Below are 70,440 nucleotides of genomic sequence, written 5' to 3' on the forward strand. Positions count from 1 at the left end.
AGTGCAAGGGTCAAGAAGCTATTTTCCTGATCCTTTCAAAGCTGTGTAAAAATGTATCTCCTCTGAGCTCTAGCTGGCTACAAGAAAAGACAGTCACAGCTTGAGCAAGTGTGGGTCACGGGCCTCCCTGACCCATGCTGATGCAAGAGTGCTTGGGGAACTGACCTCACACTAGCCTGATGGAACTTTTCTTTTTTTCAAAGCAACTGCTTTGAAAAAGCAGTGGAACTGTATCTACTTCTAAGAGGTATGAAAGTGCTAAAGTCCTTTTCCTCCAGGGCTCAGTGACAAATACTGTTTTCAGCAGACAGATAATCTCCTTTGCCCCATCCAGCTGTCAGCAGGAAGAGGATATTGCAGTGTCAAGTCCAAAGGCAACTGCAGTTCGAGGTTTGAAGGACACTGCCTAAAGTATGTTTCTCAGCACTGTACATTTCCCTCCAGCCCATCCATGGTTTTACTAAATCACAACCCTGGACTGGAAATTCACAAACATTGGAAGAGGAGAGCACTGGAGAAGACTCTGAGTCAAACATCTCTCAAACCCAGAATAATATCCAACCCCCATCCTGCCCCAAACTTTGTAGACTTAGGTCCCACTTGCCTCTGTCGTCAGCATCAGCCCACAGCGGTGTCCTTCCAGGTACCAGCTTCATTTCCCAGCGGGAATTTCCAGTAAGTGCCTCTTATCACTGCTGCTGCCCTCCTGGCCCTGTGCATCTCTTCCCCCTCCCTGGTTCTCCCCCTTAGCACTCCCAGTCTCCCAACAGGTGGGTGACAGCCCCGCATGCCTGGCCAGCCGAGGAGCAGATGCCCATTACCTGGTTCCCAAAGACCGCGATGGAGCACGCGGTGGAGACTTCGTGGGAGCCAAACCAGACAGAGGCGATGCGCGAGGGCATGCCCAGGATGAAGACCTGGGCCAGGGCACAGATGACCTGTCCCAGGACGGTGACGGGGAAGAGATGCGGCTTCATGCTGCCCAGCTTCACCCAGGCGCCCACAGCATTCAGGGCCGAGCCAGCCAGGGCGACGAGGCGCAGCCCCCTCTTGTCCAGCAGCCAAGCGACAGGGAAGAGCAGGGGGATGTAGACGAGCATGTAGCTCATGGAGAGCCAGTCGATGGCGAAGGCGCTCACGTCGTAGAAGCGCACGAAGACGTTGTTGATGCTGCCGTACTGGATCCACTGGAAGGCGTTGCACAGGGAGTAGCTGCTGAAGAGCAGCAGCACGGCCCAGCGACGCCGGGACAGCTGCACCTCGGCGGGGGCAGCAGCAGCAGCCCCTCCCCCCGCAGCCGACTGACTCCGTGCCCCGGCGGGCTCCTGCAGCACCATGCCGGCACTGCAGGCCGCCCTCGGCTCGGCTCGGCTCGGCTCAGGTCCCCGCCGGTACCACCTGACCCGGCCGCCCCCGCCGGGCTCACTGGCTGCCGCCGCACTGGGAGGCGCCGGCGCCCCCGCCCAGCCCGGCCCGGCCCGGCCCTCCCCGCCCACCGCCCCGCCCTGCCGCGGGGACGGGAAGGGCCCGGGCCGCCCGGGAGGGCACGGACAGAGCGCCCGTCACTGCCCAGCCCCGCCGAGCGGCCGCCCCGGCGTTCCAAGGACCCGGGGCACGAGAGGCTGCAGCCGGCAGTGATGAACGGGCTGACCAGAACTGTGTCCTGGGGGAGGCTGTGAGTGGGCTGTGCCCGACCCTGCCAGAGATGCCAGGGTGGAGTCCTGGAGGAGGAACCGGTTTGGGTTTCGTTTGGGTTGGCCTCTGGTTGTTTTTTTCGTGACATGGCACACTAGAGAGTGAAAACATCCAGTGAAGTGAAAATTAAAACATCCCAACCCAACTGAAGCAAAAGAGCCAAAAGTGATGTTTGTTTCCATCCTCACAGGGAACTCGCAGTTAATGAGTCAGCCCTTGTTTTCCCATTACTTTAGCAACACGCCACTGGCAGATGCCTGCCTGGAGATCATTTATGATCTACAGTTCATTTAATTAACATCATGTTACCTGAATTGCACAAACATTCCTCAGTGCAAGGACACAAGATTACTAGTGTTGTTCAGCTCTCTTACAGCATTTAACACAGAGATCAAAACTAATTTGGAAAAATGGCAGCAGTGTCTTTAGAGTGTTGTATTCCTGAAAGAAAGACTTGGGTCAGAGAATGAAAAAGTGAAGTTTCTCTGGCTTGTATTTACTTGGTAGCTACATTATAATGTCGTCCTTTTACATACTTGGTGGAACTTGTGGGATGCTTTTCACAATGGTACAACATAGTCATAATGTAGCCCTTTTACTTAATAAATAAGAAAGACACATTCAGAAGCCAAAGTCAGAAAAGAGGGTTTCAGTCCAATTTATTAAGTTAGGCAACCAAAGTTACTCTAAGCTCTCCACAGAGACAACAGAAAGAACAGAGTAATTTGTTCTAATAAATTTGTAATTTTATGTTATCAGGAATGCAATGAGTGATAGTGGTGCAGAGAGGGCAGAAGTGAAAAAAGAGCTGGAAAAAGACTATCATAGTCCAACAGCTGCTTAGTCTGAGAACTGTGAGGTTATAACAGTAAAACAATACATAAAATAAACTTTTAGGTTCATCAGAAATTTTCAAAAATATTATACAGAAATCGAAGAGATAATCACTATCATTGATTAAAGAGCAGTTGAAAAGCAGAGATAAGAAAAGAAATACATAGGCAATTTTTAGGATGGCAAACTGGGTTTGCTCAGAGGACTATCATTTATTAATAATTCCTTAAGCAGAGCAAAGAACAAAATTTGCTGATTTTGCAGACATTATTGAATTACTAAAGCCTAACTTAAATATGTCCCCTACATGTTGCATTTAGTTCTGTAGCTGTAGTTATCTGTAGCTGGAAGTGTTATCACAGTCCATGGCATCTTTAATTTGTAAACTCCGATAAACACAGGATAATGGAGTTAGGTACTGTATGGCATCTGCTCTAGTCAAAGGTCTCTGGGCAGCAAAGAGTCTGCAGTTTTCAGACTTAAGTCACAGAAAAAAGAACAAGCAGAAAGAGTATAAAGAAAAAATATTAGGAGTTGAGAAGACACTGACACACATTAGGAAAACACTGACAACAGTTAAATTTCTTTACACGTGACTAAAGAAACAACACACACATAGACAAATCTTTAGCTATATGGGAGACAATTAAGAAACACAAGTTTGATCCTTTGCCTCCCACCAGCCCTACTCCAGACTGGGGTCAGAAACAGTCTATCATCTTGTGTTTTGTTTTAGCCCCACCTTGAGCTCCTAAATTTCTTTCAAAAATCCTTTTATTCATTACCAACATAGTCTGTAGCAAGTCAGAGCCTGCCAAGTAAGGAGTCATTTGCTCCAATGTCTTAATCCTATCAGAAAAGTAAAATGGTAAATCAAGAATGACTAAAACACAGACCCTGCTGAAAATAACACCTGAAAACAGATGCATGAAAGTGCCTAGCCTGTCAATTGATTTTGAGCCAGACAGGGAAGCAACCCTGGCTCCCCAAAGCCTATTCAGACAAGTATTTTTCATACCTATAGGCCTACACTTCCCAGAACTCCTGTCCTCTGATTTCAAGGCTGATTTGTTTTGTTTCTGGTTCTGTGAACTGTTCAATCACGCCTTTACACAATTTGCCAATTTCTGGACTAAAACAAAATCCCTGTGCTTTGCATTTCTTCCTCTCCCCATTGCCACATCTGTTTCTACTCACATGAGCCTCTTTTCCTTCTTGAAGCAGCAGAGCAGCTGCTTTTGGATTTCCCTCATCAGAGCATCTTTATATAAAAATTTCTTAGCCATGAAAAATTATTTTTATTTCAGGACAACCCCTTGAAGTGGATTTTAAAGCTAGAGAGAAATCTCCTTTACATGGAGATAAACATAAGTGCTAAAAAGCTTATAGAATCCTGTAGCCAAAAGTATCTGTGAAGGTTGGAAGGCATTAAACCAGAGGCAGAAGAAAGACCCACATTAAATGTAATGGTACAGGCCATCAGACAGAGCCTAACCTCTCTGTAATCTTCCCTACTGATGTCAAGAAATCCAACATCTGACTCTCTTGCAATATATGCTGCCTTTATGACCAATGAGTACATGAAATTCCTTTACATTCTGTAAGGACTGAAGAACTTGCCTTCCAACAAGCTCGTTATTCTCAAAGCCCACCCAATAAGTATAAATGCTGGGGATAATGGTGGCAATGATAATCCAGCTTCCTGATTTCTGCATGGCAACAGGGCTCAATGACAAGCAAGACAATATAAATGGGTGGTGGAAATTGGCTTGGAAGTTGTGCAGAAAGCACCGTAGAAAATTATTGTGAAAAGAATAATTCCTTGATGTCTTTTCTACCCCATACTGGATCAGAGGTCCAAGGAGTAGGTGTCAAAAAATGAATGTTGCTAGGGAAAAGCAGGTATTTGAGGATCTACTGAATCTTCCACTTATGCAGTTCTTTAGGCTCCATTTAAATGCGAAGTATCTAAGCTCAAAGGATCACAGGATGTCCCTTGCTTTCAAACTTGCAGCCTTGTGATTTCTGTCTCTAAATTTCATCATTGCACTTACAAAGCCTAACTAGTGCAGCTCTTGGGCAGCTCTATTGCATTTTGATTGATAGCGTTTAGGTCTAGAGGAGCTGTCAGCAGATATCCCATACAACCTTTCACAACAGACATCACAGGGTTAGTGGAGGGAGAAGGTTTCATATTGGGTTCAACACCCAAACTGCTTTAGTGGAATTCTTCAGAGGTCAGGTAGTTGTATCATAAGACCAAATGGCAAGACCCGAATAGCTGGCAGAGCTACTTACTTCTGGGTCACACTTGGATGCAGTCCTCAGCTGGAGACACACGCTGCAGTCCGTGGCAGGGCTGCGGCGCTGGACAAAGCCAGCAGTGTTCCCCTACAGAGCAGGGAAGGCTGCGAGCCCTCTGCTGGCACCTATAGCTTTCTGCATCCCAAGTGCCACCAGAAAGCAGGACCCAGTATACAGCTTATAAATGCCGTGGATTAGTTTATTACTGTAGATTAGATACACCCTAAACCCTTAAGAATCTTTCCTGTTACATTTCTAGTGTAAAGATCTGGGTACATAGACAGTGATTAACAACTCTACTCATTACAATGCAGTATGCAACCTCTTCAGCACTCAAAATTTTGCAAAAATTACCTTCCTCTACACAAAACACAATGGCTTGGTTGCACACTCTAAAATCTCTTCTAGAGAAGACTGTGGACCTCAGAACCACCAAAGTTGTGCAGGGGCTAACTCTGAGCACCAAACCTATCCTGTTCAAAGTTTAAGGCCTTTCAAAAGTATAACTCAAGGAAGGGAAATAATGTTTTGCTCCCCTTCAGCATATTTCCTGTGCAGCTCATGGCGCTTCACTGGGGATGCATCACCTATGTCCATTTTACAGGGGCACAAGGAGTTACGGTAATTTGCCTGGGTGATTTGCCTGTGGTCCTGCCAGAGGCGTGACTGTTTTTCCAGTCTGATACCTTCCAGCCTGGGCTGCAAGGGCTTTCCCAACAGCAGCCTGAAATACCACCTCTTTGCAAATCCAATCTCCCTGTTCAAAACCTGGCTTTAACACAGCAATGGCCTTAATTTAACTCTGTCTAGTTCAGGTGTGATGTTTGTGTGGATAAATCATACAGGTCTGAACTGCAAAGAGTACATGGGAAGGCATGACTGAAGTGCCAATTCACTGCTGCCTTTTTGCAGCAAGAAAAAGGTGTAAAAAGGGGTGTGCAGCATGGAAGAGCACTTGCATGCATGGTACCTCTGAAGTGCCAGTTTTTGGTTAGTGCACACCTCTCCAGACTCAGGGCAGTTACGCCACCTCTACATGGCTTTCTGCAAACAGATATCAACTTGCTCTGCCCCATCTCTGATCTGGCCGGATGAGAACCGGCTCTAATCCAAAAACTGTGTTAACTGTGGTTAGTCTACTGTGCTTCTTGAGCATCTCAGCCCAGCTCTCAACTCTTGCTTTTGAAAAGTTGTGGAGATATAGACAGCTGTGTGGAAAGCTGTGCATAAGCTCTGTCGTTTGAGCAAACCCACCTCACTCCTCTGCTGTGTACCAGGCACACACATGAGACATGAAAATCAAAATAAAAGAAGTGAAAAAGATCTAGTTAGACTTAAAACTCAGCCACAGTCTAGATTTTCCAGCCCAGTCCAGATCAGGGTCGCAGATTAACCCCAAATACCAAAGCTCTAAGTTTATAAGCCCTTCTTACTCAGCATTCTCCAGCCTCCATTTCAGTGAGTCATATTAGTTCATGACAATGACATAAAAAAAGGTTTTCATCTTCTATTTCTTGCAGTTGACATCAATTGATAATAAAAGTGTGCTGGAAATATGCATGGTCTCACTGCTGAACTCAGACATGTGCCTCTTTTTTCTCCCACTCACACTGCAGCAAAAGAGACAAACTTGGGAAAAGTCCTGAGGATCCTGACACCAAACCATCGCTGTTGTAAGGGCAGAAAAGTTGATTGCATCTTAGGAAAAGTGCACAGAGCTGGTTGGTGCAGAAGTTGGGAGGAATGTGTGCTCTCTCTGCATGGATGTCTCTGAAGCAGTAGGACTTTCAGGAGCTGCTGTCTGCAACCTCAGCTGCAAGAAAAATTACAGTCTTATGTAATTTTGTAGCTCTGCCCTGGCAAGCAATGAATATACATTCCCTACCATTTAGTTGGGTAGATTTTTTGATTAACCTAAAAAAACTTTATGTATACCCATGTTGCTCAAATCCCCTCCGGATTGCTAATCAATAAGGTGCCAAAACCACGGCAGAACCCAGACAAAGCGAGCACAATGATGTTTGCTAGGAAAAGTCTCACCATTTCATGCCATGCTTTGCTTTTTCTCGACAGCTTGTGATTTATAAAAATGCTTTGTTTCTTAGCAGTGATTCCTGATCTTCTTTGATCTGTGTGTGCTGAAATATTAGCATCCAGGCAGCAATTCTTGTATGACAAGTACTGCTTTGGACACTATGATCATTGTAAGAAGCAGAGAGAGGGTCTCTTTTGTGCCACTTTGGTCCAGTATGCAGCAGATTATCCTCTTGCTGATGCAGGCTGGCAGCTCTAACAGAAGTGAATTCTGAGATGGGATTTGTAAAACGAGTGCATAAATACTTTGGAGCCACAGCAAAATGGGCAACAGAGCTGCTTATTCTGTCCTTTGCCAAATGGAAGATGTGCCTCTACTTTTCTTCTGACTCCATGCAAACTGTGCTTGGGTATTACCCTTTTTGTACCCCTCAAGAAGAAAAATTCACATGTGAATCAGTTTAGAGAAAGGGCATCACAGTGACGACAGCTGAGTTCATAACAGCCTCATAAAGTGGAATGAATGCACCTTCCCCTGGACTGGCTAGCTCTGTGTCTCCCCACCTTGGCACCTGCCACACGGAGAGCCTGCAGCTGAGCTGAGGAGTATGAAGCAGAAAGGGAATACGAGGCATAAAAGATTGCCCTGGGCTTTGCATCGGGAGAGATACGTTAAGATTATGTCAGCACTGAATGTCCTGTCTTTATTTATCTTACCATAAAAGCATGCCTGAAATGCTGATATGGATGGCTTGTAAAGTGCTGAGCTTGTGATTTTAGGGAGACAGAAAGAGAGAAAGTTACAACACCCCCTGTGCTTTGTGACTTGCTATCCTTCTGCACAGTTGCCAGGATGCCTCGATCCATGGGAGGTATTGGAATTCGGTAAAGGCCATAAAGGAAAATGTAACTCTCTTGTTCCCCAGTTGCCTTCTCCATCCTCTGCTTGTATCAACAGATGTTTGCCACACATCTCTGTTTTCTCTGCAAAGAAGACACCAGTCAGCAAGTGAATGTGGAGGCAATGGTCACTAAGGCTGGAAAAGCACCCTCGGCAGCTGCCTCACAGTGCCACATTACACCTGCTCTCGGTTCCGGCTGGCTTTGCCCAGTATGCAGCAGAGCCCCAGGGACATGGCTGCTGAGCACAAATACAGCCCAAGTGCTTCTACAAAAGCCTTTCTGGATATCAAAACACTGAAATCTACCATTCTTATCTCAGGTCTTGGTGAAGGTGATTATAGTTACTCAGGGCTGCAGTCAGATCTGTTTATTTTAGCAAGTAGCTCCCTCCACCTGTGATGCTTTTCAGGCTCAGCCCCCACATCCAGCCCAGCGATGCCTGCAAACACCTCTGCAAGCCCCTCGGGAGCTGAAGAAGGTGGGGAACACCAAGCCAAGCTCCCCATACCCTCATGCAACAATGGAAACTTGCTGGGACCACAAAGCAGAACAGGTCCCTGGGCCAAGAACAAGATCCTTGGCTAAGGGAGACCATAGACTCTCTCTTCCACTTGGACATGGACATCTCCTTCAGGCAGCTTTACCCAACACTTGCCTTGAGCCACTCAGTCCTCCCTCTAGTCTGGCAATAGCCAGGCTAACAAACAACCTTCAAACCGGCTCTGCCAAGAAGAGTGCAGGTGCAGGCTGGGAGTGCTCAGCTTTCGCCCAGCAGAGGCCAGCACGCAAGCAGTGTTTCGGCAGGCTGTGCTCACAGAAGAGCTGTCTCCCTTCCTGACTGGCCTTCCCCGGCTGGGAAAGAGTCTCTCAGCCTCCTGTGACCCCTCATCTATGTACTGCTTGGAGAGAGGTTTTCAGTGAGGGACGGGTAGCGCAGTAGACAGGTGCTGACATCCTGCTGGGTTGGGACAGGCTGCCACAGGACCAGCCATCACCCAGTTTATCCAGTTGTGTTCCCAGAAGTATCCCCTTCCCTTGGAATAGCCAGCACGACAGTGGTCCTGGAAGCTGGGCATGGCCAGATAACACAGCACTTGAGAAATGCCAGACGCCGTGGAAATGAATGTCGAAAGAAATTGCAATGCTGGTAGGAGCAGACAATTGAAAGCAATGGGGGATAATTTCCCTGGCCACCTCCCTGCCCTTTGCTCCTCTTTTAGGCTCATTTACAGTTCATTTGAGGGCAGCGAGGGCCACACCGAAGAACTTGGCTACTTCGAAATCTAAAAGAAGTTGCTTGAAGAGTGGAGAGTAGAGGCCCGGAGTCCAGGAAAAAGGAGCAAGAGACAGCGTCGGTACAGAATTGAAAGAATCTCCTCACACAGCCTAAATAAGCAGCTTGTGCAGCTCTGCAAGCAGCCTCAGGAAAAGATCTTTTCTCAGCCACTGGTTGAAAGGGCTAATGGCTCTGAAAGGACATGTTGTCCCATGCTGCTTGGGTGATAAGGACATTCCCCCACGAGAATCATTCTTCATAACAAAGAGAGACTGCCTCCGACACCTCACAATCACTATAAGCAAACAGAAGTCAAAACAGGCTTGAACCGTGCAGATCATCTTCTGTGATCAGGTTTTTGAGGGCAAGCCTGGGGCAAAGACAAGTCAGATTGGAAGATATGTCTCCTAGCACCAGCGGAACACCCAGTGTTTGGCCAAAACGGCTGAGCATAGTGCTGCTGCTAGGAGGCCTTCCAGCTCACAGCCAGCCATGCAGAGGAGAGACAGCTTAACTGATGATGCCAAGAACATTGTTTAAGTTTTGGAGAGGATGTTGTTGCAAACCTGTCTTCCAGTCTCACCACTTACCGCTTATTTTCGTTCTGAGTCGCAGTAATAAGTCTGAGACGTTACCAGTGAGTAGTCTAGCAATTCTGTGGGCATTATGTGAGCCCCACCCAGTATGAAGGATCTCAGACCTCGACAGCTCTGCAGCAAAAATATTGGCTTCATGTCTGCGTGGGAATAGTTGACATATACATCAGTGTAGGACCTTCTCCACCTGCAGTTAAAACCAAGCTTAGCATTTTATAGGCATGAGAAAACACAAAGGGCACAGCAAGGATGGAGATCTCTTGTTCTAGGTGACACTGTGTTGTCAGTGCAAGCTGTGCTAGGGCTCTGTTGCATCCTTCAGTGAGGACCGTGGGCCTGCAGTTCCCTGCACAGCAAACCCCAAGCAAGTTAGCCAAAGCTTTTTTCTGTGACTGTAACCCAGAAAATATGGAACCATCAGAGCCCTGAGGAACACCAAGTGAAGAATCCAAGAGAAAATCTACCAGAAGCTGAAGGAGCAGAAGCAGAGCCTGTAAAGACAAAGTCCTCTAGAGCTGGAGGACAGTTGTCTCTCTCAGGCTTGAAAGGACAAATCCCAGAGAAAAGCACTTTGGGAAGGGCCTGTGTAGCCTGGGTGACTCAAAGCATGGCCTGTGCAAGGATCGGCAGCTCTTTTTGTTGAATCAGTGGATGGAATGAAGCCTATTGGTGTGAGATCTAGCACAGAGGGCTGGTGTAAGACACAATGAAATTGTTCTTGTAGATGTATTCTGCATGTCCTGTACACAGAAACCCAGCTGCCTGCCTGGAATAACCACCATCCTTCCCTGTGTGTGCACATCCGCCTTGGGGCAAGGGGCAGACCTGCACAGACAGGGAGGGCCAGTGCAATTGCCCATTGCCTCAGCACTGCTTTTGTAGGGTGGTGATGCCCACGCCCATGCCCACATGCTGACACTAAGTGTCTCTGACTACAGTGCTTCCCATGTTGGCCCAGAAACTGGAGGCAGAAGCACCTGAATAGATCATGGAATGAGAAATCACAGCGCTACCTGTGCGTCTCCTGAGGGCAGCTTGCTGAGGCATGGCAGTATTTGGTTATCCTCCTGCTAGTGCAGACCAGAGAGAAAATGTGTGCAGCACAGCACATTACAGACTTATCCAACTTCTTTTGTGGGCTACGATGATGAGCCAAACCCCATGAAATATGCTGCTTCCCTGTGCCTGAAAGAAGGATATCTATGAATTGAATCTATTTCTCTCATTTAAAAGCCTGTGTCAACAGCACTGCTTGTGCTGAAAAAATTGCAGCTGATGTTCCTTTAACATGGCAGCAGTCCTGAGCCACCATTAGCAACAGGACCTGCACCGGCAGGTGGGCTTCAGCTTTGTGTATAGAGTGGGGGTGGTAGGTGACTGCTGGCTGGTGGGGTATAAGGTGTAGAGACCATCTGTATGGACCAGTTTGTGTTTCCAGTAGAACACACCCAGCAGTACCAACCTAATCTTCTCTGACCTTTCAGGTTTCATCTGTTTCAATGCATGAGGTAGTACAGTAGTCTTTTGTAGAGCTGTGACTGGTGGGCAAGGGGAAACAGCATAGGCTACAGCTACATACCTTAGCAGGGTGCCTTGAAGCAAGAGTCCTGCTAGGTCCTCCTTCTCCTGGGCACTCCAGCACAGCATCACCACTTCCCTCCATGCCTGAAGGCTCCACCAGCCCACCAAGAGCTGCATGTGAGCTACCATGATATGGCAGCGCACCTCCACACATGCAAGGGCAACATGTGGAGGTATAGCCATCAGTAGCAGGGAGCCAAGAGGGTCAGCCAAGAAGAGATCTGTGATGTTATATGGCACATCAGATTCATTAGCCAAGTCCAGCCCTGCAGCAAGGAGGGACCCATCCTCCCCAGGGACCCTATCACTTCACAAACCATTGCTCCTCAGCCTGCCTAGCCTATGCACATGGGCCCCCATTATAAATGTGAGGCTGCAGTTGCTGGCCCTGGATTAGACCTCTGCATATGCAGGGCTGTTTCTTGGACTCTTAGCTCTCCCTGTCCTGTCACCTGTGTCTTCACTGTATCATGCCAGGATTCACTCAGACCTTATTTTGGAAACAAAGAGTTAAGAATTTTCAATCTTTATTTTACAAAAATAAACCAGTTTTTCCCTGATACTCTGTGGCCCCCAACCTCCTCCACCCCTGCTCCCATTCCTCTTCCTGTAGCTCCGGCTGTTGCATGTCACATCCAGCCACTCTTATGGAGGCTGTCGGTGCTGCACGCTCTTGTGAGTGTGCCCAAACAAGCACCACAGAAGGGGGTTGGTGCCCTTTTGTGACTGCCTCCTCTTCTCAGGATCCAAGCTGGAAACTGTCCCAAGATGCTTTGTGGTGGCTCTGCCATTTCTGCACAGGAAGTAAGTCTTAGGCAAGTCACTCAGAGTACACACTTTAAGAAGGAATGTCCACTTGTCCAATTCCTTCCCTTGGATGGAAAAACGAGCCCCATGAAGTTACTTCTTGCCATCAGTGGAGCTGGCAGGCTGTCATCCTACTTCCAGCTCAGTGCTGGAAGCGTGGGGAGCTAATGTGGGGCTGGTGAAAGGAGTGTGTGGCGTAAAGCACTTCTGGAGGCGGTGGAGGGGATGTCAGGATGGAGCAGAGTGGTTCATGGGAGCTCAGCATCGAGGTGAAGTGTTTCATCTCCTCTGTCAGCTGCTTGATCTCCCGCCGCAGGGCAGCGTTCTGCCTCTCCAAGTCTTCGCTCTCCTGAGGACACAAAACCACAGGGGCTTCCTCAGTGTGGGAGCCGATGAGCTAGGGACAGGGGGGTTGTGGTCCTGCGCCTCTCTGCCCCACAGAATTTCCAGAATGACATATTTCTGGTAAATTCGTCACAGAGCCCTGACTGGGCAAACCCTCCTCCCCCAGCTGGCCAGGCCGGGTGCGAGTGCGATGCTGGCGGCCCCAGACACGCTCCCCAGTGCCGACTTACGAGAAGTGACTGTGGCTTGCTCCCGCCCAGGCTTTCTCGCTCCCTCTCATGCACACGCACATCTCCGGGTGCTTCCCGGGCAGCCCAGCCCCCGGGGGAGAGCGAGCTGAATAACCGCCGTCTTTAACCAGAAAACCACCTGTCACAGGAAACCTGTCATTGCCCTGGAAAGAAGAGACTCACTGCTTCCTGCTAGCAGCCGGGGAAAGCAGTGGCACGGTGGGGAGGAGGGGAAGACACTTGAGTCAGAAGAAAAGAGAAACTGAGGCCTCAGAAGAACTGAATCAATACTGTTATTAATGAGAATAACAACAAAGGGGTTAATAAAGATGCAAACCCTCGTCTCAACGATACTGAGAGCATCGAAGCCTTTGCTACCTCACCTTGTGAAGTTCAGCCAGCTCCAGGTTGGAGCATCGCAGGCACCAACTGACCACGGAGCCAGCAGCCTGGGCAGGACCAGAGGAGGGAGGGAGGATGCAGCAGCAGGCTTTGCAATCTCAGCCAAGACAGCTAAAGCAGGACTCAGCACTTTGAGGCCCTGGAGAGCTGCACCACCACCTTGGCAAAGTGAACATGTCATCCCTCTGCTCACCCCTCTGCTGCCATGCTGACTTCTGATGGCACCTGCTCTCTGAGCACAGGTGAAACACACCTACCAGTTACAGCTGCTGTCACTGCAGGAGTCACACAGCATCTCAAGGACATGACCAAATGCTTTGGAAATCATGACTGCTGTGGAACTCAGGAACTGATGGGAATCACCCAGAAGCTGGGAGCTCCAGCCTCCCCATGACTCATTCCTCTCAAAACACAAACTACAAAACCCTGGGGCAGATGGAGCTGCTGGCTCCTTTCATACCACCATGGCTTAAGCTGAGCCATGCTCTTCTGGGCAGAACCACTTCAAGGAACCAAAGTCCCTGATTCAGAATCGACCAAAGGCAAAGAGCACTCAGGGAATAAACCCAGGAGCAGCAGGCATTCACTATCCACCAGGAAATGGAAAAAAAACTAGCAGAAATTCACCATCCATCCTCTTCTTGCTTCTCTGCATTTTTATATCTGTCTGTCAGGATCCAGGACTTAGCTCTGCTGCTCCCATCCCCATGGGAAGGCAAGGACTGTGTGCTATCAATGCCAGCTAAGCAGTAGTAATCTCATATGATTTGCTATCTGCTCTAAGAAAAGGAGTCCAATTCTCGGTGCACAGCTAGGTGGGATTTTCCTGGGGAAGGAACAGAGCCCATATCTACCTCTAGGATTACCTTGGAGAGAGCACTGACCCCAAGGAAAGGGTATTTCTTTACCCCTCTCAGGCACAGTCACCCAGAGCCACTGCTGCTGGCAGATGTAATGCAACCAGCCTAGAGCCATGTCAGCTCTAGAACAATCATCACTTACTGAGAAAAGAGTGAAATCTCTGCCTTAAACCCAACTCCAGCCATGTGATGAGGCCACTATGTCAGGAGGAAGGTTCAGGACTGAATTCTCAAGAATTATTCCCAAAAATTGGGATATGAGGGAACATGAAGATCGCTAAGTCAAAGGATGGTTTTTTGAACATGAGCTCAACTACCACTTTTCAAATGACAGCCAAGCCAGTGCAGGGATAAAGATGGTCTCTGTCCACTGCAGATTGTGTGTTCTTCATCCTGCCTGCCAGTAGCCCAAAACATATGGGACTGCACTTATCACCGTGCAAAATTCAAAGGATCTCAGCCCCTGTGCTCTGACACTGACCATATACTCCTGCCCAAACACACACAGCCAGAAGTGGCCATCCCTTCTGAAAAGCAGACATCTAATTCTTCACACCAAGAAGAGCTGCAAGGGTGCCCACAGTGCCACAGAAAAGCATCCTTGTATGCTGTTACATCTCTGCATAAATGATGGCATGAATCACAAACCCAGGGAAATTCAGCCCGGGTGCGACTGTGCTTTCAAAGAGCTTCTGAGTGACTCAGTCAGAAGAGACTGGAAAAGGAAATCAGTAATGAAAGACTGAGAGATAAAGATGGATTCAAAACTAGGTGCAAAACTAAATGCTTCAGTGGCAGTCGTCCTGGGCTGTGTGCTCTTGCTGTGAATGCTAACTCCTACATCCTGCCCTGGCCTCAGTTCTCCTGTCCTGCTTACACTGAACATCTCCACACCAAGTCCCAGGGGAAAAGCACATTGTGTCCTATGTGAGCCCTCAGTACTCAGGACAAAGAAGAGTGGGAGTGCTCACCAAGTGCAGTGTGTCTGCTTTCTGAGTCTGCCTCAGGCGGCTCTTCTGGGCAGCGATACGATTCTTCTCCCTCCTTTGGACTTTTCTCATGTCATCAGAAGAGTCCTAGGAAAACAAGCCATAGAAATAACTGGGACATTCCCTCCCTCGCCCTTCTCCTGCAGGGCAGTAAGTGGGAAGGGGACACAGCAGATAACATGATTGAAGCACAGGACATGGGATACACACCCTCCATACCAGGATAAAGCCATAGCCCAGGGACGTGACGGTTTTGGCACCCTCGTTGTCCAGGAGGGGCACATCTGATACCCTTAGGCATCCCAGTACTGCTGGGAAATGACTACTCTCCCTTCACCAACACCCAGGCCTGGGATATGGATTGATGGACCAGAGTAAGGACCTCCTTCTGGAAGAGAGACAATTTGAATTCTCGTACAGAAAACCTTTCCCTTCCCTGTCTCTCTGCAGGGTAATGGCAATGTGGACATTTCAGATCCTCGGATAAACCATTTTTTCCAAAGATACAGTCTGTGTTTTCCTCCTTTCACCCCTGTAGGTCCCTCGTCTCTCCATCACCCTTCTCCCTCAGGCTTTATTTCTTGTGGACCCTCCCAATGCAATGTGGCCCTTGCTTTGTTTGACTAGACAGACTCAGAGCTTTTGTTTTTAACTCAGATCTCATTTGCTTCAGCTCTCTGATCTCTGTGCTTGCTCTTTCCTGGATTCCCTTGGTAGCAATGCCTGCAATGCTGACTGCAACACTTCCTTTGGAAGAGGAGAACAGGTCTCCAGGCTCCAGGTCATGAGCTTCACAGACCAGCCATTCTCTGCTGAGATCTGGTTCTTCTGCTGCCTTCTGACAGTTGAAACTGTCAAACAGTCTCTTTCATCTTCTATTTTCATATTGCACTGCCCCTTTTGTGGACTCTTTAACATTCACACCACCACTTCTCCACAAGACTACAAAAGTCAGCCACAAAAGTTATCTTCCCAGCCCATCAATCTGTCCACATCCTCTCCCCCCTCCCCCCACCCAAGATTTTTTTCTTTGAACCTAACCGTTTTGTCCTTGCTTTCAAGACCCTGAAAATGTCTCAGATACAGCATCTTGCAGGTTCTTCATGAAGTCCAGTCCCTATCCTTTGGCAAACTCTGTGCTTTATCCCTTTCTCTACAAGGATGCCTCCTCATCCTTGGTTGCAAACCAAAAATCATCTGCCCTGATCATCTCCAAGATTTCTGAGCAAAGTCTCAGGTACTTGCCATTGTTGCCAGCCTTAGAGAAATGGCAAATGACAGATATAATAAAGCTTAGCCGGAAAAGGCAGTGGGAACATCCTGGATTTGTGTCAGTATCTGCCAGCAAAAGACACCATGTACAAAGTACACCATGCAACAAACCAAAATCCCTCTGTCAAGCATTACTGAGATGAAAAATCTCTGAGGCTGAACAGAAGAGAAAGCAGATCCAAAGTGTCAGGGCCCTGAGCTGCCCCAGTTCATGGACAGGAGGTGCCTGCACAGGCTCCTTGCCAGAGCACCAACTCTCATGATGAAGCTTCCTGCCTGCCTGGCATGTGTTGCAGGATCCACCATGCCTGGGGGCCTGGCCCCCCAGTTTCCCCAGCACAGCCACAGGTAACCAGGTCTTCTCTCTCCTCCTTTACCCACCTCAGTGGCTAGGGCTCCTGCCAGGGCCCTCAGCTGAGCCCTGGATCCCTCTCCCCACAGCCGTTCTTAGAAAGCTCTGCCATATTGTGCTGTGAAAACAGCAACGGTGGGTGCCACCCTACCTCCCATCCATCCATGGCCCACCCCAAAGGACTCTTCATCTGGGGAGACCTGGGGAAGGTCCCTGCTTTACCTGCTTGCTGGGAGGGGGAGACTGGCTGAAGCTGCTGGAATCACTGCTGTCGGAGCTGTGGGGCATGGCTCCTGGCTCTGGCTCCCAGGGTCTCTTCAGCTTCCTTTGTCCTCTTGGTGTGCCTGCCTTCTGTCTTGCTTCTCTGCCTCTCCCCACCCTCCTCTGTCACCCCTGAGATAGCCCTTGGCTTCCCTGCTCTCACCCGTCCCAGAAGCACACTGTCCTCCTGCCCAACACTCCAACACTTTCGCTGCCTCTCCTCTCGGAGGCTCTGCACCTTCCCTTTAGGTCTCAGCCTCCTGTGGTTTCTCAGAACCTCGGGGATGTAAGCTGAAAGTCACGTGGCCGGAAACTTTAAGGCAAAGAAGAAAAGTTACAGAAGAAAAAAAAATTAATAAAAAAGAAGAAGAAAAAAAAGCACATCTGGGAAAAATGAGCTTCAAAATAGCCTGAAAAACCCCCGAAAAACACCTTCAGGCAGTTGAAAAACAACAAGATGGGTTTTCTCTGAGACAAACAGCAGAGATGGAAAGGAAGAAAAGCCCCAGCTCTGGCTGTGAAACTTGGACCCTCAAAGGAGGGCAGTGCGGAGGAGGTGCTGCTGGGAGCCCCAGAAATTCCAGAGGCACTGCGTGCCATGACAGCCCCATGCAGGCAGGGGGTCAGTCCAGGCCCAGGCAGCCTCGGTCACCCCAAGCCAGCTGGGGAAATTCCCAGGCAGCCACACATCTCCCCACAACCCACCGCCTCCTGCCATCCCCGACACCATTGACGGGTGGAGGAGGGGACGGGTACCCTCAGCAGGTGCCACGTAAATGCTGTTTGTGCAGATGGCTCGATGAAGCACCAGTCCTATCTAAGAAGGCAGCTCAGGATCATAGAATATTTGGACTGGATTTGGTAGGACTAGTATTTTCTATAAAGCAAAGCTATTTAGCACTTTAGAACATTCATCAGAATGTCACCACTGGCCCATAAGGGGAATATTAACCCCGGCAGACAAATTAAAGTGCCGTAAATGTAAGGATCTATGGATCAGCCCATGCAGACAGCAGCAAGGAGAAGTTGCTTTGCATCCCCTTGTTTGTCCCCTGGGCTGTGCTCTGTGGGACTACTTCCATCCTTAGCATGAACCTCGGAAGACTGAAGACATGCAAGCAGCCCTTGAGACAGCAGTGCTTCAGTGCTAGTGGCTCTGGAGGTGACAATGCAGGAGAAGGGAGTGCCAAAGCAGGGACCATTTATTTTCTCATCTGCTCATGTTATCAGATCCAGGAGGATGAACCAGGACCACACACCAACACAGGCTCTTTACTCTCAGACAGGAGCACATATCTTTGGAGTGACTATGTTCTCGCATGCGCTGTAAGGAGCAGATATAGAAACAGGCATGAACCCATCCACAGTAACCCTCTCCTGTGGAAAGCAGCAATTCACAGTTCCTCCTTACTGGTTTTTGTTGCATATTGGTATTCTGTTTGAGTTTCTCCTGCCTAAAGAAGGAGCAGCTAGCAAGTCTCAGCAGCAGGGCATCAGCAAGGGCACTTGAGATGCAGTGGTCACTACAGCAAGAGTATTGGCAGCTTTGGGTTTGCAGCCATATTGCAGCACAGAAAGTGCACATGCTTGGAACGCAGTGCGGACTTGCATGGGCATTGCTGGCATTTCTTCCCATCCTTGCCACTACTCATAGAGCCAACACATGGGCGAATGTGGGGCTCAAAAAGGACCACGTGGGGCTGGCTGCAGGCTGAGTGGCTTGGTGAAATTGTCTGGCTTAGCTCCAGTAGCAGAACTGCTCCATTTTGACCCATTTCGACCCATTTCCCTCTTTAGAAACATCCTGTGGCACTGGTGCCCTACCCTTGGCTCTACTATCTGAACATTTCACAGCCTTGGGTGTATTTTTTCTCCTGGTGTGCTAGGAAAAATGTTAGGATCCACCACACTTTCTAACATGGCTGCAAGGGTTTGCTTGCTTGGCATGAACCACCCTGAGGGACCTGATCTCCTGGCAGTACAGCCCCCCTGTAGCAGGCAGGGCTCCTCTGGTGTGGCTGGCTCCAGGCATGGAGTAGCTAAAGGCATTGGTGAGATGAGGGGCATTAAGTTCAAGTTTCCCAAGGCACCAGATAGCAGCACAACTGTTGAAGGATCCATTCACTTGCTGCATTGGTACACTTCATCTGAACTCTGCAACCTGAGTGGCACTTCCTTTCCAGGAAGCACAGTGCTGGATTCCCACTCTCCTGAGGAAACCACACTCCTGTGCTGGTGAGTGGGTCTCAGAGACTGCCTGGTCCATCCTGCTCTGCATGCTGCTGTTACTCAGGGCAGGATGGAGGGAGCTTCTTCCTCAGAGAAAAATATCCTTGTTCCATTATTAGGCAAATAAACTGAATTCCTTCCTTTTGTATCTTGCAAGGCCAGTATCTGAAGGGAGGCAATCAGGAAGGTGGCAGGTGTGTTGGCAGGAGGTGGTGCAGGGAAGCTGGGTGTCCTGGCAGGAGCTGGACAGTCTGTGCAAAAGTGTCCAGAATGTGTCTATGGCAAAGGCTATTCTTTGATCCACAGGAGGAAAGTTTTGAGCTGCCCAGAGCTGGGCTTTTATTAACAACTGATGGAGACACCTCAGGAGAGAGCGACAGCAGGAGAGAGGGCTTGGACACTTGGTCTTGCTGAGTGGGACTAAGAGAACATCCCGTTTTCTGCCTTGCCCTCAAGCTGGCTACACTCCTTGCCCTCAAGCTGGCTACAGTGCTAATGAATTCCTGTCACTTATGAGTGAATAAGTGTGCTGTGAGACAGTATCTCCTGGTGGGAAGATGGCAGAGCCTTCACAATGCTCCTCTGGGCTGGGCAGGACCCATGTTGTCTCCCCACAGGCAGTGCCCCGTGCCATTCCTCTGGTCAGAGACGCAATCCCCCAACCCAGAGCAGCAGAAACGACTAGTATGGCTCCACCAGCACCTGCTCACAGCTCTGTGGGAGCTGCCCTGGGCACCTGCTGCAGGCTGGGGAGCTGGTTTCCTGCTGCCCCTCCCCAGGCTCTCCCCTGCTATGAGGGGGAGCCTCAGGAGGCACTCTCCTAATCTTGGTGCTTGACATAGGTGACTAAATTTACAGTGACTAACATCCCCTGAGTTTCTCTCTGGGATCATTTAGGTTTCTTGATCTTGATCACAGTAGCAGTGAAATCACTGTCAGTGGCACTGGATGAGCTTGCAAGTGTTAGGTTACTGCTGGACCAGCAGCTTGATGGAGAAGGGCTAGTTCCAGAGAGTTTTAAGGAAGTATGGGGCCATCCAGTCCTGCATTTATCCCTTCTGAATAACAGCACGCTTAAGGGAGTCCTGTTCTTCCGGGACAGAGTGGCTGCAGGGACTTTGGAGGTTGGGCTTAATGTGATCTCAACTGCTGAAGAAATGCTTTGAAAGCAGCAAGATGCAGTTCAGCAAGAACAAATGCAAATATAAAGCAAAGCAAGATGTAGATAGAAGATCTGGGGAATAACCAACCAGGGCAGCAGAATAGCAGGGAAAAATCCAGGGGCTGCAGAGCATTGAAAGCCAAAGCTTTGCCAGCAGCACAGAGGTGTCGCAAAGGAGCTGGGTACAGGTCTAGGGTGCTGGGACAAGGCAGAGGAGATCACTGTTCTGTACTGCCTGTGCAGGGCCAGTGCCCATTAAGAGTCCCAAGTCCAGAAGTGGAATAGTCCAGAAGAGAACAATACAAAGGATAAATACACAGAAAGATTGCGCTAAGAGAAAGGAGTGAAGAAGTTGGGTCCATTTAGCCTAGAAAAGAGAAGTCTTGGGGGTGGGAAGTGGGTGGGGAGGAAGGAGCAGTCTTTCATATGTTGTAATGGAAAGGGTGGTCAATTGGTTTCTGTGCAGCCAGAGCAGAGTAAGAAGCAACAGGCTCCAACTGCAGCAGGAAAGGTGCAGATCTGAGGTTCAAAGCAAGATGAGCATAGGAAGACCTTGGGATGGGCAGTTCAGGAAAGTTATTCAAGCCTTCCATATGAAGTGGCTGGGAAAAAACCTCTATTGGAAAGGGTAGAGGTTGAATCCTGCCTCTGTAGGATGTTATGTTTCCAGGGTTTAAATAAGGAAAAAAATGAAATTAAAAAAAAAAAAAATGGGCTCCTCAGAGCCCAGAGAGCACATGGGCCATTTCTCAGCCTTAGCTGCAGCCAGCACCTTTCCCTCCAAAGTCCATGTCCCCCTGTGTAACTAGCTTCCTCAGCACGGGTGGGTGCAGGAGTTTCCTTTCAAGCCCTCTCACTTGCTACAGGCTTATGACAGTAACATTCAAAACTGCATCTCACCCCATCCATCTCACTCATATTGTTTGCACAATCATTCAGTGCATAGTGCTATTTAAAAATCAAGGCTAGAGCAGCTACCAACTTCAGCCTCCTGTAAACCACTGAGGTTGTTTCTGCTTCGCATGTAGCATTTTATGCAAATAATTTCTTACAATATTTGGACAATTGCAGCAATTTCCTTATCATTCCCCACATGAGTTTGAAGACCTTTGTGTAGAAATCAGTGCTGATAAGAGATGTCAAGCGAATGTCTCTGTTGAACAAAGTCCCTGCTCTCTACCAGATACTTCTGCCATGTCCTGCTCTGTCAGCATGTATTGGTCCTGTCTGTGATGTGGGCAGCTTCCCCAGTCTCAGTCACCAGAGCTATTTCATCCTGGCTGAGTTGAATGAGTGTGAGAGGGAGGTCGTGTCAGGAGAGCTCAAGCATAGTCCCAGCAAATTCATCCCACCCAACAGAGAGCAAACACCCATCACACCAACACTTTTAGTCCTTACTGGATGCAACCTGCCAATGTACAGGAAACAGGCACTTTACAATCTGAATGTCTGATAAATTACAAGTACTGTAAATTAAGCACTCAAAAGTATGGAAATCCCAGAATTAACTCCCTTAAACACACTGTAATTACACCCTCCTGCCAAGCAACATGCTGTGCTCTGTAACTTCATGACCCAATAAGGTTTCTTCCCTGGGAAGACTGTGTTACCTTCATTGCTGTCCTGCAGTCAGAGACTGCTCCAACATCCTGCTTTTCCATTTCTTCATGAATTCTTTCTAGTGCTCATTGCTTCAGTGCTGAGTGAGTTCTTCAGGGTTATTAATTAATCTATCTTCTCAGCCACCTTTTCAGGTTCAGGGTTGGGGGTGGAGTTATCCCTATTTAACAGGTGCAAAAGAAGAGACAAAGAGAGATTCAGGTTGTAAGTACTTCTTCATTTTGTTTTGAACATGTTTTGAACCAACCAGGATCTAAATTTTTCAGTGGTTTTGGCCCTATATAACACTTAATTTAATGAAACCCCAGATCCTCATGTCTGTGACTGCAGCTGCAAACTTTTAGCACTTCTGTAAAGCAGCTCTGGCAAATGAGGAAGACGCGGCTGCTCCTGTGAAAGCTCTTGCTTATGTGGCTTACCGACTCACAGAGTAACTTCGAGGCAGGGGTAGACACAGACCCAGCTCTCCAGGGAGGCATCAACTGTCTACCAGTAGACCCTCCTTTCTTTCTGCAATCCCTTGCTTCACCAATTGCATAGGAGTTTCCCAGACCTGCTAAGAAAGGATGCAGCCTAGCTGACCAGCTCTTCACTCCCTCCAGCCAAGGTCCAGTCCGGGTGCTGAAGAGGTGGCAATCCAGGGCAAAATGCAGGAAGTAATCATATACACAAGACAGCTGAAGTTAGGTTGCCCAGGCAAACCCATTTCTGGCAATTTCTAGCTCTTTGGTACTTGGCTTTGCCAGTTTTAAGGGGGGGGCGGGGGGAGGTTCAATGTCATTAGTAATGCTTTCTTTCATTCATACTTTAAAAGAAGAAAGCTATAGAAAGGAAATGCCAAATATGTTAGCTTTCCAGATATGGACAACAAGCTCCAGGTAGCTGGGGTACATCTGACCTCACTGGAGGGGGAAAGCAAGCCTGGCTAGAGCTCTCAGTTGAAGGATCGGCAAGAGGTTGTCGGGGTCAGACTTCCAGCATGTACTGGAGTTTCTATGTCAAGACAGACTTACTGGAGTTTACCCCAGGCTATTTTGAAGAGGTGAACCACATTCTCCTGTCCTATACAAATAAACTGGTTGGGTAATTAGTTGAGCAACCTCTAATTTTCTCCTGGCAAGGACTTTGCAGCTCATGAGCAAGTACTCAGATGTGCATTTACAGGAGTCTCCAGGTTAGCAGATCCCAAACCCTGGTAGAGTACATCTATTTAAGGCAAAACTTTCTCTCACTGCTGCCTCCACAGGCCCTGTCTAGCTTCTGGGATCTTGTCAGAAATGGACCAGATCACCCAGCCACACTTGGGACACCGAAAAGGCTCAGCTGCCAGACGCCCCCCAGTCAACCAGGGTTCCTCTGCTTCCGCTGCCTGGGCTGAGCCCACCAGTTGAACTATCCAAGCGCATGGACAGGGTGTGCGGAGGGTGCAGATGTTGTCTGACAGTTTGACTCATCTCGGTGGCAGTCTCGTTCGGTGATGACGGGGAAGGCCCAAAGAGGAAGGGCAGTGACCCATTTAACCAGAAGTGCTGATCCACCCAGGGTAGACTTACTGGTGTTGGTAAGTGGCTATAGCCCCAGCTTCCTTCATGCTGTCCAGCATGTGCATTTCCAGGCTACCACAAGAGCAGGAGAGGCACATGTGGCTGTCCAGCTCTGCCACAGTGGCAGCAGGACCCAACCCTGGGCCCCTGCTAGTGCTGCAGTGAATCCAACTGAAGCAACCAAGCAGCAAAAATTGAGCTCCCAGGGGATGACTACAGCCTGATGGAGGATTTGATGTTTACTGGGTATTGGTTGCACCCATGATGCATGGCATGGGGGTGGACGGTGAATGTGTTACTTGTCTCTTAAATTAATACATGATTCTTGAGCATATTACGTCGCTGCTCCATGATGCTATTCAGAGGAAAATGTTCTTCAACACCACCCATCACCATAAAACATGTTCAAGACTCCCAAGGATTGAGTACAGCTTATTTAGGACATGTTCTTACAGCTAGACTCCAAGACACCCACCTCAGCAGAAGATGGCTGTGAACAACACTCATACCAATACTGTGTTCCCACCCCAATGGGATCTGCTTCAATTTTGGATTACATGAATGTATACACTAGTTCTCCCTTCTGCCCACCCCATTTGGTGGGAACGAGCTTCCGAAATACTTCAGCTCACGCAGTGTAGCTGGAGAAGGTATTCAGCACAAGTAGCTGCACTGATGGGTGCACACGCAGTGAGCTTGCGCCCAGGCATGTGTGAGGCTTTTACAAGCAGTCCTGGAGCACAGCATGTCAGAGGCAGCACGGGGGAGCATGGAGCAGACAAGCTGTGAAGGAGAGGACAAGGGAGCTGTGCAGAAGGTACAATGTGCAAGTAGTGCTGATTGGCAGTACCACACTGGCAGAGTTATCAAAACACAAATATGTGTCCACACCCCATCAGCCTGGATGCTCTGCATTGGTGCACACTGGCGCACCCACGGCTCTCTCATGCTGCCAGCTCTCTGGGAGACAAGCTATCCCACAGCAGGCTGCCAGGGGAGGCAGCAGCAGGGCTGAGCCCCTGTCCCACACCTGGTCCATCCCCCAGAGCCCCTGCCCAACTCAGGGCTCTTCAATGCCTTTTTGAGAGAAACACGAGGAGGGAGGGAGGCTCATGGTCCAACACCCAAACACAAGGGAGGACCCATTTAGTGCTGGCTATTTCAGAGGGCTTACAAAGTCCCACAGGTTTCCTCAGGGGACTTAGAGCAGCAGAGGGAGGGACGGAGGGAGATGGACATGACCATCAATCCTGTGCTTTCCATCCTCACACTTCAGCACCCTGGCACAAGAGACAAGCTCCATAACCAGCCTCCTGGGGCTTTGGAGGTGGGATGAGGGAGAAGTGCTGTACTCTAAGCCATGCCAGTGGTGCTGCTGCAAGGCCCTGACTTGAAAAGTCAGTCCTCCTGACATAAATACTGCCAACATCGGCTTCAAAGAGCGGACAGAAAAAAGGTGGAAACTCCTTCCCGCCATTCTTTACCAAACTCCAAACTTGATGTCCAAGAATCATGCCATCTTCTATCTTATTTAAGCCAAACGTTGTAACTTCAGTTTTGGGTATCCTTGTTTTTCATGTTAATACCTGGTTCCTTGTGAGCCCTCTGAAACTGTTGGCCAAAAGGGCATCTTGTCCACCTGCACAAATCACTTTGTTGGCTCTGTGAGAAGTATGTCAGTTTACCAGTCTGAAATGAGTTGTCTTTCCATTTCTTTGAACATCTTGTGAGGGGGTGAGCAAAGGAACAGACTTATCTCTGAGCCAGGCATTGCTCTGCACATCTCTATCACATGGCATTTCACTAGTTTCCACTCTAAACTATTGGGACTTTTAGTCCCCACATGGGGAAATTTTCCTGCAGCCCTAATTCAGGTCAGCACCCATCTTTGGATGTCTCCCAACTGTCTGCCACAGTGGGGCAGACAAAAGCAACCACAGCATGCCAGGGAAGCTTCCTCCCTTGTACCATGGCATTACAGTTATAAAGGATGAATTTTCATCCCATTCGTCATGTAGCCTTCCTCCTTTCCCTGCTGCTGTACAGTGAGAGGGACCCATCAGGTAGTTCTATCCTGAATTTGGAGCACAGCCTTGTACCCATTGGCACCTCATCTAGGTGCCAGCTGGCACTTAGGCATGCTCCAGAGCACGGCTGGGAGAAATGCTGAGGTGCTGCTACCCCAGCATATGAATCCAGCTGCTGAGCAATGCCAGACTTCGTGGCTGCAGCAGATGGTTGCTATCAGATGTAGAAATGTGCCCCAAAGTCCTGCCTGAATGAGGTTCCATCTCACGTGCAAGTGGCCAGGTAGGGTACACTGGCAGTTTGCATTGCTCTTAAAACTTGTGCACGTGATCGAGTGACCCGAGGTGTCCAACAGGCAGCAGAACAGATGTCTGCTTCCGCAGCACAGACACAGAAAACACCTTGTGCCTGCAGCCAAGGGATTTTGTTTGAACCAATGAGTTTGGTTCTGCCAGTCTGTTACATTGGCAGCATGGGGTGCCATCATCCTGCCTGGTCACATAGCAGTGCCAGCATGCACCAGCACCTATCAGCTACTCATCTATTATCTGCTGGCTGAAGCTGGTGAGTGAATCAGGTCACTTTGCTTGTAGGGAAAGTCTGCACAGAAGAAAAGGGCTGCCTCACTCAGCAAATGTCTCTGCAATGCAGCAGTGCCTCTGTCTGGCACCCAGAGAGCTTGCCTCTGTCACAGAAGCCAGTAGCCTGTGTACTGAGAGGCACTTGCAGATACCCACACGTTAGCTCTAGCACAAACCCCCTCTTGCTAACTGGTCACCAGGTGTTCAGCATCACCTTGCAATGAGCTGTCAGTAGGCATTTTATCCTCTATCAGAAACTATTTGTTAGCCTGCCTAGTGACTTGACTGGATTTTGGAGCCCACAGGCCTGCAGCACAGCCTTGCTGACAACTCCATGCAATTTCAGGACAAGCAGTTGTCCAGCAAATCCAAACAGCCCAGACGATGCTGCTGGAATTGGGGCTATGGCAAAGCAGAGGCAGGAACTGCAGTGTCAGGAGTCAGGACTTCCCCTGACAGTGCCACAGATGACAACTCAGCAAATTCATTCTGCAGAAACTAGATAACATCAGCACAAGGTAGTGGTTACTGGCAAATGATCCTGTTCCTGAAGCTTCATCTGAGACGTGACAGGCAGCAGTGAAACCTCGTTGTCAAACAGTCCCAACCTCTGCTTTTGCTGAAACCTGTGCAAGCTTCTGGAAGTAGCTTCTTGCTGGTATTTCTTAGGAGCTCTAGTTTGCAATTCTGGGAGCCCAGGGTTGGAATGGGGCCTTTTTGTCTAGCAGAGTCCCTTGGGCTGGACAGGGATGTGGAGTTATCAGTCCTACCCACATCCTGCCTTGAATGGCAGGAGTTTTTCCTCCTCCACAGGGGCTAACCTTTCACCAAAACCCGTAGCACCCTGCTCATACACTGCGCACAGAGAGCAGGATACAGGGCTGGAGAACCAAGAGTCAGTCTGCACAGAAACATTCAGAACAGCTAAGCTGTATTAAATTTGGAAGTGATTGAAGTTCAGTAAACCCCTTGGCAGATGGTCTTAATCAGAATTAGAGCAGTCCTGATACAAGACAGCTCACTCCCTCCCCCCTGAGGAGGCTTTGCTCACAAAGAGCTTATCACCACAGGCCATCATACCCACTGCCCACTCTGCTAAATTCATCCCTAGTCTGGAGTCCACTTGAGTTGGTCGCTCCACTTCAAAACACCAAACCAAAGTAAACCCATTTTAATGCAGCAGCAGAGCATCTGGAGGAGGGTTTTTCATCACCACACCAGCCCACCACTTTAGCTAATTGGGAATAACTTCTTAAACACCAGATGCAGAGAAAAGGCAAATCCCAGCCATGCTGTCCGAGGTGCCAGCCCTTCCCAGTGGTCCTGCCCAGTGAGAGCCAGGGAGATCTCCTGGCTGTAGGGAAGGATCTTTTCCTCAGATGGAAAGTGTTGGTGGCAGAGACGCTGGCAGCAAGTCCACTGCCAGTGGGTCCAGTTATACCTCTGACAGCACCTGCCCTGCCTGCCTCCATCACTCAGACGGGAGATGACCCTGGCCACCCCACCAACTGCACGGTGTGTGGAGAATCACGCCCTTAATCAGAGACAGGTAACCCAGCCTGCTTTGCCCTCAGGGCAGTTTCCAGAGCCCAGCAGGAGCGTGGTGCCTCCATGCAGGCCCAGGGCTTGTACCTGTGTCCCACTGTCTCATGCCCATGCTTCGGTCACCAGCAACCAGTGATCACAAATAAGCAAAAAGTGCACAAAGGCATGGGGAACCAAGTGGTACTTCCAGGCTCAGGGAAGCACTAGTTAGTTTTTCTCATTTCTCTGCAAATATCTTGGCAACATAGTTTTCCCTGGCTCCAGTCCTGCAGTCAGTCATGGGCCATGCTGGTGCCAGTACTGCTCAGCATAGTCTGGCATGCATGGTAACCAAAGCAGTTTTCACGACTCTTGGTAAATATCAAAGCTGGGGATTTTTGGGGCTTATTTTACAGCAAGTTGAGTAGACGAACCAATAAGGACAAAGATAAATGAATACCTGTTGCCCTTGGCTCAAAATGAAACAAGAGAGGCAGGTCACTGGCAAAGGTTAGTTAATACCACTTACCACAGTGTCACGGAGTCGCCCTTGGCCCCTGACGAGAAAGGCAGAGGAGGAAGTTTTTCAAATACAAAGTGAGAACAATACTGTGAAAAACTGCAAAGTAACGGCCTCCAAGCATCCCTTGCCTGTGACCAGCTGCAGGCCAAGGGAGATGTTGGATGCCTTTGCTCCCAGGACAGCACACAGGGACTCTCACCTACAAGGAGATGGGGGCAGCAGGTGGGGAGAGGCTGAGAGGAGGAGAAATGGAAGGGAGCTAACACAAAGCTTTGGAAGCACGATGCGCTGCTCATGATTGCAGGAGAGAGAGTGAAGAGCTGGCAAGACCAGGGGCCCTTCTAGGGAAACTGAGTTCCTGCTGCCCATGGGCCCTGCCACTTCTCAGGGGTCCAGCAAAAAGAAGGGAGTCAGACGTGCAGTGTGAAGCACCCACACCAACCTACTGTAGCTGGATCCTCAGCCCAACATACCTGCAGTGCCTCAGGCCTGGTGCTTTGAGGCAAAGTGGCACCTCCCTTTCCCTGGGAGAGAAGAGGTAAGAGTGGCTTTGCAGAGGAAACTGGGGTCGTATGTGAAGGACACCAGGGAGCTGCGACAAGCATCTAAGCAATGGAAAAGTGATGGGGCTCACCTGCTTGGGATTCAGGAAAAATATTGTACCACATCACCCTGGGGAGAGCTCTGGTCTGAACTAGGGAGTGTGGGAAGGAGCACAAGGGTTATGACCTGAGCATAGATCTCACAAAACAGGAGATAGGCATGTGCTAGATGAGGTGTTTGGCACATCAGGAGTTCCTGCTGGTGGTCCTGGTTGTTGAGGCACCTCAAGTATCTCAGAAGCAGAGGGACCTGCAGGTGAAATGGTGGGAAGCACCAGTGTTGCTGAGTGGGGTTATGTCTGACAAGAACCATCTGACACCATGGGGTGGCACCATGAACCACAGAATGACAGAAAGGTCTGGGTTGGATGAGATCTTTAAAGGTCATTTAGTTTCAACCCCCACCATGGCCAGGGACACCGTCCTCTAGACCAGGTTGCTCAGAGCTCCATCCAGCCTGGCCATGAACACTTCCAGGTTTAGGCAACCACAACTCTGGGCAACTTGTTCCAGTGCCTCACCACCCTCATTTTAAAAAGTTCTTATATCCAATCCAAACCCTTTTCCAACGTAAAACTGTTGCCCCTTGTCCTGTCACAACAGGCCCTGGTAAAAAGTCCCTCTCTAGCTTTCTCATAGGCCTTTTAGGTTCTGGAAGGTCTCTACGGTCTCCCCAGAGCCTCCTCTCCTCCAGGCTGAACAGCCCCAGCTTCCGCGGTTTTTCCTCAAAGGAGAGGTGCTCCAGCCCTCTGCTCATTCCCGCGGAGCTGCTCTGGACCCGTTCTGACAGCCGCCCGCCAGGCCGAGAGCGGTCAGCACTCGCAGCGCTCTCCCAGGCCGCGCAGCACGCAGGGCGGGCGCTCCAAAACCCGCGCCCGGCCGTGTCCCAGCGGGAGCGGTGCCGGCTCACCCGCCCGGCCCGGCCCCGCCCGCCCCGCTGCTCCTGCGGCCGCCCGGCGCCTCCTGCCGGCGGTCCCGGCTCCCGCCGCCTCCTCCCGCCCCGCCGGAGCGCAGGGGCAGCCCTGCCCGCGCCCAGGGCAGCAGCGGGGCTGGGGGCAGCCTAAGGGGCACACGCGAGCGGGACACGGCGAGGCCACGAGAGCGGCCGGCACGGGGGCACAGGGAGAGGGAGAAGAACCGGCCGCGCGGCCGCTGCCCGGTGCCCGGGCACCGGAGCACCCCGCCCGCCGACGGGCTCCTGCGTGCCTGTCTCCAGCCGCTTCGTGTGCGGATTTGCGTGAGCACGAACGAACCTCTGGCTGGAGCAGCCAGCGAGCGAGACAAGAGCTGTGTGCCAGCAGCGGCTGCCGTCCTCAGGGGTCCTGCACCCAGGGCCAGCAACTGCGGCTCTGCCTACAGCCAACTACAGCCACCCACGGAAGGGATGCACGTGTGTGTCTGTGCGCCCATCAGCATGAGGGGTGCAGCCCGACGACAGGCTGGACCGGAACGTGGGGGTGGCAGCAGCCCCACATCTATCAGGCTATCGGCTCCAGCACCACCGTCAGCGTACGAGATCCCATCAGCTCCGCCCGGTAGTGGCCCACAGTGCACCTAACACAGGATGTGGTGGTGTGGAATGGCCAGGAGGTGCTTCCAGCCCTTTGAGAAGTGTCCCTTGACTTTTCCAAGCCAATCCACATTACCAGTCCTCGCAGTACCTTCCAGGCGGGAGGACACTGCCACAGGTACAATAATTGCTATTTTGGTTTGGAAGCACATTATGGCATGCAGCAACATAGGATGTGCCTGGCATGTGCGCACTGCTCCTCCCCAGGCCCAGAAGATGCCATGGTAAATGCACCAGCCTGAAAGGTGTTCAGCGGGACCACCTCTCCCATGGCAAAACTTGTAACTTTGCTAAGGCGGGGCCTGAGTCTCAAAAGGACACATGCTACCAGACTCAGGAACATCAAGTAGCCTGTCTACTACAGCAACTGGGAGGGATTTGCAGCCCTCAGGACTACACAAGAGATGGAGCCTTTTCCATTCAATACTCACAGGCTGTGGCTTAAAGAGGAAGAGGCCCAAACTCTCTACATTAACTCCAATGGGTTATATCCTAACCAAGCCTCCTGAAAAGAAATGCCCTAAACTTCAAGTGGCAAACCCCTTGGTTTGCAGCAGAATGGAATGCAGCAGAAGGTTGTTTGGAGGACAGAGTCATGGAGTGGTTTGGGTTAGAAGGGACCTTAAGGATCATCTCATTCTAACCCCTGGGCATTGCCAGGACTCAAATAGCTCCTGCCCAAGCCTTGGCTAAGCATTAAACTGATCCATCCCTCTTCAGCTACTGCCTTTGCCACTGCTTCTAGCATGCTTGGTTTCAAAGGGCACCTTATATTTCTCATCCAAGCCAGCTGTTTTCATAGCAGAAATTTTTACTGCAGTGTGGCTATTTGCAGAGAAGGGCCATTGTCTGCCTCCACAGCACTGCCACTGCTTCTGGAAGGTGTGTGACAGCTGACAAGGTGAGCAAAAAGCACAAGATGCCTGTGGCTGGATCTGATATTCCACAGGGAGCACCTGCTGACCACAAAAGAGGAAAGTGATACTTGCAGGAATCTGGAAATTCATTACCATGTACACTTTGCAGAGGGAAATAAAAGTCCTGAAGAGATAAGTAGGCCCAGCAAGGGCTCTGTGTCCTCTCAGCAGAGCTTGATAAGAGACAGAGGTATCGTATTTTTTCAAAGTATGAAGATTGGCTCCTGACAGCAGCTGAGGAATGGGTCACATCTGAGCCACCTACTCCAGAGTCTGGGCAGAAGGAACAGCAGATGTACAGCTGCCCAGCTTCAAGGGCTGCACAGTAGGCAGTGGCAGCCAGGCCAGACACTGTTTTTCTCCACCAGCTTTGTTTCAGGTCCTGCCCTTGCTTATCCCTCTAGAGAACCTCAGCCAACAAGTTCTCCTAGGGCAAAAACCTTATCTCTAACAGATCTAACATCTTCACACTAAATAAGGCACCTAGCAGCATTTTGTGAGGTCTCAAAGGAAGAAGTTATAGAATGGGAGGGGAAATCCAGGAAGAAAGTATGAAGAAGAGAAAAGACTAATGTCAGATATCCTCAGAGGTTAAGGATTAGAAAAGGAGGCTACAGAGAGAGAAATATTCACTAGAGAAGTAATCATGCTCAAGGAAGACCTCCTCCCATGCTGTTGTCACCTTTAGGTCAAGCTCATCTCAAACTGCTTCAGTGCTCCTGGCTGGAGTGTGCATCTGTACCGGATGCTGAAAGTTTCTTTTCACTTGCAGTTTGCATCAAAGTAGCCTCATCCACAGTGGAAATGGGTTGGACACTAGGAGAAGACTGGGTGCACCATTGCTCCTCTGAGAGCCCTCAGTGGTGCACATACGTGAAGATGGGGTCTGCCCCAGTCCAGACCACTGCCTTCATACCTTTGAGTTAGGAACATAGCCATACTGTCAGGGCTTGGTTATTCATATGAGGATGCTGATTTTTCAGTTCTAGCACCTGAAGCACACCTGGCTGATTATCTTCTCAACCTCCACACTCCTGTGTTCAGCACTGGCCAAAGCCCAAGGTAAGATTTTAGGAGCTTTCCCAGCATGTCAGTTAGGGGCAAGGCTAGGACCTGGCAGAGACCCAAAGGAACTATTCTATCTCTTTATCATCCCTGAAATGAGTTCAAATTGCTGTAACTGGGACTGAAACAAGAAGGACCGAGTAAGGATGAGATGGTCTCCCTCTGCCTTTCCAGCTGGCAAGCCATGCCTGCCTGTCCTCTTTGCTGCAGCACTGAGCTACTTCTTGCTTGACAGCAGTCAGAGCTGCCTCCAAGGCTCCCAGCTTCTCTAGGGCGAATTCTCCCAGCCCACAAGTACTAACACAATCACAAAAAACAGCTCTGGGATCTGCTCCACCCTGCCACACAGCCAGGAATGCACCCAGTATGTTCAGCCCTGGCACATGCTGCCACAGTGCCAAGATCTGCCCAGAGCCCACTGTGGCCTGACCCGAACAGAGCTACGGGAGGACGGCATACACAAACATAACATTTACTGAGAGATACAGAACTGAATATTATGAAGGACATACATGGATGGAGAGGGTAGCGACACCACTGCAGAGGGCAGCTTGGACCCCTTTCCCAGCATGCCAGGAAAGGAGCTGGATGCTACCAGACAAGTGACAGAATGGAGATAACTGTGGCATATGTGTTGGTATCAAACAGACCATCATAACATACATTTCTATGGGATCACGTCTAGTGATTATATAAATCCTTATAGAGATTGCTGTATAAAAACTTTGTAAAAAATACTTTAAAAAAGTGTAAAAATGTGCATTCAAAAGCACGGCCGACACGGACAGCTGGGCTGTAAACATTATACTGAGTGTGCTTGTGAGGGGCGCCTGCGCCACCAAGCCCCGACAGGCCTGCCCACCAGACGGGGCTGCATCAAGTGTTTGTGGTTCTTGGGTTTGGGTTTCCTGCTGGAGCATGCTCCAGGAGCAGCAGCAGCCTCTGGGCAGGGTGCTAGTGGGCACCGTGCAGCTGCCACTCCTCTGCCTGCTGCCCCTGCTACCCACGGGGTGTGTGGTCCTTGCAGGACATGTGGCATCGTGGGTCCCCAGGGCTGCGGTGAGGTATCACAGGGAGGTTTCCCTCACTGGTGCCACTAGCCCTGCTCCCAGGTTCAGCCTCAGAGTACATGGTTGGCAGGTTCTGTCCCCATATTTGGTCCATAGTTCCCAAGGAAGCCCACTGGGTCCTCACTGGGTCCGCACCAGGTCTGGGTGCACAGTTCTTCATACAGTACATACATTAGAGACCCTGGAACACCCTGCGCCACTGTCTCCTCCTCCTGGCCCAGTGCCACCTTCACTTCTTCTCTAGCTGCTCCAGCAGTGGGTTAGCTTCACTCTCGGGAGTCTTGATGCTGTCTGTCCGCACGATGCAGGTGGGACGGTGCCGGTTTAGCATCAGGATCAGCTGCTGCCTCTCCTGTTTCAGCTCTTCTATCTGGGCCTTCAGTTCAGCATTCATGAGCTCTAGACGCTCAGACTCCTAGCAGGACAGGAACACAACCACATGTGACTTTACTCCAGCAGGATGAGATACGAGGAGAAACAATTTGGCCAACAGGCCATCTCTGCTCAGTGCTGCCCCTCAGCCCTTGGAGCATGGGAGCAGACCGAAGACCTGCCAAGGCACCAGGTCCCTCCAGGCAGTTCATCCCCAGCCCTGCTGCCTTGTGCTACCTAGTGCCACCACAGGGAAATACACAGCCACTGCCTGGGGCAGGTCTCTGCTGCACCACAGCTAAACCTCTGCCTGGCTGCTTTCCGTGGTCTGGAAGGGTGCTTGGGAACAAACCTATGTTTAAATTTTCGCGCCCTGCATCTGCAAGGACCTGCCCTTGTGAAATGACTCCTTGTCCCCCACTGTGTCATTTGCCCATGTTTCACCACTCTTTCCAGAAAAACAGCAAGGTGCTGTGATGATTTTTCTGCTTTGGAGTCGGGGTGAGTGGGCATCTGGCTCTGAACAGGAAGACCTTCAGGAATTCAGGCAAGGGGCCAGCACGGGGCCAGCCTGTCCTGTGCCACGCTCATGTGAGTGCTCCTGCTCCAGCACTGAGGCAGGAACACTATCATCTCTCCCCCACCACAAGCCCAGAGCCCTACTCCAGCCCTGGCACCACAGGTAAGCTCTGCCTTGGCATATACATGGCCACCACCTTCAGAGTCTCATGAAAAGTGGGGGCCTGTGTTTTCCCAGAAAGAGGCACAGGAGCAAGGGGAGGCTGAGGGGCAGTTCAGGAGGCAATGTTGCCTACAGCTGCGGCACCTTCCTATGGAGGTCCCTGCTGTGCCCTGGGACAGATTGGGGCACCCACCCGCTGCAGGAACTCCGTCCTCTCCTTCTTCTTGTTACGACATCGTGCTGCTGCTACCTTGTTTTTCTCCCGGCGCCTTTTCCTCCTCTCCTCTTCCTCATCCAGCTGCAACAAGACAGAGAAACCCAGGTCAGAGCCAGCAGATGTGGGTTGGGGCAGGAGGTAGGGGTGAGCATCTTGCAGCCCCTGCAGTGGCAGGGCAAGATGGAAGCCACCCATGTCATTGGCCTCCAGTGACATGATCTAATTCTCACCAGGAACCAGGTGTGCTGCTGCTACAGCCTCTAACTCCACTTTGTGGGGACACAGAGAGGGAGAGCAGTGTGGCATCCACAGCTGAGGGCCTGGCTGGCAGGGGACAGACAACCCTTCACAGGGCTTCTCCCTGCCTGAGAAAGGGCAGAGACAAGAACAGAGCCCCTTCCCACAAAGATGAGCACTGTTTGTCACACAGACATCTGTAGGCACAGCTCTGTGAGCACAGTCATTCAAAGCATCACACAAGCAGCCAAGGGTAAGAGGTAGAAAAACCTGAAAGATCTGCCAGCTGGGCCTGGCTGTTCCCCCCATTCCAATGCCTGGGACTGGTCTGCTGCAGCTGCAGTGCTGGCTGAGTCACAGGGCAACCATGGTAAAGTGGGGACAGGTCCTACATCCCCTGTAAAGAAGCAGGACACAGCAGTACCTGCACTGTTTGCTATGTGCTCTCTGACACAAACCACACAGGCCAGGTCAATAAGCCCTATGGGTTGGAAACCCATAATCAAAGTATTTAGGGATATTTGCTACAAAGCCTGTGTAAATGGCCTATGGCATGCTTACATCCAAGAACCCAAGCCAGCTCCTTCAAGAAAAATCTGAGTGCTGGAAAGCCCTGTGAAGTCAGCATCCAGGTTACACTTTGTAGCATGGATAGAGATGAAAAGGTCCTCAGTGCCTTCATCCACATTTGGCCTGGGACTCTCAAATTTGAGATGTCAGACTAAACTCCTGTTGACTGATACCTGATGGCCAGATCTACCCACATGTAGATGCACCAAGAGTTCCTGCTGGTAATGAAAGCTGCAGGTTCCATCATCCACAGTAAACTGCGCACAGTGCTAACATTCACCAAGTCCAAAACCCACTAAGCAAAACATCCCAGCGTGATGTGTAAGGACTGGATGAAACATGGACTCAGCAAAGTTAAGGTGAAGGGGTACCTCAAGTAAGCTGAATATCTGATACGCAGCATGTGGCATGCTTTAGAAGGCAATGTCCAAGTTTTATAGCACAAATAGATTTTGTATCTTCTCTACCTTACTTCCCAAGCATTATACCAAAGTTGCTATTTTAGCTGGGGCTAAAATATTAAGCAAAGTCAGCACAAGCTATACACAGACTTCCATAATGCCAGGCTGCCACCATTCCTTTGCCAAGGCAGTGTCATGGGGCACCATGTACCACACTCAGGAGAACTAGGATGGGAACTGCACTGTGGCTGCACAGTCAGAAATGGATAGCTCACACTATAACCACATAACTCAGATGTGACAGGTGACAGCAGAAATTATCAGAAGGGCTCAAACTCCATGCTCTGCTGCCAGCTCTTAAAAAAATGTCCTCACAGAGTTTAAGAGGAGGTGGACATCAGGGTAGCCATGATCCCCCTCTGCACATTTAACAACCACTCATCTCCCCCTAAGACAGCTCCTTGGCCTTTTAGTTCAAGGATTATTGGGAGGGTGCAGAGAAGGAACATGTGCTCACAGCTGCAAAGCTCAAGAAGCACCCCCAGACTTTGCTGAAAAGTACATCTGGGGTTGTAACAGGAACTGGAAGACCAAACAGCAACTGCATAAGCCCTGGGAACTGCCTGACATATTTCCATGCCTCATTGCTCCATTCAACAAGAATCACAGAATAAGTGACTGTCCCTGTCCCCTTCAGCTTCCCTCCACCCTGCAGAGGGCCCAGCTGTGAGGGGTGTGTCCTTAAGATGGAGTGCAGATGCTCAAGGAAGTTGGCTCAGCACAGACAGTGGCCACTTGAACTCTTGGCTCTGCTTTTTGACCACAGCTCCTGTAACTTCATAGAACCGTGAAGGTTTGGGTTGGGAGGGACCATAAATATCACCTCATTCCAAACCCCCTGCCATGGGCAGGGACACATTCCAGTAGAGCAGGTTGCTGAAAGCCCCACCCAGCCTGGTCTTGAACACTTCCAGGGATGGGGAATCCACAACTTCTCAGGGCAGAGAAGCTCTCTTCTTCAAGAAAACAGGTTTCCTCCTGTCTGCTTCTGCTTGATTTCAGTTCAGAAAGGTGACATAGCCCTGGTGCTGGGGGTTAGGACTCTACTCAGAGGCACAAGGGCCAGTGATGGTATATCACCAAATATTATGTCTCAGCAGTTGATCTCCAGGGGATCACTGTGGGAGGTGTGGGGATGCCTCCTGAATTGCTTCAGTCAGCAGCCTCAGAGACCGAGGTGATCATCCGCCTGAGAGGCAGGGCTCTGCCCCAGAGGGAGCACCCTAGGCAGGTTGCAGTGGTGGAAGAGCCCAGAAGCACCTGTCTACAGCTACCCCAAGAAGAGAGCAGCTTGCCCAGTGAGGCTGTCCATCACCCTGTGGGGAAGCCAGCACCCAGTACCCACCGGGTGGGTTTTGTGTGCACTCCCAGGCACAAACAGCCCAGCTCCAGGAGATGCTGGTGCCCCCCACAGAGCAGAGAGAGCTGCCTGTGCCCAAGCTCACAGAGAGCAGTCTGCCCTCCCAGGCACCACACAAAGCATGGCATGCCTGTACCCAGTGCTCATGGGCTCCGGCTCCCTGCAATAGGAAAGTAGCTGCGGGCTGCATTGCAAAATTATGTGTGGGCAGCTTCTTGGCTACTCATGGGATAAGCAGCTACTGCTTCATCTCCCCCGGGCTTTTGCTGCAAAGCCTTGCCAAGGGCAGCTCCATTTGCTGTCTTCAACTCCTCAGATTCACGGGTCATGTAGGGGAGGAACCAGCTGCAGGGAAGGCAGTCATGCAGGGGCTGCCAGTGGATTTCCTCTTATCTTTCCTCCACATGGTGTCTCAAAAACTGGTTCAGAGGACACTCAGCACTTTCAGTACCTACTGTGGGGCAGAACTGCCCTGTCCCTGTTAAGCACACGCCAGTGAGATCACATACCCATGCCCACAAAAAGCAAAAGCAGCTGTTGCAGGGCCAGCTCAGAGGTGCCTGAGATGCCCCAGGAAATGAGCTGGGCCCAGGAAAACAGGATAGCCACAGACTGCTTCTTTCTTCCCCAATCCATGAAGCAAGGTGGGCACTACAGGCCCATTCGCTGTAGGATACCCAGGCCAAGAGCTTGCAAGAGAATTTGGCTTCAGCTGCAAATCCATGACTGCTTTGTCCATGGAGGGACCAAAGCCACTACCATCCCCCAAGCCCTTACAATGTCCTCTCATGGCACCCTAGCCCAGCTCCTTCCATTGAAGAGCTGCCCAGTCCTTCCTCAGGTGATCTCCAGGCTGCACAAGCTGACTGGACGCTCCCTTGGGCACAGAGCTCCTATGCAAGGTGATCAGATGGACTTCATCCTACCAGCTCTCCCTGCAGGAGTCCACATCAAGGGGCTAAGGGGAAAGAACAGGGACCCTCCCCACAGGTTGGCCTGGCTGCTGCTCTTCTGCCAAAAGAGTTGGGCTAAATTAAGTGTCAGCCCCATTTGGAGAGTGGGTTGCTCCCTGGAACTGCTATTTTACCCCCTTCAGCTCACAGCTCATCATAGGCAGCTTTTCACATCATCTAGCACTTCCTTGCTCCTGTGTCCAGAGAACACACATCACCCCATCCTCACACGACATCATCCAAAGTAACCTCACATACAAGCAAATGCAGTGTTCAGAAGGGCTGTTTATTGGACCTTCTGAGAACACCCACCATCCTCACCAACGTGGGACCTCTGAACTGGTGGGTTTCCAGCTCCATCTGCAGGCAGTGGGAGGTGCAAGCACTCACCACCTGTACAGCCAGAGTCAAAGACTGGAGAACCAATACATAGGACAACCATGCAAGGAAAATGCTGTGCAAGTGTCTCCCTAGTCCCTTCAGCCTAATTCTGATGTGCCAGCCTGCGGTACCAAGGTGACATCACCCACCTTCCCCATGCTAGGAGACTCAAGGTGAAGCAAGGGCCCACCCCAAGCAGGAGGGCAGGGACAGCCCCCGCAGCACAGGCTGAGTCACTACTGCCACTTTGCACCGCTTGCCTGTGCATGTCATCCCTACTGGAGAGGCAACAGCAATGCCAGAAGCACCAAGGCCTTGGTTGGCACAGGTGACAGTTTGTGCAACTCCTCCTTTGGGTGCATGCCCTAACCTAGGGACATGATGGCTGCACCAGACCCCACTCCACAGGCAGGGTTTCAGTTCAGCCAGCTGCCAATGGCTGCAGGGGACCAGTCAGGTCTGGGACAACGAGGCCACCACTGCCAGCCAGTGCTGCAGGGACAAGAATTCAGGCAGGTGGAAGAGGCAGCTATGGGAGCAGCTACCAACATGCATGCACATCCAACAGGCAGTGTGACATGCTTATAAAACACACTGCTGGTCAGCCTGGTAGGACAGAAAAGCACAGGCAGGAGGGAAAACCAGTCAGGTGCAGACAATGACCCTGCAAGGTCACCTGCAGCCAGCAGCGCCCCCAAGACTCACCTCACTTTTCACAGGCTGGGGTCTCTTCCCAAGCTTCACCTCCAGGAAGTGGAGCGGCGAGATCATGGCCCCGATGTTGCGGATGTCGGCGCACTTCAGCTCCTCGGCAGTCAGGGCTGTGCCAGGCAGTCCTGTCAAAGGGCCGAGCCCAGGCAGCGCACCAGCCGTCAGGGACGGGTCGGGGATCTGCCCTGGCATCATAGCAGGGGAAACAGCTTCGTAGGCTGGAGGGAGAGTGAGACATCCCATTACAACCCAGCCTCATGACACAGCACAAGACAAATTCATTCTACAGTCCCATCACCTAATGGAGTGAGAACCAGGGAAGGGAGACATCCTTCCCCAGGGATGGCAAAGGCAGAGACTAAGCAAAACCTGCATGACAGAAACCAAAATATATTAATCCTGCTAGGAAGAATAGGCTACTAGGATATAGATCAGGAAGGGAAGAGACAAAGCACCAGAAGAACAGGAGCTGGTTGCAATGACAGTAATGACCCCACAGACTACTGGGTTTTGGCACATCTAGTCAGGACTGGGACACAGCACAGAAAGACCACAGATAAAACTGCAAGATAAAAATCTGCCACTGTACAAACATCTCCCAGCACAGACATGAGGAAGCAAAGGCTGGAAGGGAAATGGAGCAAGGTGAAAAGACTTGTTCTGTCACAAAAGAAAACCAAAAAGTTGCAGTGTAAGTGAGAATAGGATCAGGACAAACTTTGGCAAGTCACTTATGGGCAGAAGAAAGGAAGTTATCAAGAAATATGAAGAACAAGCAGCAAAGAGATAAAGAAATAAAACTACACCTAAAATGGGAAGCTCCCAGAGCTGGAGCTGTTACATCAGTCCAAAAGCGAAGGGAGCAGACGGTTATTGGCTGCAGCACAAGTACATCCCTGCTGTGTAACTGGCCTGGGACACCTACAAGTCACCTATTTACAATGCAAGGAGTCAACTTCTGTCTGCACAGCAACCATTTCCCACCCTTCCTCAACTCAACCACATCTCCCAGTGTTGTGCACTGCTCTCCTTGCTCTGCCCAGTCAGACCAGTCTCAGCACACTACAGGAGCCTCCAGACATCCACCCAATCCTGCCCCAGTTCAGGAGGCACTGACACAGCTGGGATGAGGACTAGCAATGTCAGGAGAGATAAGAAGGCTAAAGGAGCAAACCCAACCACTGTGCAGCTTCCTGAAATCACAAGAGCTAGTCACGAGGCAGGATTCAAGGAATAGTTGGGGAAACTCATGGAAGCTCTCATAGCACGAACTGCCAGAATGAGGAGGTGCATTAAATGAAGAAAAACATGTACTTGCCCTGCTCTTTCCGAAGCATCCACTCTCAGCTGCTGAGTGACTAGGTTAGAGGTGATACAGACTTTTGGTCCAGGCAGTATAGTTGTGCTAAGCAGAGACATACATGCACTTTGCCAAGCCAGCTGCCACGGTTGCTCAGCACTTGCCATCCTGGGGTGACAAATCTATGTCAGTACCAGACTGAAAACGAATAAAGCTGTGTGTGACACAGGACTGCTGGGTCACAGAGTCACAGAACAGTTGAGGTTGGGCACAACTTCTGGAGATCACCTGGTCCAGCCCCCCTGCTCAAGTGGGATCAGTTGAAGAGGGTTAATCATAACAAACAGAGAAGTTAAGGATTTCTTGGCACTGGCACATCTCTTTACCTAGGAGATTATATAACATATTTGTTAGTGTGAAGGAACAGGAGATAAGCAGCAGAAGGGAAAGAAAGACAAGCATACATGTTAGTCAAGGGCAGAGAGGCTAATGCAAGCTCCACAGCTTCCAGCATGTCCTGTACAGACAGGAGGATTTGCAGCGGAGTGCGCACAAGCCTCAATGAGCTGTGAGTTGTCATACAGTCTAACCTACCACCAAAGAGGTCTAGGTGTCAGCATGAGACATCCCCTGGCAGAATTTGCTCAGCTGTGACCAACAGGACTTGAGAAAGAGCATAGAAAAGCAAATGAAGCAAGATAGAGATCATGAAATGGCAAGTAGGAATCAAGCCCTTTGCTCCAGTCACCCTTTAGGAGATCAGAAAAGGGGAGAGCAAGCCAGCACTCCGCAGTGCCAGGAGCCCTGCTGTGGGGAGAGGAAGCTGGGCCCAGGGACTGTGATCTGCACAAGATCATTAAAGCATGAAAAGGAGAAGACAGGAAAGAGAGACAAGTAACTTCTGAAGTGAAATGACTCTACTTGATGAAATGGACTCCTGCCCATTTGGTGACATAAAAGAAAGAGAAAATATTTGGTAATTATACTTGACCTCGGAAAAGACTATAGGTCAATTCCTTGAGATTGCAAGGACCTAAACTGATCCAAAGTATTTGCCTTCCACATTGATTTCTAAACCAGACAGTTGTAATTCCACATCAGCAGTAGTTGCCTTGTACACTGTCTGGAGATGCCGATGCAGCAGGGCTCTGAAGCTGCATGCTACCTCCCTCCCCCTTCCTTTCAGGTCTACACATGACTAAGATGCTTCATCTGTCCAGAAACCAGCACCATCATACCCTTAGGTTGCCCTCCAGACAGAAAAATGCAAGTTATTGTGCCTGAATCCTTACTGTGTTCCTCAGAGACTGCCCCTCTCCAGCAGAAAAGCACTAGGTCAGTGAGGTGGCATGGCAAAGGGGAAGTGACCCCAGAGGCTCTTCCCAGGATAGATTGCCACAGGACACAGCTGTTGTGGCATTAAATTAAGTCTACCATTTTGGGATAGCTGCACACACTGCAGATCTAGCCATTTCTCAGATGCTGCCACCAAGGCGACATGCTGTGGCACTGAGGAAGACACCTGCCAATAGCAACACACCCTGGGCCAGCTGCTGCACAACCCTCACCAGCAATCCCATAGATGTCCATACACAGTTTGATCACCTTGAGTTTAAGCAAAAATTTAAAAAATAAAATTAAACTAAAAAAAACCATCTGAAGTCTCTATCCTGCAAATACCATGTGAGCTGCCATGGCACAAACCGATTTGGGGCCTTGACCCACCCTTTCACAGGCTTCAGGTTGGAATTGACTTGAGCCCAGCACTGGATAATGAAATCCATTCTGGACTTGGGGGATGTAGTTTTAATTTATTCATAGAATATGCTGAGTTGGAAGGTACCCATCGGGATCATACAGTCCAACTCCTGGCCCTGCACAGGACAATCCAAGAGTCACACCATATGCCCAAGAGCATTGTCCAAACACTTCTTGAACTCTGGCAGGCTTGGTGCTGTGACCTCTTTCCTGGGAAGCCTGTTCCAGTACCAAACCACCCTCTGAATGAAGAACCTTTTCCTAATATCTAACTTAAACCTCAGCTTCATTCCATTTCCTAGAGTCCTGTCACTGGTCACAAGAGTAAAGAGATCAGTGTCTGGCCCTCTGCTTCCGCTTGTGAGGAAGTTGTAGACTGCAATGGGATCTCCCCTGTCTCCTCTTCTCCAGGCTGAACAAACCAACTGACCTCAGCTGCTACTCATAAGGTTTCCCCTCAAGGCCCTTTACCATCCTTTTGGCCCTCCTTTGGATGCTCTCTAATAGCTTTATGCCTTTTTTATATTGTAGGGCTCAAAACTGCACACAGGACTCAAGGTGAAGCTGCACCAGTGCAGAGCAGAGCAAGACAATCACCTCCTTTGACGGGCTGGCAATGCTGTGCTTAACTGTCATCACAACATGCAGCTGACAGCACCCAGGCTGGACAGTACAGGTCCTCAGCCAGACTGAATGCAGAGTCACTGCAATTTATGAAATAAAGAGCAAGGAGAAATCTGTTTTCCAGACTGTGGCACAATCTGGCCACTGAGATTCCTCCCCCCTGCACTCCTGAGCCAGGGGCAGCTCCCTGGGGACAACTGGCTATTTGAGGAAACTGTTTTCTCTGGCACATCTTTTCCTTCTACATCTTTGATCTGGTAGCTTAATATGCCTTGAAAGAGCCTCTGTACCAGTGTAACATATGGCACAGGTCAGAGTGAAGGAGCTGGCCCAGTATCCAGTATGCTCTAAAAATGTATCCTGGATCCAGGGACTGCACTGCTAAAGCCCACATTATACCTGCATCAGTGTAAACTAAATCTAAAGCTGATCAAACAAAAGTGCCAGAGGTCACCTGGAAGAACATATACTCGCACATTAAGATGAGCTGAGAACTAGGTGGAAAGGGGAAAAAGTGACTTCTACAAACAAGATCTTGCTCAGGGGTCAAGAAGCTCAGAAGCACATTGAGAACTCCCAAGAGACAAGTGCTTGGAGAGGAATGAAACACCACTCCCAGCAGGGCTATAACCACAGACATAAGAAAGGAACAAAGAGAGATGTCATCCCTCTCTGCAGAGCAGGGGTGCAGTAACAGATCATCCTGCCCAATTCTTGATGGCCCTCAGCCCCAGGCATTATCACTTCCTGGTGATTGGAGGGATTCTCTTGTTCCACTCCTCTTCCTCATGTAAGCACAGCTTTTTCATTCCAAGTCCCAGATACTTTCACATATTTTTCTGGTTAGTTCTAGAGGCAAGAAGTTGTACTTCGATCATGTAAAAAAAACCCCAGGGCATGGAATTCTCTTTAATATTTCAGTCTTCTTCCTGAGGCCGTTACCCTGGCAGACATGTCTACCTATAGCTCTAGCATATTTCTACCACATTCACCTAGTAGGGAAGAAATAACTTTGAAGTTCAAGATCTGAGTTTAACCTTTAAATTGCAGTCTTTCAATACCACATCTTGCTGGATGGGGTGAGTATGGCTGGTGCCTTGCCAATTCATAATTCCTTTCTAGATATTCCCTTGCAGTGTTTGTTATTTCTAAGGCACATGAACCAACTCACCTCTGTATTCCTTCACTTTCTAACACAGTGCTTTAGCTAGGATTCTTATTAGATTTTTTTTTGTTCAGAACTGACTAATAACACAGCCTTTTTTCCCTCAATGCCAGGCAGTCTTTCAATGTCTCCTTACATGAGCTTGGAAGTGTCATGTCTCCAGCAAAACCTAGTTTTCTGCTGTCCTACAGATGAACCACACAATTCTTGCATTGTATCAGCTATGCTTTTTCACATAATGAAGCCAACAGCAGAACAGCAAGGGGAAAGAGAATGTGCAGTCTTACATACGACCCTGGGATCTGCATGACACCAGCTGCTTAAGCTTACATTCACCGTAGCTATGCCTTCTGTTCCAATACTATTCATCAAGATGCTCCAGAGTGAATTAGGAGACAGAGAAGCCTTTCTTACAACTTCAGTTTAATGATGAGCATCTTATCTTATTCAATGCTCTCTTCAGCAACTATCTTTGCAGCAAAAATCTGGTCAACACTTGAGTTCATGGGTCAAAATTCAGTTTGTATATCCTCAGCTTGGACTCTACACTCTCTTTGTTCTGGTTAAAATGCTGTAACGCAAGACTTGACCTCTTGCCGAAATGTCTGTAAACCCTCCTAACTAATGCAGTAACTTTTGCATCCTTGGTTTGGCACTGTTCTTCTTGTGTTCTCAGTCAACTCAGTCATTTTATCAGCAGTCTCATCCCCAAAGAGCTGACAACAGTACAGCTTCCTTTGTTCACCTTGGTTTTGCTGCATCTTTCCTACCAGTGTCAACTGTTTCTGTGCTTTGTCCTCCAATTTTGTCCTTATGGTCAGCAGTCTGTGACACTGACTGATTTAATATTTCTTAAAAGCAGCACACATTACTTAGTTTTTCTCCTGTTGCTGCAGTCTGTTATCTTCTGGAGCCCACAACTTAGAGGGAAGAAGCTTTATGAAGTTGGTACTGTCCCATACAGTTGCTCAGCTTCCTCAGTAACATTGTCCCCATATGCCCTCCTATTCTTTCTCCTGCAGTTCTAATCTTCATATGCTTGGGTGCTTTTTTTGTGGTTTTTTTTTTTTTTTCTTCCCATACCTATTTTGTTGCTGCTTTTTCAGGGGACTCTTTGTTTGGTTTTTGGTTTGTTTTTCTTTTTTTAAAGAAGCTGATGTTTGCACAGCAGTTACGGCATAAATCTAACATGCGTAGGCATAATTCGTGTAACCCAGTATCCCTGGGGGCTTGTACTCTGGTTGCTAGCCTGTATTCACACCCCTCCTGCCACCTCCTCACTGCTATTCTTACCCACAGACTAAAACTGGCACAGGAATGCCTACCTGTGTTGAAATCCTACGTTCATTTCCTTGTGCAGAGAGTGCCTCAGTTTGTATCCACTGTTCTCCCACAACTATCCTATGCATCCTCACTTATCCAGAGGTGCTGTTTGTTTCTGTACAAACCCAATGCAGGTGCTACTGTTGCATCAACAGCACCATCCTGTAGAGAGGACTATGACATCCCATAGCAGGCTCTGACAGCCACATTTCAATTTAAACTGCCGTTACTGAGTTATCTCTGGTGTCAGTTTCCTTGGCAAGAGTGAGGGCTATTTGCAAATTTATTTTCAATTTTGCTGTCTATAATATAATCACAGTTTCTTACAACATAAGCTGACATCTGCAGTGGTTGATCCAAGTACCCTTCTGATGCTCAGAGAGCCAGTCTAGCACCTAATATTGCCAGCCAGTAGATTCTGACATTCTGTATATACCAGCATGTTTCTCTTTTCCCCATGTTAAGCACTGCACTAAGGCACAGTCTGTCCTACTAGCCCTCCTCCGTGCTGCCTGCAGAATCAAGGCCATGCTTCCCTGCTATTCTCTCACTCCAGGCTTGACCTGGGTGCCTACTATTACTTGTCAGCTGCCACACATCACAGCACTGCCAAAGTCTGCAAGTCACCATACAAGCAATCTTTGATCTCTTCAGCGTGTTACCACCTAACATACTATCACCATCTGTATGTACCTTCCTGGAGCACTTAAGCCACAGCAACTGGCCTTTCATATGCTCCTGACCAATAGGCAACAACAATTCTGCAGTGGAGATCAGAAGCAGTGCTACCATCCACAAGAAGCAACTTCTGGTTCCTTAGATTCTACTACAGCTTTATTGCCATTTTTAAAACCTTTTTTTTTAGCTCTTGGCTATCAAATTAACTCAGCCTGTGTGTGATACATTGATCTTTCTAGTTCCTCCTGTTAGCAGAAGGATGATTTATACAAAAGCCCTTTCCTGACATACCCAACTTCTCATGCCCCAACAATGTAACTTCCTAAACAAAGACAGGGCAGTTGGCTACAACTCTTTCTCTGAATCACTGAGCCACTTACTTTTTTCCATCTGGACTCTTCTGTCTGAGGAAACTGCAAGGTGCTGAGTGTCACTGTAGCCTACAGACCTTCTTCCATCTCAAGGTTCATTTCCCAGTGAGCACCAAGTTAAGCATGACCAAGTTGAAAGAAGAAAGACTCCGTACTCCCAGTGCCACAAGTACCTTGCCATGCAATTATGGCTTTCCTCTGTTGTCTAAAATGTGATACTCTCCCATTCCCACACAACTGCTATCTGCTTTAGATGCATCTAGTTTTGAGCAGCACTTTACAACAGGTCATCTCTCTCCTGTCTAGCTTCTTCTGGACTGCACTGTTAAAAGCAGTAACATGAAGGGCCAGTGCCAAGGGGCATATCTCTCAATGTCAAAGTTATTTGCCAGCTATCAGAACACAGCAGCAGACAAGCCCTTTGGGGTAGCCAGTCTTTTTAGATACCCATACAGTAGTGCTGGTAAACATGAACTTTACCAACAGCCACTGTGTATTCATTCATTCATTTGCTGAACCAGTTAATGCAAAGGAACCCACCACCTGTAGCATACTAAAGAGCTGTAGTGACACCTGCTGGGATAAAAATGTGCATGCTCTCTCTTTACCAAGGATCTGACATTACTGTTTAATGCCATCAGGGAAATTGCCCTTTATTTAAAGGCCAGTTAAAGGCACGATCATTGCACAGCCTACCAAGTGGACCAAGGCAGAGCACACCGCCTCAGTAGGCCAGACACTGTAGTTACCTCACTATCTCCAGACTCCACTTCCATTCCAAGAGGGAGAGACAGCTCCTACAACCCAGGTTCTGGATTTGCAGGACCAAAGATGCATCTCTGCCCTTCCCACAGACACCTCTGGCTGCCACCCTTGCTGTTCCCTTCCTCCCACAGGCAACCTCATGTGGTGGGAGAAGAGTTGCAGTGTTTGTGAACACCCGCTTATGCAACATCCCACCTCCCAGTTCACAGAGTGGAGTGGGGGGCCACAATGCTAAATAGAGGAAGGAGCTGTGAAGAACTGTACCTCAGGAGTTGGAATTCTAAACCCATTTCATGAGTGGGAACATTCTGGCTCGGTCCTGCACATCTAGCTGGCAGGAGGAACATCCAAGTCACTCACAGACAGAAAGCTATGAAAAGCTTTCTAAAAACAGGAATGCAGAGAGCCTTGCTGCCCTTCCTCCTCTCCTCCATTAGGGAAGCTCACAGCTCCCTACACTGTGCACATGGGGCAGCCCAGAGCAGACAGCCTCTCTGGCAGAAATGCTGTTTTGCAGCCACCCATCCAACTGAGTACCACCATTAGGTCCCCACACCTGCCTGTCTAATGCTTTACCTTCTTACCCTTTTTATGAGGAAGGGGGATGGTGGTTCTCCAGTCCTCAACTTTAGAATAACCTTCTTTTGCCACTAGCAAAGCAGTCAACTCACAGTCCTTCTTTCTCCCTGAGCATTTTCCTCCATATCTTCACAGGGTAGTAAAAAGCTCTAGTTTTGCTGCTCCAACCACTGCAATGCAGCAATTGACTTCCAAGCAACCTGTGACAGCAGAGTTGTGTACAGCACCTACCATAGCAAGGCTCCTCTATTGCAATAAATGAAAAAAAAATTGCCATTGATTATCACATTATCTCAATCAATTGAGATTGCAATTAATTACTTTGGGGTTGCACCACCATATGATGGCAGTATGGAGCAGAAAGGTAAAAGCTATCCTATTTCTACCTGAAACAGGTCAAAGGGCTTTGAGGAGGAAGGAATATCCTGGTCTGAGAAAGGCTGCAGCTCAGACATTGAGGTTAACAATTGACTTGTTGAAATTCCCCAGGACCTCCCATAACCACATGTGGTCAGGGCTAGAATCTGCTTCAAGAAGACAACTCTACTCTAGCACAGAGCTCTGCCCCAGGGGACAAGGATGGCATCAGAGATGAAAGGCCACCCCCTAAAAACTCTTCAGAATCATGCCCTGAATGCTAGGGTCATCCACAAAGACCTCTAATCCATATAAAGACCAGCTCTGGCTAGTTTGCAACAGCCCTGCTCAGCTGAGAGGCCCGTATGGACCTTCAGCTCCCTGGCTGCATGTTAAAATAGCCTGTGGTGTTTGGAGTGATACTTTGGACTGTCCAAGCAACTGAGAAATGCCACCAAAATCAGATGGCATCAGGTTTGCTGTGCCCCCTCCATGCTGCACTGGTACTGCAGGACACATGTGTGCTGGCAAGGAGTCCATGCCGCTCACCATGGCTCTGCCTCCTTTGCTCTTAGGGCCAGGCCCACCACAAAAAGCCCACTGCAGTGAAAAGAGCCTCTTAACAGCTTCACACTCAAGACACTGCATGCTGCCAAGTACCTGGCCCAGGCAATGCAGCTGAAGTAGCAAACACTAGCACAGGGAAGGTGACCACAGAGCAGATGCTCAGCGCTACCTGTGCTTGAGCAGCCTAGTTGGAGGAGGAGAGGGTAGAAGGAGACAAGAGGTGTGAGGGGGTATTTACTCTTCCTTGGCAAGGAATAGAGCACAAAGACCTTTGCATCCTGTAAGGAGGGAAATGCTCAACTGTGAAGGTGCAGGAAAAGCATCCATAGGTGTCTCTCCAAGGAGACAGAAGCAGCAACCTGCACACTAACTCAGCAGATTTTGTTCATCCCCCAGACCCCAGGAACAACCAATTGCTGCATGACACAGGGATGGTATGGATAGCAGCTCCTGCACCCACACACTCAGCCCCCAGATGGGTAGGTTTTCGCTTTTTTAAATCATTAGGAGTCATACTAAGAATCTGAACTCCAAAGACTGGCATTCCCAGATGCCCCCACACAAGCATTCACCAACAAATTCCCAGTACAGACTCTGGCAAGAGCCTCCAGATAGAGTTTTTCATGCAAATTTTCCTCAAAACTAGCTAAAAAATCCTGGTCTGAGCTGCAGAAGCATTTGTTTCTGCTGAGCTCTTGGAGTCCAAACACACACACACACACACTCACAGTTTGGCAGTGGTTGTGTTCCAGGGCTGGTAATGCAAGCCATGGAGCAGGCTGCCAAGACAAGCAAGAGAACGAGCCAGGCCCCGTTTCATTGGCCACCATACACTGCATATGGCCCTGGAACCAGCCAGCAGAGTGTTCTCACCCTCCTTGAAGGCATAGGAGACCCTGTGTTTTCAAATACACCTCCACAGGGCCTTCATTAAAGGAAAATGGAAACATAATGTAGCTCTTGCTCCCTTGGTATTTCTCCCTTTCCCCCAATTTGCTCTCAAACCTATTTCCCTTCCATGGAAAAAGAAAAGTGCCTCCTGGAGCAGACCGTGCAAAAGAATGCAACTTCCATTCAACTCCATGCCTGACTGCTAAAGCGGACTTGGGACTGCGCGGTGGGGGCATCTCCAGGGCCCCTTTCCTTCCCGGGGCCCCGCGGGCTGGGAGCACGGCTCAGCGACAACCCGCCTCTCCGGCACGGACCGCCGGCCGCGGGGAGTCCGCGCCCCTCACCTGCGCGCCCGGCCGGCAGGTGAAGCGGAGGCGAGGCGGGCGCCCGAAAGCGGGGAGAGGCCGCCCCGCAGCTGATCAGTGCGGGGGCAGCAGCGCTGCTCTGAGCCGCCCATGCGGCTGTGCGCACCCCCGCGGAGGGTCTCCGCGCACCTCCGCGGTGCGCCCGACTGCCCGGAGGGCAGAACCCTGCCCGCTGCCGCGAGATGCCGGGATGCTCCTGCGGGTGCCCTCCGCCCCAGCCCCCGTCGCCGCTGTCCGCCACCCCCGCGGAGCCCCGCGCCGCCGCCCGCCCCCTGCCGCAATCCCGGCCCGCCTGGCGAGCCTCCCGCCCGCGCTCACACCCACCGTGCAGGGGGACCGGGCTGCCGGGGTGCCCGCGGGGCCCGGCCGCAGGGGCCGGGCGCGGGCTGCGGTCTCAGCCCCGCCGCCTCCGCCGCCCGGCTGCGCGGCGCTGCCCCGACCCCCGGGTGCCGATGTCGGTGCCGGCAACCGCCGGGGCGCCTTGGCCCGCCGCCGCCGCCCCCCGCCGCCCTGGTGCGCGCCTCCCGCAGGCTGTGGCAGGCGGCGGGGTGGGTTGCATCAGCCCCGGTTATATAGCGGCCCCTGGGCTGCGGGGAGGGGTCGGGAATGCGGAACCGGCCGGGCTGCCAGCGCCACACGTCAGGGAGGGCGGGGGAGCGGGGCCGCGGGGCGGGGAGCGTCGCGCAGGGGTGGGACCAGCCGGGACACCCCGACATCCCGTACCTCGGCATCCCGCACCCTGCACCCCGTGGCGCGGCGTCCCGCACCTCGCGGCCCGGCATCTCCGCATCCTGCACCCTGGGACTCTGCACCCGCCACTCTTCGGCACCTCAGTGCCCCTGCAGGCGGCATCTCCAGCATGCTCCGGCACCCCCGGACCCCTCCGCACCACGGCGCCCCGGCACCTCGCACCCCCCGACCGGGTGCGCGCCTTGCCCCCGCTCCTATTTGCGCCCCTCCACACTTTCCGCCCCGCGCCTCCCCCGCCCCCTGCGCACGCCAGGACCCGGTGCCGCCACAGCCGTGCCCGAGGCAGCCCGCTCTGTGCGGAGCTCCCGCTTCTCAGTCCTGCGCCTGGGAAAAAAGAGGCAAAGACCAAAGAGTATCCAGGGCAATAAGCATCCCCAGCAGCAAGCCCACCTCGCCCAGGGCAGCAAAGGCACAGGGGCAGGGAGGGCTGCAGGATCACCCTGTTGTTGTGTGGGAGGCAAGACACTTCTCATGCCATCCTAGCCCAGCCTGGCCTGCTCACGCCCCACGCAATGCTGTCTCCCTCATACAAGAGTCAACGACTGTCAACGCCAGCTCCACCAGACTGGCATGGAGAGTAGCCAGGAGGAAGCAGAGGGGTTTAAGGCTCCTCTGCCCAGCTGCTTTGTTTTCTTCCCATATCATCACTGGGACATTTGGGAGGGATATTGCCTGAGGCACAGGCACATTCATGGTGCCCAGTGCTCTAGCACCTTGATGTCAGATGGAGATGGTGGAGCAAGTGACATACTGGGCCTTCCTGATAACTGATTTGTGTGGACTTGATTTGTCCCTCCTCTTTCTGACATCAGCCTCTTCCCACCTGCATCTGACAAGACTGTTCTGGGATGCAAAGCTCTTCACAGCCACAGGACCATGCTAGACCTGCCATAGGTACTAGATGCTCCAGGGCTGTTCTAAACCCTTTCAGCATAAAAATGCTCATTTTTCTTTAGAGTGAAAAAATCCTAAGAGAAGTTAGCAAACCAGTCAGGCTGAGCAGCACTACCCAGTTAAGCAATAGTGCCACCTCTCTGACCCACCCAGCTGCCCAGAGAGGCACCATCTACCCTACCTGTTTTCCTTCCCCTGGCTTTTCAGTCATTGTTTTTTTTCAGCATTTGCCAATTTCAATTTTTTTCACAACTGACAATTCACACTACTCATCGTCCACAGGGTCTCGGCATCACTACTTCCAGCCTTGTCCTCTTCATCTGTATCTCAGCAAGAGAAAGAGAATTCAGTTGTGGAGAGCTGGGACTGAGCAGGAACAGGGGCCCAGAAATGCTGCATTCAATATAGGATATAATCTGCCCAAGTTGTCCTACAGAAATAGGTAACAGCCTGGCTTGGCAGAACACTGCACACATATCCTCATTCTTACTCTTCTCATGCTGTTATTCTTTTATTATTTTTGTTTTTAGAGAGGCAGAATACTTTTTATACACCTTTGCATACAACCCCAGTATTTATTTAATCTTGGTACCTCATCTTGGGGGGAAGGGAGAAATATGAGCTGAGATATATTTTTTCCATATGCATTCCTTCACCTTCCTACATCAGATAGGACAGATTTTTCTAGTGCCTTAAGCTGCAGGTATCCCAATGTGGTTGACAAATAATATCTCTCTCTAGCAAATAAGAAAAGTTGCCTTCAGGGCATGGCAGCTCCCTCACAACTGCTGCATCCTGAGGGAAGGGAGAGGGCAAACTGGGAGGGGATTTCATAAGAGGTGGATGACCTGGCTGAGCAAGGTCCAGTCCAGCACATAGTTCCTTCCTGCAGCCCTTCCCTGCCCTGGGGAAGGTGGGAAAGTGCTATTTCCCCTTCTCTGCCAGGGGCTGGAAGAAAGAGAGCTCTGTCTTCCACTGTTTTTCTCTTTTTCATTTCCCTTTCTCTAGTGGGTCTGAGAGATCTCATTGCAACATAGACATCTGCCCCAGCCTTGAGTACTGGTCTCTTCCCTCCCAGCCAGCCCCCACAGGATGGAAGGAGGGACCCCACACCTACCAGTCTGTATATGACCAGCACTCACAGCATGTTTGCAGTGCACAGATTTCAACACTGTGCTGAAGAAGGTTGCAGACTGAGGAGGAGAGCCCCTCAGCCTACAATTTCTTTCCTTTCGTGCTTCCCCACTGCAGGTCCTGGGGGCAGCTGAGCCTCCCTTATTATAATAATCCAAATTAGTCCTAACTGGGACTTGTTTAACTTAACTGTTGAAGAGCTAGTTCCAGGGAAGCAATCCTTGTTTGGGACAGTACTTACGCACATGTTTAAAGGGACAAGCTTGCATCATTTTTTCTTGACTTGGGAACTCTTGTCCCACAGGGGAATTTTCCTCGTTCTTGCAGCCGCCTGTGCTTGAACTGTTCTTTTCCCGAGCTGGTTTTGCCTCATGTAAACACCAAATATGTTTACTTTTCAGATAGTTTCATTTTGGCTACAAAAGGCATAACAATTCATTAGGAATTTTTGGCTTCAGTGGATAAAAGTGAACAGAAAAGTCACCAACAACAGGCTGCTTGCTGAAAGATGCAGAGTGGTCAGATAAACACGTCTGGCCCTACCGGAGCCAGTCAGTTTTGCTGCTTGCTGACAGAGGCAAATTAACCAAATGAGAATGGCAGCATCTGCAATGGAGACAGAAGCTGTTGAGAAAGAAAGCAAAAGTGCCACTGCACAGAACATAAAAAGGCTGCCAATACCTTGCTGCTTGGCAGATGGCTTTCTTTTCAGATGAAAGGGATGATTTGCATATTTTTGTCCAAAATAAAGTGTGTGGAAGGTGAAGGCTCATGAATGTGGAAACACAACCCCTGCAATACAACATGGGGACAGAAAGTTATCAGGAACAGAGCGAACTATAGAGCAAAACACAGCTGCACCAGCACAGGAGTTTGACTGTAAGGGAGTTCCTCTCAGTCCTTGGGAACAGTCATTGCTTTTCACCTCTGCCTTCTCTACATGGATGAACTGTGCAGCTCATCAGCTGGATTCAGGCATAAGCCAGGACACCAAAGGACAGCACCGCAGCCATCCTTGTTCTTCTCATCCCTCTCTTCTGGATTGGCTGGTGGCCCTCTCACAGCAGGAGTGGATGCTGCCTGGAGCAGGCCTGTGTCTTCTGAAGGTGGACAGGGAAGGCAGAGTCAGTACTGGTCCCTCTTCCCAGGTTTCTCAGCATCACTCTTTCTGTTAAGCACTGTCCATGGCACAGCGATGAGAGCCAGAGCACTTATAAGGCTACTGAGGGTCCTCAACATTTAATGTGCCATGTTCAAATGCACTGAGAGCACTTGGTAGTCCTTTGCTTGCTCTCTGCACCTTCCTAATGCCACCAGTAATGGAGATGAGCTCCTGGTAACCTGTCTGGGACATTCTTAGCTAAGAAAGCCAATGATACACCAGACCTAAACATCTCTGTTGCATGTCCAAGCACAGTTTTACATGCTCTAAATTAAGTAATATTCTAAGTCGAATCATGATGCTAGCCACCCCAGTTCACCTTCTTTCCATAAGCTCTTGAGGGCTCACTAGCACAACAATGTGCACATGGGAGATGCCTGGGAAACATAAAGCAACACTGGTGTTCTACATGTAAAATTCTTTCTGGCAGTTCCCTTCTGTGCAGGCTGACAAGGTTAATGATCACCTCCCACCCACTGAGGCTCAGGAAGCTGTGCTGTGGCTCTGCCTAAGTGGGATTCCTCAGACCTGTTCCTTGTTCCCACACTTGCCATCTAACATTTGCTGCAGGAAATAGTGCTTTTCATCTGTTGCCCATCCACTTAAATCACTCAAATCTTCATGAATCTGCTTCTTTTTTTCCTCATATTTGTCTTCGGTATTAGTATGCAATCCTGATGGCCAGTTCTGGAAACATTCACTGAAGGACATGACCTAGGACTTACACATTCAAACTCACATAACTCGAAGTACAATATCTATCTGCAGCAAGAAAGAGCTTCACCCTGCAGGAGAGGATGGTGGTGATGCAAGTAAAGATGTAGCTGCCCTTCGGCCACCTGTGGCTCCATGTCACACTGTCTCCAGTGGCTACAATTCAGTTCTGACTTAACTGTTCCCTTCATGCAACCCTACCTCTGGTAGGGTTTCTAGTCTGATTTCTCTTTAAAAAACATTACTTTCAGTCATTTTGCAGAATTGGTCTGGAAAGTTAAGAGAAAAATCACACAGGCAGTAGAAGTGAGAGGATGGTAAACTGCCCCCACGTCACTGGGATAAAGCAGCTGTGTCTGAGCTGGTGGCAGCACTGAGGCCTGGGCAGTCAACACCACAGTGGTCAGACAGCACCCTAGTGGATGTACGCTGATGGGCCAATTGATCCCCAGGCTTCCTGTTTAAAAAAATGGGACTGATTAGATACTGGGGCTGACAAATGCTGTGCAAGAGCTTGTCTCTGACAGTGCTAGATCCGTAAGTTAAATAATCTTTATGTTGGACAGTTGTGGAATAACCTCTCCAGAAAGGAATTTCCTTCTTATCTTTGTCAGTTAGGCATTGGCTTAGACTTTGAAATATATAGTATTTCCTAAAAATGTTATAGTTCTGTCTAATTCATATCCCTTTCCCATGTATCTTCTCTGTAAACTGACATGTTGCGTTCCTTGCAATCCCTACTCATGTGGAAGGAGTTTCATCCTTTTAGTAACTTTCTTTATCTGCCTGTATCTCCCTATTTTCCCCAGCAAGGGTGATGAGAAGCACACAAGAGTATTCCAGCAGAAGGTCTATCCCAGACTCGCTATTGTCTGGATTAGTTTCCATTCTGCTATAAGGCCACCCTTGCATGGTTCCCAGGGACAGACTGCTCTGAATCTTCAAGGACTATGGTTTCTACTTCTTTGCAGTATTTCACCAGTGCCAGCACAAGTCACCTTGTGGCCACTTAGCCTCATCAAGAAGTTCCTGTGAAAGACACTGCTCCCAGCTTTTTGAACATCCACGTCCTGCTGTTATTTCCTACAGCAGGAAACACTCCATAACTTCTAGCAGCTCCAGGAGTATGATTTTCCTTTGCAGACAAAAGTGAGTTGCAAATTTATTGCTGCAATGTAGCAAATCAGGTGAGTGTGGAGGGGACCTGCACATCCTTAATGAGCACTCCTATGTCTGCAATTCCTTGCCTCTCTCTGCCCTCCCCTATGGCTGCACACAGCTGTTGCTCTCTAGCACTCTACTCCTCAGGTGCTGGTGCCCAGTCCTGGGGACTGTTGTCTTCTAAGACACCAGCCTTTGCTTTTAGAAGGCTGCCTGAGGGTGCTTTCTCTGTAGCAACTGAGCTGCACTATTAGGGGCATTTGTCTTTTTTTCTTTTTGGTATATGAATTACTTAGCTTCTCTGCAGTGCCTTAAGCTTCCTTAGCTGCTCTACTTTCTTCCCTGCTCCCAAAACACATCAGCCCTCTCCCAAACTTCCTACGTTCAACAGGCTGAATGAAGGTCCTATAATTTTTGCTGGGTCTTTATGCTTCACATTTTCTTCTTACCTGCCAGACTTCCATCTAACATTTTCCCTGGTGTAGCCTGTGCACCTACCAGCTGCTTTAGGCTTAGAATCACAGAATCATAGAATAAACCAGGTTGGAAAAGACCTCTGAGATCATCAAGTCCAACCCTTGATCCAACACCGCCGTGGTTACTAGACCATGGCACTGAGTGCCACATCCAGTCTCATCTTAAAAACCTCCAGAGGCGGTGAATCCACCACCTCCCTGGGCACCCCATTCCAATGTCTGATTACTCTCTCTGTAAAAAATTTCTTCCTCATATCCAACCTAAACCTTCCCTGGCAGAGACTAAGACCATGTCCTCTTGTCCTACTGCTGGTTGCCTGAGAGAAGAGACAGACGCCCACCTGGCTACAACCTTTCGGGTAGTTGTAGGGAGCGATGAGGTCTCCCCTGAGCCTCCTCTTCTCCAGGCTAAAGGATGTTCATTTTCTGAAGGATCTCTTTGCCTGGAATAACCTCTTATGCCTTATGTCCTATACAGGTTGGGGGCGGGGAGAGGTGGGGATTCCTTTTCTTACTCTGGATATTGCCGTTTGCTGCAATAGTATTATTAAAAAAAGAACCATTGAAAAACCTCTCCTTGATATTTATCCAAAACTCTTTCTCTCCACAATGCCCTCTATCCTCTTTTACCATTTCATTTCTCCACCATCTCTTCCTTACCCTGCTCCCCTGCACACTTTTCTTTCTTGCTTTCTGGCTTTCTTCATCCCTCCCCTTGTACTCCCTCCTTCTTTCGCTGCCTCCCTTCTTCCCTCCCTCTCCTTGGCTCAGTATTCAAAATCCCTGCCCATAGCGACGACAGGAAAAACAACAACACAACACTCCAGCCTGAGGAGGCCAGAACACGGGATTCCTTCCGAGAAAACTCAGAAACCAGGGAAAGGAGGGAAAGCAAACAGTGAGACCAGGACGAATGCTGAAGAAAGCATGGATATTTCAAGGGGGAGGGATGAGCTGGTATCTCAGGGAAACTTGGTGGGGTTTAAGACAAACACAGAGGCATGATCACAGGTCCAACCCAAACACAGCAGAGCAAGTTCTGCTTTCTGGGAGAAGGAGCTGGGTCAAGAATCCCAGTTCACACAGAAAGAGCCCCAGTGCACAGAGGACAGAGATAACTGGACAGATGGGAGGAAAGAGAAAGCAGTGACTTGCTCTAGGGAGTGAATGGGCCAATGCTCTGAGCCACAAGCAGGAGAAATCCTTGTAGTGGAGGAAGGGCTGACTTCCCCAGGAATGGTGGGGAATTCTTCCTACCAAAGGGAGACTGTGCACCTGGGGCTGAAGGGTTAATACCCCACAGGAGGGCCCCAGGGAATCCACTGTAAATAGGTGTGGTTTTCTCTGAAACTCCAAGAGGTATTTTCTTTCTGTACCAGTCTGGACAGGTGAGAAATCGGAAGAAGTTGGAGCCTGTGCTTCCCACTAGCACAAAGCAGGGCTGTTAGTACAGGTCTCACTGTTTGTTTGCACACTCCAGCCTGGCTGCTTAACTCCGTAGTACCCAGTGCCAGGAATCTCTGGCAGTCAGCATGGTGGTCCCCTGGGTACAAGCACCTGCCTGTTAATGGAAAGCCACAGATTAATGGAGCAGCACAAGAAGCCTTAGTGAGTTACTCATTGCAGAAAGGATAATTCAGTGATAAGCAAAAGAGCCAGATACACCATATGCAGGAACAGCAACTCTCTTCCTTTCTCCTCCTCCCATACCTCATGAGCCTGCACCCCCTACCCCATGACTGCACTTGGTCCTCCTTCCTTGCCTCATCACTCACAACTGCCCTCCCCATGCCACATCTCCACACTAAACTAGAGCAATTTTCTTTCTTTCCACAATCCACCCCCCTCTCTTGCTGCCTGCTACTAGGCAAGAATCAGTTTTCAGTCTCCTTTGCTCCATTTTTCATTTGTAATGCAGACCATTTGAACCTTGAGGATAATTTTCTCTTCTTCAAATGAATTTTAAACATAGCTGGCTCCCAGAAAGGCAGAAGAGACACTGGATCACTAAATCCAGACACAAGCTCTAACAGCATTACTTATACAGTCCCCTTCATAAACTAACCAGGCTAGATCTTGAAACCAATTGGAATTTTGCTCTCCCTGTTCCCACTAGAAAGCTGTTCAAGGATCCTACTGCTTTGAAAGAAGAAATACTCTGTTAATCTCCACCCTAAATTTGCTCAGGCAAGGAAAGACAGCATTTATACAGCAAAGTGCTGGGTAGGACAGAAGAGAATTCAAACAAATCCGATTGAATCACAAAGAATAACACTGAGGAATGAAAGCAGAACTGTTTGCAAAGCAATTAATCTCAGTCTTGGAAGTGCTGATTCCCCCAGCCATTTCAGATCCTGAAGGCTCCTCAGCCCTAAAGAGTCCCCGCATGCCTTCCGTTCCCCAAGTGCAGATTAGAGCCATGACACCAGTGTGTCTCTGACCAACAGCTCTTTTGAAAACTACTTCCAAGCAAAAGTATTTGCATGAAGACCTAGCCCCCATCCAGTTCCCCTAGTCCTACCTAGCACAGCTGCTGCCAAACTACGGCTGAGCTTCAGCCCAGGAGAGCTGCAGGAAAGGAGAATGCCAGAGTCTACTGAGAGTAGAAGGTATATATTGTCCAAAGTTCAACATATAAAACAGCAAAATTATGTTACAGAGGGCTGAAAGCTTAAGGATAGATACTATAAAGCCCTGGGAAACAGAAACTGCAGGTATTGAACCTTCCTTTTGTCCACCACTGCTAGACACCATTGCAGCCAGCAAGAAGTTGTTTATTTTGGGCTTTTGGTCAAGTTCCATTTTCAAGAAGCCAAAATAGTGATGTTAGACCCAAAGGCATGTCACATCCCAGCAGAAACATGGTTCCCCAACTTACATGGGTAGATGCACCCAGGCCACAGATACTTGCACTGAATCATAGATTCCTGTCATCCAACTGTGGATGAGGATAATGGGAAATACAACAGAAGAGATGGGGTAACCATCTGCTCCTCTCGTTTGATTGCGCTGTGAAACTGTTGGCTCTGTTTGGGATAAACCAGCACTTATTTCCAAGGCAACAAATTGCAGTATCATAAACAACAGAGGACCGCGAGAATCCTGCAGGTTGGAACTGAGAGAAAGAACATCCTTTGTGGAGGCACAGGTGGACCAAGCACAGATGAGGCAGGACTCTCAGCTCTTGCACAGGGTGCTGGTTTTGCCAATGTCACCATTTGAGACCTCTTCCTTGCTCCTCCCAAGGACAAGGCACCCTTGTGGTAGGGTCTCACCACCTTGACCACATAGTACAGCTGGATGTTGTCACAGCCACGGAGGGGCTAACTTGCCTTCCAGTCTTGTGGGTGTATTTATCTACAACGTGACTGAAGGAACAGCCATAAAAACTGTAGGTGCAGAGGGTCCTTTTGGTGCCCAGCATCTAGAGCTACAAGCAGTTGTGGCCAAGCACAGCAGAGGCATTGCTGGGATAAAACCCATGTATTCTGCTGCACCTTCATGTGACAAGTGCTCAGACCTAAGCAGGGGATCATAAAGCTGGCTCTGATGGCCTGACACAAAGAGGCAACTGTAGGTTAAGGCCCAGAGAGAGGCACAAGGTAAACATAAGCAGAACACATTATATTAGCATGACTTACTGTAGGATTGTCCTCTCTGCCATTTGGTAACCGTTCTGGACCTGGCGGAGACTGAGATGGATAAAAGCTGGAGGAATAAAACTGCAGCAGAAAGAGAAGCCTTCCTTAGGGGAGGAATGAGGCTGAGCAGGAGGAACAGGAGTGATAAACAAAAGTGACACTGATTTAGGTAAGGCACTCAGTGCTAGAGAGATAATGCCCTGCAGAAGAGTACAATCAGTTCAGGAGAAAAGAGATCAAAAGGAGGAGAGCTGAGCTATTTACTGAGGATGAAGTATGTTCTCTGTGGCGCAGATGGACCACAGGTAAGGACATTTAAGTTCAAATCACGGGGCTAAATGTGGGGTGCAATGAAGAGAGAGGAAGCTAGTGGGTGAAGGGAGAGAAGCCAAACCAAGAAGAGGAAATAGGAGTGAGACTGCAACAATAGATGGCAGAAGCTGTAATCACAGGAGATATGAGCTGCAGGGATTCTGACAGCTTAGGTGTCTGTTTAAAATGCAGACTTAGGATCCAAAAGACCAGTCTCTGTTGGTCTCTGTACATGCAGTTGCAGAATGGGGGTGCCTTAAATGGCAGGGAGCTTGATGACTGGTGTGCATCTCTCCCACTGTATCACTGCTGCAGTTCCTGAGATGCTCACCCCATATCCTCCCAGCAGTCCCGGGATTCTCAATCCTCACATACAGCACAGGCACTCTCATGATGGGACCAGGTGAGTTCTGCTCCTACATAGCAGAGAGCAAACCACAGAGCTGAGGAAAGTCACTCTGCACAGAGGGCAGGAGGAGCAGGAACAGAGAGTTGGAGAAGCTGCCCTGCTAGGGCACTGAAGAGCTATAGGTAAGAAGAGGTTCATGTGTATGAATGTAGATGGGAAGAATCCCAGGAAGTGACAGAATGAAATGGAGAAGGGTAAGGGACAGAGGTGCCACAGCTGACCTGCTGAGGTTCCACAAGCCAACAAGAAACCCTAGAAACTGAAGTATGAGAGAGGGAAGTGCAGGGGTTGCAACTACCCACAGAGAAGGGAAGACAGCCAGGGAGAAGGCATACTTGCTCACAGGCAACTTTACTGAAGACTCCTCCAAAAAACCATTAGTAGCAGAGTCTCAGAGTAAGAACAGTTAATGGGTTACAGGAAAGATCCCAAGGCAGAATTGGGATGGCACAACCAAAAGATCCCATTGTGCAAGTTCTCAGTGTGGCGAACTACAACCCCTTGATGAGTCTGAGAGTGGAACAAGGGGCAGAGGAGAGAAGAAGAATGCTGTCCCTCGAGACACTTCAGCAATCTGCATGCTCTGGAGTTAACAGGCTGCCAGTAGGGACTGCGTGAGCCAGCACTACTGTACAAGCTGAACTGGACTTTCCAGGAACCAAGGAAAACCACAAACCATCTTCATGACACGGTCAAAACATGTGGAGTAGAAAAATGGCTTGGCTCATTACAATTGATAGCCATCAATCAGTTTCCCCAAAGGCCGGAACAGATATATCCCATGTGAGACTGGATTCTCCACTGCCACCAATACGTAGGAATAATGAAACCAATTTTAGCCTATGGCAGCAAGAAGGATTCACTGGCCCCTTATGGGCTTTTCCCCTCAGCAACACACTATCTCCATTTTAGAGTGGGAAACATTTCTGCCCTTCCTTTCCCTGCTCAATTCTTCCATACAAACACCTTCCTGTGTGCACTCTGTGACTCCATCACGGCTTCCTATTAAGAGACACTGTGAAAAAGGAAGTCTTCCTTTTGTGCACAGTCAGCCCTGTGTCACTGCTTGTTGGATTCATGTGCCAACAGGCCTGAGGAAATCCAGCCTGGGATGTGGCTAGATGCTACATGGTCAGATAACATGGCACATAGAGACAATATACAGCTTGCCCTCAGGTGTGTGAGGGGTTAAGTCCACCAAGAAAATGCTTCTGCTGCTTAAACAAAAATTACACTTTTTCTTCTCTTTTTTTTTTTTGGCTTTTTTTTTTTTTTTTTTTTTGGTTAAGGAGTTCATGAAAAGGCAAAGAAAAAGAGATGCTATTTGTTTTGCCCCTGCTGGAGCCATGAAGGGAGCTCTGCAGAGTGGACAGTACAGTCACTGTGGCATCGCAGTAGTGAGGGAGCTGAACCGGGAGCTGTGAGGTGAAGGTCCCTGTTTAACAGCTTTCCGTTTGTTTACCAAAAAAATATTGTTCCATCATAAAAATTCCCAAAATAGTTCACGTCTTGACAGACTGACTGGCAGCTACCCAGCTCTGCAGGATCCTGCTAAATGAAAGGAAATAAAAAGAGCTAATCTAGTACCCACGGCCCAGTGCTTGCAGATTGGGAATCTGCACAGTCTCAGGGCTCGGCTGTCCCAGTAGGTGCAGGGTAGGGTAGAGAGTCCTCCGATCAAAGGACTGGGTTTACTGATGGCATCAGCTTTTCCATGGGTGCTAGGCAGGCTGGTGAGGAAGGCAGTGCTCACCTTGCAATGAATAACCAGCTTCTGCTTTATTTTTATGCCAAGGGTTTTTTCCCCTCCCCCCAGCTCTGTAAAGCTTTACCTTCACAAGACAGGCTGCCCCACACTAATGGCTGTATCTCTCCAAGGTCTTCTATTCCTAAGAGCTATCAATGGCTCCTTTGGGGGAATTTTCATACAGACTTTGTTCTGGATCAGTTTGACTCCTGGCTAGCTAATGTATTGCTTGCTGCTGAGAAGATCTTAGGATGACAACCTACTGTTGCTGCAGATCCCAGTGATCTTATTATTTATAAATGGAAAGTATCAAACAGCACATGGCAGCCAAGTCAAAGATAGTCATCCTCTCTGTAAGAAGAGCAAAAGGCCACTGTGAGGCCCTGCAGCCTGCCACAGTGACCAAAGGACCGTGTACAGTGTGACTCACAGCACAGAGGAGCAGCAAACCCAGATTAGGTCATGCAGAATTAGCAGCCTCTGTGGAAAGAACCTATCCTCACCAAATCACAGATGTCTCCCCAGCTGCAGAGTTAACTTCTCCATGGCCCCCATGGCGCCCAGGGCAGGTCTGCTTTAGGAAGGGAATGAGGGAAATTTGCACTCCAGATCATTCCCAGTATTGGCCTCATGGGACTCTCCATTCATTCCCTAGACATTTTAGTATCCAGCCTTCAAATCAGGTCAGGCTCTAGCAGCAGAGTTGGGGGATGATGGAGGGACAACCATTCCCCCCAGTGCTTGCCCCCAATAGTGGTCTGCAAAGTCAGGCTGGCTTGTACTCTGGGAAGGGTCAGGGCATATAGGGCTGGGCTGACTGTGGTGGTTCCTCTTCTTGTGACAAGATCAATTTCGCCACCCACTGCACGACATTCCTGAGTAGTGTCACACCAGCTCAGCAACCAGATACGGGAGCCGTTTCAGTACAGGTGAGCTCAGGGCTTGCTTGGTTTGGGTACCCCTGTCACAAAAGAGAGCTGAGCTGGTGGAACAACTGGTCAGCTCTCAGCCAGGCCATCCACAAGCCAGACAAAAGTGACAGGTGAGATTGCTAATGGATTTCACGCAACTCTGAGGTTCCTTTCATACTGCAAATGGTGTGCATGCTGCCAGTTGAGGCTCCCTTCACCTATGTGTTGCACCTGGGAGAAAAGCTGACCAGTTTTGACCAGAGGTATGCTGCCATTGTAGCTGGCTCTGTCCCAGGATGAGCCACTCTTCTTGATCCATTTCCACACACTGAGCTGGTGCTGGGTAAGGCATATGGGTTCTTATGATGGAAAACAGACCTGAGAGCATTGGGTACTACTTCCATCATTTCAGCCTCAAGGGCGCAGGGAGCTGAACCCTTCACACCACAGGAAAGAGGAAAAGAGCCTTTAGCTGAGGAAGGGCCATGGAGGAAGAGGGGATATAGTTTACATATCAGGGCAAGTTGGAAGCATCCTTGGAAGCCCTTATAAGCAATACACAGTTTGTAGCCACCCCTTACAAGTCCAGGAAAGCAAAGAGCCTCCGTGAGCTTCCAGGTGGATCTCCAAGCAAGCATGCTATTCTTCTCCTGCCCAGACTGGCCACCATATCCGAGTCAGCATCCACTCTTTGCCTTTTCCCCTCTGCATTCAGCTCCCACAAGCTCCACATGGGAGTTTAACAGGTACCTGGCAGGAGCATACAGGGGGTCTTTCATGGGTGCAGACAGCAGGACTAGGAGAAGAGGAAGTGTCTCTGAAATGATGCAGCCTATTTTGGGATAACTGTGAACAATAGCCTTGCTTATCTGGGTGTTGAAGTGCCTGATTCTTATACTTTATTTTTCCTTTGTGTTTACTTTCCTATAGACTGTGAGTGGACTCCTTGTACAGCTGTGGATGTACTCTGACAAATGTGCTTTAGGATAAAAAGTGTCTTCAACCACCAGTCCCTTTTCTTGTCTTTCTTCCCCATGTTTGCCCGTGTCTCACATTTGCACAGTCAGGTGCCTCTGGTCTGACATTTTTGTGTGGTAAGGCTGTAAGGCAGGGCTGGAAAGTGCTCTCCTTCAGCCCTCACAGAGCTTGTTGGGGACAGAGACTCGCCACATGGATGGCATTCAGCCACTCTCAGCCAGGACCCTGTGAGGCAGCTGCCACTGCTGTCCTTTCAGGCCCTGAATCACCCATTTCCTCTTCCACTGGTGGGGCAGGTGATGCACAGGACTGGCACAGTTCTCCCAGAGCCTCTGTCATAATCTTCCTCTTATCTTATGATTACCGTTTAGGGCATAATCATCAGCAGAGCAAGCGGGTAAGGGCACAAGTGAAGGGTGTTTCCCTTTCACATTTTAATGCCCCAGGGCTGGCACTACAATTCATGCTAAATAAAACCAAGGCTTCAAGTTTGGAAAGAAGACAAAATGCTGCCATTTTGCTCCTGGGTTACCAAACCAAATCAAGGGCTCATCAGTCACCAAAACCAAAACTCTCAAAACATTGGCCTTAACCCCATCTCTTTGAGTGGTGTATAAATTGGAGATGGTTGCTAGTGTCTTTCCAAGAAACTAGCTGCAGAGAAACCTGTGGGCTTGGCCCTGTAATCTGCATGTCTGGGGCTCCCTCAGGTCTATAGACCTAGTTGCTTTTCTCATCTATAGCTCTGCTTGCTCTGTAGGCAGGGCTCCCTTTGCCAGGGTGTTTATAGTCTTGGCCACATCTCAGAGGAGATGATTGTCACATAGTCTTGGATGTGACTTGTCCATTTAAGACCCCATTCCAGCCCTTGGCTCATATCACAGAACAGCCCCCAACCAAAACATACATTTGCTTTTCTGCATTCTTTGCTAGGACATCCTTCTACTCTGAACAGCATGTGAGTGAATCAAGCTGGTGGGGGCAGGTCTCTGGGATCCCACTGCCAGCAAACAAAGCACAAACTGATCACTGCTGTATCAGACTTCTCCTTCAAATAAAAAAGCTCAGAGAAGGGGCTAGGAATTGAACTTACCTCTGCTCTGAAGTACTGAATAAACAAAAGCCTGAATACAGGCTTTGTGGCTCAAGGAAGTCAGCAGAACTCCCAGGTGCACCCTGTCAGCGTCACAAACCCCTCAAGTCCCACCCTGCTCATCCCCTGGCTTGTGTATTTGGTTGCTATCAGAGAACTCTAGCTCTTTATCAAGACTCATTTTACATTATTTGTTATTGTTACATAGCAAGTAATCAGATTCATTATTGCTGTTTCCATCTTGCTAGATATGGGACTCCCACCCCCTCCCTGGGGAGACACAGTTCACTTCTAGGAAGTACTTTCCTGATGCTCAGTCTAATTTTTTTCCTTTGCTAATGTAATCCCCATCTTTTCACAGATGTTTGGAGACAGCAATGCTTCCTCCACCTATGTCATCTTTTGGCTAAACTGGTTAGCATTATGCTCAATCTATCTCCCCTGTCTGTCAACACCTCCAATTACCCCCAATTCAGATCATAGTATTTGGGGAACTGTTTGAGAGAGATTCTCACTCCCTTACACAAGAGGAAAATCACACTGGCCCTTCCCGCAACCATAACGCAACACAGCTCCTCTGCCTGACTTGCTCCCCACTGGGGAGCCTTTTGGGGCTGCACTCCAAAAATTAGTGAAAGTTATTAGAAAATCGATTCCATCTCTTATCTTTCTGTTTCCATATAGATAGGGTCATGCTTGCTACAAGTTGCTGCTCACAAGCATAAACAAATTATCACAACCCTTTTTCAGCCAGTCTGCAGGCAAGTGTCCATGCTGGAATCAGTGAGTCCAAGACATGAAGTTTTGTAAAAGCCACAGGGAACAGTTATTACCTTTTTCGCCCCTTCCTTGAATTGCCTACAACTTCATCTCTTTTGCAAGTAGGAGGGTGGGAGCTGATCTCATCCATCACAGATTGCAGGAGGAAGACCGGCCCATGCACTAGGGAAGGGGGGAAGCAAGACTATGCATTGGCAATGAGCAGCTGGCTACAGGAGAAAGCTCTCCCATCAAAGCAGATTAACAGGCCCTATTTTCACTTGTTCTCAGCATGACACAGCAGCCCAGTCAGTTTGTTGTAGGTCTTGTTGCATGAAGCTGCAGAGGGAAATATTTCACACACATCTCTACATTCTGGTTTGAGAAAAATCACAAAGATAGTTGCCTAGTTCAAGCAGTCCCTGATGTTCAAGCAGAACATCATTCTTCATGTTCCTTGTGCCATGTGGAGTATTGCTTACTTAATTCACATCAACTGGCTCCGCCTTTGGGCTTCTCCTTCCCACTCTCCCAAGGATCCTGTGACAGTGGGTAAAAAAGCAGATAAAAAAGCAGAGCTGAGAGCACCTAAGCAATCTCTGCATGGTATCACTCCCCACCTCCAGAAAAGAGATGCTTTCTTAAGCAGCAGGAAGATGCACTGTGCTGGCCACAGCTGCGATGAACAAGGAATGTCTTGCAGTCAAGCAGATCCTCACTGCACGACTTGGAAGGGGCTCTGACAAGGACTAGTGGCCATGTAGGGCAGCTATGGGGTATGGAGAGCTGCAGAGACAGCAGCCACAAAGGAGAAGTAGCATGGGAGAGCTCCTGCAGAACTAAACCTCTCTTTTGTGTGCTCTGTTGCAGCATTAAAAGCACCATTGCTCGTTTATCTCTTCTGGAAGTGGATTAACAAAACTGAAGAATGGTATGCAGAGTTCAGTGTCCTCGCAGAGAGCTTATGCAGAAGAGCCCACTGCTCTCACACTCTTTGCCCTCAGCATTCTCTGCTACGTGTGGCAGAGAGATTGCAGCAGCGAGGAGAATTAAAAAGAGAAAGAACCATCCCTTTTGATGCCTGGTGGTGAGAGAAAGCCATTTCCAAGCAGAGTGATGAGCATGGGAAGAAGGAGTATTAATTCCTCTCTTTTAGAGATCTGGAAAGGACTTGTGAATGTTTCCTGCATTCTGCCATTAACAGTTCTGCAGGGTGATATCATCGGGGCCTTTTCCAAACTCAGAGCGTCTCAGACATTACACCACCACGTTTTGGCTGCCTATACACATCACCAGCTACACCCACTCCAGCCCCCTCCCTGTAACACCCTCAGAGGGACCAGTGAAACCTCTGCTGCCAGACTCACCAAACCTCTGCTCAGCACCTCAGCAGTCACAAGCCTCCAAGACCTCATCCCCAGGCATGGTACCTACACCTACACAACAGCTTTCAAAAGCAGCTCAGCTAAAAATAGATTCTAATTGCTCCAAAGAGTCTAATATTCTGAGTCCCATTATTTTTAAGACCAAGAAGGCAAGTGGCTCACGATGCCAGGCATCAGGATGCTGACAGGTGGGTTTGGAGGTAGAAGGAGGAAGGAGGAGAGCAGGTGCCTCCGAAGAGTATCTCCAAACAGGCCATGGTCAGTGCAAAGGTCCATTTCTCTTGTGCTACAGAGTAAGTACTGGGGAAACTAACAGCTCGCAGTTGAAAACCTGCTCTTGGTGAAGGCACTTGCAAGCTGGAGGAAGGAGAGCAGCTCTCCCTTGTCCCCAACAGTTATGTGCTCATGTTCTGCACTTCAGCAAGTTCATCTCTGTTGCACAGATCTTGCTAGCTGCAGCAGGGGAGAGTTGCAGCTCTCCTCTATGTATGGTGGGGCTCATGTCCAAACTAGTTCTGCACCAGCATAAAGAGGAAATGTCTCCACTGACATTAATGAAATTAGTCCAGAGTGTCAAGTTAGGCCAAGTGAGAGCAGAATCTAGGTGTGCTGGAGATTTGCAACCACATAGCAGCCTACCAGCACAACAGACAAAAACAGTGGGTCAGCAAGATGTTTTAGTTTCAATTTGTCCAAGAATCACAAAAAAGCAGCAGTCATTTTAAAAATGCCTGAGCTGGGTTCCTCAAAATAGTGGGAGTTTCGTTTAGTGCTTACCCCAAGCAGTGTGTTAGCAACACACTCAGGGCGCCTTCTGTAGGGAGCAAAAGTGCCAAAGGCACAAGAAAAATAAACAAATAAAATGCCTAGGCTGTTCCACTGACCAGTGCAGATGTCAGATTTGCTGTTAATAATGCCGATGATTTGACCTGCTTCCCTGCCTGCAGTCATGTCCAGGAAGGTGTGAGGAGCCCCAGAGATGCAGAGAGCATGTGCTTGAAGTTTGAGATGGTCCCCTAGTGGGTTTGTATGACAGCCTGGCAGCTCTGCTCTACAGATGTACTCTGTCAGTATAAAACCTCCCAGGGCTGTCAGCCTGCTTCCAGCAGCCTCTTCCACTCCCCCTTATGCTTAAGGATCACAGAATTGCAAGGCTTTCTTCTGTTTACTGTAAGGACATGTTGCCTGGATCCTTTTTGGATGGAAACTCTGCTACTTTGCTCTCTAGCAACCTTGGTCAAGGTTCCCTAGAGCTTTTTCCAGCCCACAGGACAGTTTAGTTGCTCCAAAACAAGACTGGTTTGCTTCAAATCCAGTATTTGATCCAATGGCTCAGCTGCATTCCTGCTAGGATATTGCCCTTGGTATCACCACTCTGCCTATTTAGCAAGCAGTCCACAGATGAGAAAGACAGCTGCATGCCAACAGTTACTGGGTTCACCAAAGCAAACTAACCACAGAGGTCTAGAGCTGGCAGCCTTTCATCAAGAAGAGATCTGCTCCTAAGGCTCTGCTCTTCCATTGCTCTGTCAGCTTTCTGCCGCTATTGTTTCCCCTCTCTCTCTTTAGAGATTTATTTTAGTACTGACAGGGACACTGCAAGGACCTTTCTTTCCTTTCTCCATTCTAAGGCACTTCCTTTTTTCTCTCTCCCACCCTCTGTGTAGATGAGAGGGCCCATTTCCATGCAGTGATTAATTCCTCTTGGCCCTTACAACTCAAAAAAGATTTTCTGACTGCCGGTTTTGTCCCTCTCTGATTCAACATGCACCTTGCGTCATATTAAATAGCTCCAAGCTATTTGGGAATATGGGTTAAAATACGTCCTGAGTCCTCGGAGTAGACACTCAGAGAAGGACATGGGGAGTACGGGTAAACACAGATGCCAGTGCACAGCACTGGCAAAAGCATTACTTCCCTGCTTTAAAAGAGATGTTGACCGCTGGGGAATGGAGGAGGAAGACAGATTCCAATGGCTGAGAGCTGCACTATTTGCCCCACACTAAGCTCAGCCTGTTTAGCCTCTCAAACAGAAGAAAGTGCCTTTATTCCACTGTAATCCCAGGGAGTAAACATGGAGCACTCAAAAAGTCTTTAATCTCCTGAAGAAAGGAAAAACGGGAACCACAGCCGGATACCATAACCAGGCAACCTCTGATTAGAAATAAAACATTGTTTTGTAGAGTGTGGCTGATCAGCCTGTGTACATGGTAGATTCCCTGTCTCCATTTGATTCTGCACTGAGGCTGGTTAACCTCCCAAAAGCACTGCTGGCAAGCACATATTATTGGGTGTGGGACAAGGGTAACTACTTGAAATGAAGGGGCCAGTCTTATACAAGAGGTGAGGCTGGATGATTGCCTGTCAAACTTGGGGAGTCTGTGAATTGCCAGAGCTCTCGTTTTGCCTGTGGCATTTCTGTAAACCTGCCACTGGTGCTGGTTCAGTGCTGGCACATGTCCTGGAAGCACACTTTCTCCGAGCTGTTCATTGTTCCAAGTCTGCCGGAGATTTAATTTGCTCCCATGCCTCTGGCAAGAAAATTTCAGCTTTCCTTGTATAACCTTGCAGAAGCAGGGGGCATGGTGACCAAAGGGGGCTGGCTGCACACTCGAGTCACAGACAAGAGGCCATGTGCTCCTGGTCTAGCTGGAGAGGAGGGTGGCTAGTGAAGGTAACCCTAAAGTCACAGAGCACACGGACAACCCAGCAAACCAGCTCAGATGAGATACACTGCAGTGTAGCACAGATGAAGGAGGCACTCCCACGGCATGCAAATAATCACAAGGATCCACTGGCAGAAGTTGTACAGCAGGATATCACCTTGCAAAACTGAGCTACAGCCCTTCCAGGGTAATGTGGAAAGGTGCTCCATAAGGCAAAAACTATGGTTCCTGCTTGGGTATGAGGTTGTTTATGCAAAAAAAAATAAATAAAAAAAAAAGGCAAACATACATAAGGCTGTGCATCCACGAAGTTTATGCATAGGCAGCACCCGTGGGAAACTCCAGCTGCTGTGTAGCACCCCCTTAGTTTTTGTTGCTGCATAGA

General features: G+C 49.4%; 3 protein-coding genes across 4 annotated transcripts in view; all 3 read right to left on the reverse strand.

The window, feature by feature from the left end:
- Window positions 1-1,397, reverse strand: part of FLVCR2 (feline leukemia virus subgroup C cellular receptor family member 2) — a 29,315-nt gene extending 27,918 nt beyond the window's left edge. The window contains 1 exon segment of the mRNA XM_027637671.1: window positions 822-1,397. Coding sequence (XP_027493472.1) covers window positions 822-1,337 — 516 coding nt within the window. The 5' untranslated portion in view covers window positions 1,338-1,397.
- A 10,336-nt stretch (window positions 1,398-11,733) lies between these two features.
- On the reverse strand, window positions 11,734-16,775 carry BATF (basic leucine zipper ATF-like transcription factor). Its single transcript, XM_027638141.1, has 3 exons — window positions 16,703-16,775; window positions 14,839-14,943; window positions 11,734-12,379 (listed from the first exon to the last, which is right to left on the reverse strand). Exons 1-3 carry the CDS (start codon window positions 16,766-16,768, stop codon window positions 12,173-12,175), a joined length of 378 nt encoding a protein of 125 aa, XP_027493942.1. The 5' UTR covers window positions 16,769-16,775; the 3' UTR covers window positions 11,734-12,172.
- Window positions 16,776-21,847: 5,072 nt separating this feature from the next.
- Window positions 21,848-50,215, reverse strand: JDP2 (Jun dimerization protein 2). 2 transcript variants are annotated; one of them, XR_003526758.1, is made up of 6 exons: window positions 50,188-50,215; window positions 39,115-39,338; window positions 34,424-34,528; window positions 32,770-33,591; window positions 28,587-28,804; window positions 21,848-21,912 (listed from the first exon to the last, which is right to left on the reverse strand). XR_003526758.1 is itself a non-coding variant. In XM_027638140.1 (4 exons), exons 2-4 carry the CDS (start codon window positions 39,313-39,315, stop codon window positions 33,406-33,408), a joined length of 492 nt encoding a protein of 163 aa, XP_027493941.1. In that variant the 5' UTR covers window positions 39,316-39,338; window positions 50,188-50,215; the 3' UTR covers window positions 32,563-33,405. The 2 variants fall into 2 exon arrangements, 1 of the variants encoding a protein (XP_027493941.1); XM_027638140.1 differs by lacking the exons at window positions 21,848-21,912; window positions 28,587-28,804 and having other exon boundaries at window positions 32,563-33,591.
- Between the last annotated feature and the right edge of the window lie 20,225 nt (window positions 50,216-70,440).

This window comes from Corapipo altera, unplaced genomic scaffold (genome assembly GCF_003945725.1).
Source record: "Corapipo altera isolate COAL_440 unplaced genomic scaffold, ASM394572v1 23, whole genome shotgun sequence".
NCBI lineage: Eukaryota > Metazoa > Chordata > Aves > Passeriformes > Pipridae > Corapipo > Corapipo altera.

Coding starts and splice junctions, on each gene's coding strand:
- BATF (XM_027638141.1), bottom strand. CDS start 16,768: ATGCCCCACAGCTCCGACAGCAGTGATTCCAGCAGCTTCAGCCAGTCT. Junction 14,944..16,702: donor CTCCCCCTCCCAGCAAGCAG/GTAAAGCAGGGA, acceptor TTGTTTTCCTAG/GACTCTTCTGATGACATGAG. Junction 12,380..14,838: donor AAGCAGACACACTGCACTTG/GTGAGCACTCCC, acceptor TTGTGTCCTCAG/GAGAGCGAAGACTTGGAGAG.
- JDP2 (XM_027638140.1), bottom strand. CDS start 39,315: ATGATGCCAGGGCAGATCCCCGACCCGTCCCTGACGGCTGGTGCGCTG. Junction 34,529..39,114: donor CCCAGCCTGTGAAAAGTGAG/GTGAGTCTTGGG, acceptor GTCTTGTTGCAG/CTGGATGAGGAAGAGGAGAG. Junction 33,592..34,423: donor GGACGGAGTTCCTGCAGCGG/GTGGGTGCCCCA, acceptor CTGTCCTGCTAG/GAGTCTGAGCGTCTAGAGCT.